We start from the raw sequence: 72,089 nt of genomic DNA, 5'->3' as shown, positions 1-72,089 counted from the left end.
AGTGGGGAGCAAAAGCCAATTCTCATCTCAATTGATAAGGATAACTAGGATAGGACTTCCAGTTCTCATACCTTGACAAGAGCTTTATTAGTTATTAATTTAATTTCTTGCAATTTACTTTTCTTGTTCAATCTATTTAAAAACCCCAAAAAGATACTTTTTCCATAACCAATAATAAGAACACATCCCTATAATTTCTTGAGAAGACGACCCGAGGTTTGAATTGATGCACGGAAACTTGTCTCTCAACAAATTTCCCTTCGACAAGTATACCGAATTGTCGTAAAGTAAAAACTCACAATAGAGTGAGGTCGAATCCCACAGGAATTGAGTGGTCGAGCAACTTTAATTGGAGGAATATTCTAGTTGAGCTAAGCCGAAATTGAGTTGAGAATTGCAGAAAATTAAATGGCGGGAAAGTAAATTGCAGAATCTTAAACGGGGATTTGGGGAAATGAACATGAAAATAAATGGCAGAAAGTAAAGATAATGGGTAAGATCAAAAGTGGGGGATTCATTGGGCTTAGGAGATGTTGCATTCTCCGGATCAAGTTCATTCTCATCTCCTCGTCAATCAATGCATTCATTGATCTCCTTGGCAATCTTAGATGATTGGATCCCAATTCCTTGGCAACTCAATCTCTCTAAGCTTGAACAATTGCCCAATTCCTTGATTTAATTACTCATGGGAAGAGATGAAGTATGGTCACTGATTATACCACATGTATTTCCAAATCAAAGTGTTGGGAGGATTATATGTCACTATATCCGTCCAAACCCGAATTTGGTCTAACATGAGAAAGTATTTCTAGCATGATCTCCTCATCCCTTTTCCAAGGCTCAGAGGAGATCCAATTATGGAGAGTTTCTTTTCCAAGACAACTAACCAATTGATTTAAGATTGAAAGCTTTATAGTAAATCAAGAGAAAAGAAAGAAGAAGAAGAATGAAAACTATAATTGATCCATCAAATTACAACGAAGCTCTCTAACCCAATAAAAAAGGGTTTAGTTGTTCATAGCTCTGGAAATGGAAGATGATAGAGAAGAGTACATTTTAAAGTAAATTAGAAATTACAAGAAAAATAAATATACAGAGTGTAGTTCTCCAAAATGCCAAGCTCCTTTATAGTTCAAAACTACTCTTATATATACTACTCTTCTTGATCTTCTAGTCAGCTCTTTATGTCTTGGATATGGGCCTTTGTTCTTGAGTTTAAGTAGTTACAATCTTCAGTGGGCTCAACTTTGCTAGCAGAAAAAGTGTGAGTCAGGCATGGGTGGACGTTAGTTAGGACGTTAGTGGTGTTAACGTCAAGTGAAAATGTGGGTTCGAGAACGTTAGTGACGATCACCTTTTTCACTAACGCTCGAAACCAAATTGATCCACATTAACTTCAACGTTAGTGGCACTAACGTGACCACTAACGTTGCCCCTTAGTCCTTCACAGACGTTATTGGCATTCACCTTTACCAATAACATTGCTTCTCAATCTTTCGCAAACGTTATTGGCATTCACCATTACCAATAACGTTGCTCTTTGCTTCTTTTCCCCATGTTAGTGATCAACGTTAGTGTAACTAACGTGGCCCTTAACGTGGGCATGCCCAAGCTTCGAGAGCGTTAGTGACACTTACCTTTGTCACTAACGCTTTAAAGGCCCCTTCTTCCCATGTTAGTGCATCACGTTAATTGCGTTAACGTGACCACTAACGTGGTGGTGATTGCCATCTCCAACGTTAGTGACAAAGGTGAGTGTTACTAACGTTGGCCTATCATTCCTTGCTCCATGTTACCCTTCACGTTAGTGATCTTAACGTGGCCACTAACGTAGGCAATATTGGCTTAGTCCAACGTTAGTGACAAAGGTGAGTGTCACTAACGTTGGCGATTGCTTTCTCCTCCCACGTTAGAGTTCATGTTAATTGAATTAACGTGACTCTTAACATGGCTAAGTGTGCCCTTTTAGAACGTTAGTGGTATTCACTTTTACCACTAACATTGGAGCTCCCCTTTTTCCTCCACGTTAGCTACCATGTCAATGTAATTAACATGGCAACTAACGTGGGCTATGATGATTTCGAAGGCATTATTAGCGATTACTTTTTCCATTAACGCTGCAAGCTTATTCCCATTCCACGTTAGTGGTCACGTTAATTAGATTAACGTGGCTGCTAACGTAGCTCTTCCTTGCTTCCCTTATCCTGAAATCAAGCAAATAAAGTGCATCAAAGCTCTATTCCAAGTCATGAGATCATGCATTATCCATTTTATCATTCAATTCCTACATAATTCTCATGAAATCATGTAAAGTTCACAATGTTTGCTTGAATCAAGATGTAAGTGTATATCTACCCAAAACTTGCTTATTTACTAAGAAATTGCATGGAACTACCTTAAAACAGTAAAGAAAAGGTCAGTGAAACTGGCCAAGATGACCTGGCATCACAACACCAAACTTAAAGCTTGCTTGTCCCTAAGCAAGTACTGAAACATAGGAAAGATGAATGAAAGAACAAGATAAACAAATCATTATTATAGAAGTCAAGTCTTTGGTCTATGGGGTTTCATGCATAACAACTTTAGGTTCATTCCTTTACTGGTTTTTAGGTCCTTATCATGCTCTTCAATACTTGCTTGATTGCATCCTATAAGACTTCTTATTTATTGATCCTCCCTTCTTTTCCAGGGTTTATTGCATCTTAGGCTAAATGCTCTATGAGAGGGCGACTCTTTAAGATAAGCTTTCAGCCAACACTCCCTAACCAGGTTTGTGCTCTATGAGGCACCCCTAAGGACTTACTCCCTCAAGTCTCTTTCCCCCATACATGCACACCACATGTATATGGTTTGTTACTTTCTTTCTTGAGACCTTGGTGTCCAGCACCTCTTTGGGTTACTAAGTGCTCTGTAGCAAAGGCTGCTATTGATAATGGACTTTCAGCTGATAATCCTGGGTTAGTTAACCCAAGTTACCAAGTGATAAGGCACCCCTGAGAGCTTATTCATCCAAGCATATCCCTTGCACAGGAGCACCACAGACACATGCCTCAAGACTCAAACCCTTGGTGCCTAGCCTTATTTCTTATTATCTTTCTTTCCTTTTCAAACTCTTATTGTTCTTTCTCTTTTTCTTATTAGGATCTTGTTGGTTGCCTAGTCTCATAGGATGTGCTTCAAACATGTGATTTAGAGCATATAGTTGCCTGTATACCTTGTTGGTGAACCAACTTAGCTAATCAATTACCATACCACAAACATTGAGAACTTACTTCACAAGATAAACCCCACTCTTGTTTTTCATAACATTTTCTTTTAATTGACTTAAAGGACAAGCATACATGTAAGCAAGATGAAAATGAAAACCAGGGACTTAGACCAACACACATAGACCTAAGCAATGAAATCTTAAAGGCAGAATTGAAAATTCCTAAGCTACTATGGAAGCATGTTCTATTTCATACATGATTTTCCTTATTTAAAACTTGAAAAAGATAGAACGAAGGGGGGAACTCCACCACCTTTTTCTCATTGGAATGCTTATGTCCCTTTGTTTCCTTTGTCTTGGGATCCTTCTTGATTGATCGAATCCCCATTTTCTTTGCGCTTCCCGATCAGCCTTTTCCAGAAACCAGCATCTTCCATCTTCTTCTTCAATGCTTCTTTTTGTTGTTTCACCTTCCCCTCCTCTTGTTCTGTTAGGTCTTTGCAAGCTGTATCATATCTTGGGATTGCATAGTGTAAATTATGCATATGCCCAGCCACATAAGTCAACTTGGCCTGAGTGTTTATGCTAAACTCTTTCCGGTGTAGTTGCCGTCCTTCATTAAGCACGTTGAACTTGTTGAATGCTTTCATCTGAGCCAACTGACGTTGGTTGAGTTCTTGAAGGCATTTGTCTTGACGCTCTTTGACGTGCGGAAAATGATCCGACACAAAACTCACCGGCAAGTGTACCGGGTCGCATCAAGTAATAATAACTCACATGAGTGAGGTCGATCCCACAGGGATTGAAGGATTGAGCAATTTTAGTTTAGTGGTTGGTTTAGTCAAGCGAATCAAGTATTGGTTGAGTGATTTGTGTTTAACAGAAGCTAAATTGCTTGGAATGTAAAGGGGGGAGGGAAAATTTGCAGTTAATTAAAGAGCAGGAAAGTAAACTTGCAGAATCTTAGAGAACAAGATAGCAAATGACTGAAACTTAAAGTGCAAGAAATGTAAATTGCAGTAACTTAAATTGCAAAGAATTTAAATTGCTTGAATGTAAAAGGGATTTGAGGACAGGGATTTCAGAATTTAAACAAGAGAAATTGAATTGCAACAATCAATAGAACAGAAATTGAATTAGAAGCAATTGGAATTCAAACAGAAGAAAATTAAATGCAGCAAAGGTTCACAGAAGAACCAAAAGTAAATTGGGATCTCAGGTCTCCAGAGACTAGGTAGCAAAGCCTAGATCTCAATTGCCTTCCCAGATCCAAGCTAACAAAGCGATTGACAAGAAATAGAAGAAGCAGTAAAGGAAATTGAAGTTGAATTCAATTGTGCAGAAAGGAATTAAAGAGATTTTGAATGGAGATTGAGACAGAATTTCCTCAATTCTTCACACCCAAAACTCAAAACAAGAAAAGTAAAAAATTCCCAAGCAAGAATGAGGAAGAAGAGAGATCAATTCTCCTCCCCAATTCTCTGAAATCTCAGTGAAGTCTCTCAGAGAAAAGTTGCCAAATTCAAAGTTCTAAAGAAAGTGCAAAATTCAAAAGTCAAGTAAAAGGTCAAATGTAAAAGTTCTAATTACATCAAACTAGCTCCTATTTATACACTTTCTATTCTTGGATCTTGGGGTTTGGATGGGCTTTTGATTTGGTGAAGAAATGAATTAAATTGGATTTTTTTTATCCAATTTTCAGCCCAAGAACAATTGCTTCCAGGAGGCTGCCCTGCCCTTGTGGAGGGCAGGGCAGAAAATTGATGCGTGCGGCCTTGGTGCGAGCGTGGTGTGCGAGCTTGGTGCGCAGGATGCTGCCCTGCCCTCGCGGAGGGCAGGGCAGAAAATTCTGGTGCGCCAGTTTGGTGCCTGTGCGTGCTGCTGGTGCTGCCGAGTGATGCCTTGGTGCGCCAGAATGGTGCGCTGGCCGTGCCACAACAAAATGCTGCCCTGCCCTCGCGGAGGGCAGGGCAATGTTTCCAACTTGAAGCCCCGTGTTCGAAACTTGGCAGATGCACACGCTACTATTTTTCCTTGGCTTTCTTGGCACCATAATGAGGCCTAGTTCCTTGCTTCCTCATTGTGCCGTGTTCGATTCTTGTGGCAAGCTTAGGTGAACTTTTTCCTTTGATTTATTCCTCTAGTGAGCCCGATACTACCCTTGTGGAGGGCAGGGCAAGGTTTTTCTCTTCTTTGATCCAAGGCACAATTTTGTGCTCTGCCCTTGTCGTGGGCAGGGCAGAGTTGCCTTTCAAGCTTTGTTTCCTTATGTTGCCCTCCTAGAGGGCAGTGTGCCCTTGTGGAGGGCAATGCTTGCCTCCTCCATTATGCGCCACGCCTTTTTCTCTTTGGGCCACGCTTTCTCTTTTCTTCTTTTCTTCACCTACAATCAACCAAAACAACTACTCAAAGTATCACTAAATTCATAAGGCTTACAAATCAATTAAAGTTTAATTAAAATTAGCTTAAACCTCACGAGTTAGCATCAATTTAATGGTAGTTGCTTGATCTAAAGAAGTTATGCATTTTCATTCCAAACCACTTACTTAGGATGCAAGAAAGTGCATAAAGACTAACAAAACAAGTGAAATTAGCTTGAAAAATGGGTATATGATGACCAGTCATCACAACACTAAACTTAAATCTTGCTTGTCCCCAAGCAAGCATCAAAACTAAGAGAAAATGAAATGAACAAGAAAAGAAACATATCCTTATTAAGCAAATAGCAAAACTTGATTTATGGAGTCTTTATGCAGACAATGATAACTCAAGTTATTGTTTGCTGTTACATAGTATACATTTTTCATCAAAGGCTTGCTAAACTTGCTGTTATAAGATTTACTTTTTAATTACTCCCTTGCTAACTTTTCTTTCTTATAATGCTTGACAAGCTTATTCTTTTGGAGGTTTGGTGTCTAATGTTGCAGTAGTAGCCTTTGGCTTTATTTTTTTTTCTTTTACTCAACATCTTTCCACCACAGACACATGGCTCACTATTTCTTCCTAGGATCATTGATGCCCAGCATCTCTTTGGATAACTAAATGTTCTGTATCTAAGTTGCTCTTTATTGTGGACTTTCAATTGGCCATCCCAAATCAGTTGATCTAAGTGACCGGGTTTTAAAATACCCCTTAGAATTTACTCATCCAAGCATATCTTAGTACAAAAACACCACAGGCATATGTCCTAGGGTCCAAGCTATTGGTGTCCAACCTTTATTCTTTGTTTTTCTTGCCACTTTGGCTTTTTCTTCTTCCTTTTCTTTTTGTTTTTGTTCCCAAGGGCTTTTTCTTTTATTGAAGGATCTTTATAACAGCAAGCTAACTCACACTTGAATGAGAATGATATTATGCAACAATTATTTCATGAGTTATGCATTTAATCAAACACATATACCACCATTAACTTCTATTCTTACTTATGCAACATTGGATATTTCACTTTTCAATTCAAACAAAATCTCTTTTATTCAAGCATATGGGAAACAAAACAAAATTCAAGCTAAGTGATGAATGACAAGCATTATGCAGATTATCATACTTGATCAAAAAACTTCACTTGCAACTAGATAAACACTTTAGCAAGATATATAATGGTTCCCATGTTCAAAACATGTCACAGCAGTAAGGATTAAGTTTAGATACAACCTTTGAAGTTGCAGACCTTTGATTCTTCCTTCTGTTGTGTTTTCTTTGAGTTAAGATTCACCATATCTTCAATTATTGACTCATGTCCTGCATAATTCTCAAAGTTGCTTGCTTCTCAAGCCCTTAAGTGTATGGTTAGTATGCATAAATTGAGTGTGGCTATTGGATTTATTTTGGTGTGTGAACACCAAACTTAATTGTTTGCCACTGTCTCAGATGCAACAAGTTAACCATATTTGAAACCCTGTGTCCTTGCTAAAGGTTATGGAATCAAAGCTAGAAAGCAGTTAAATAGTTGAATAATTTGTCTGATTGCTTGGAGCTATCATTGTGCAGGAAGTGAGAATGTGCTTTCAAGTGAGATTTTTTTTGGTGGAACACCAAACTTAGAATCCTTCATTCTCCCTTAAATTGTTTTGGTGTGCAACACCAAACTTAGCTCCTTGCAATGCATACCAATTATTCAACATCTTTATTGAAAAAGCTATGAAAAGAAAACTACCTCAGGTTGGGTTGCCTCCCAACAAGCGCTTCTTTATTGTCATTAGCTTAACATCCTCCATTCTTTGATCATGGAGGCTAAAAATCATAGTGCCTCAGTTTTTCACCTCTTATTGTGAACTTCCTTCCAGTCTCCTCTTTGATGATCTCTAGGTGTTCAAGTGAAAGGACCCGGTTCATAGTGTAGTATTCAGATAATTGTGGAGACATCTTCATTGGTTGGGTGTTTAACACCACTTTATCCCCTGGTGAAAAGCCTTCAGTAGGGATCTTCTTATTTCTCCACCCTCTTGGCCTCTTCTTCTTTTCTTTCTCAAGAGATACTCCCTGCCTTGGTAGTTCTTTATCTGGGATGCTGAATTTCTCATCTGGGGGTTTTGGATCTAGTTCCTCCTTGACTTCTTTGGTTTGTTGCACCATTTCTACTGCTTTCAAACATGGATTTAGGAGTCTTGGAGTTAACTCATTGACTGCCTCCTTCAAACTTTGATCTCTGGCCTTATCCTTCAAAAAATCTTCTTCTTGAATGGGTTCATGCAAGATTTTAAAAACATGGAATGTTAGATGCTCATCATGCACTCTCAGCAATAATTTCCCTTTTTCCACATCTATCAATGCTCTGCCCGTAGCTAGGAAAGGCCTTCCCAGGATGATGGGAGTGTCAGGGTCCTCTTCTATATCTGAGATAACAAAGTCAGCAGGGAGAAAGAATTTTCCCACTTTTACCAACACATTCTCCACAACTCCCAGTGCTTGCTTAGTGGATTTGTCAGCCATTTGGAGAACTATTCGTGTGGCCTTCAGCTCAAAAATTTTAAGTTTCCTCATTAGAGACAAAGGCATCAAGTTTATGCTTGCACCGAGGTCACAGAATGACTTCTCAATTGTTATGTTTCCTATGGTGCAAGGTATGTAAAAACTCTCAGGATCATCTTTCTTCTCTGGCAACTCTCTTTGGAGGATAGCACTACATTCCTTTGTCATCTCAACAATCTGTCCTTCCTTCAGGGATCTTTTCTTTGTCAGTACTTCCTTCATGAATTTGGCATATAGTGGCATCTGTTCAAGTGCTTCCAAGAAAGGAATATTGATGCTGAGTGTCTTGAATTTGTCTAGAAATTTTGAGTATTGCTTATCCTCATTTTCTTTTTTAAACCTCTGAGGGTATGGAAGTTTTGGGAGATAAGGATTCACTCCTTCCCTCTTCTCTTGTAGTTGTGATTCAAGGGTGTTCTTGTATCCCTTTGAAATTTGTACATTTTTGGTTTCTTGATCCTCTTTAATTTTCCCTTCTGTCTCTTCTTGTGGAACTTCTCTGTTGTGTTTGTCCTGATTGATGGCTTCCTTCTTCATAGTCTTCTCACTTCCCACTGTGATTACTTTGCACTCCTCCCATTTTGTGGCTTTTCCTTTGTCCCTTGGGTGTTCTTCAGTGACATTGGGAAAGGCATTTGCTCTCTTCTCATCCATTTATGAAATTTGCTTAGCCATTTGCCCCATGTGTCTCTCAAGGTTTTTGATTGAGGTTTCTTGGTTTTTGAATGCCAGGGTCTGATCTTTCCTTGCAGCTTCCTGATCTTGTCTTGCCATCTCTTGATTTTTCATGAGTTTCTCCATCATTTTCTCTAGACTTGAGATTCTTTGAGAGTCTGGATTTGGTTGTGGTTGTGTGAAATGAGATGGTTGTTGTTGGAAGTTGTTTGAATTAATTGTGGGGGTACTTTGTGGGTGGGATATGGATGTGGAAAAGTTATTCTGGTGGTTTTGTGAGTTATTATGGGGTTGGTGATATGTGTTTTGTGAATTTTTGAATTGGTTAGTATTATTGGATGAATGGTTATGGTTGCTTGTGTTGCTGAGGCTGCCAGAGTTGAAGTCCCTTTGTCCTTGATTCTGATGCTCACCCCACCTTGAATTAGAATGAATCTTCCAGGGTGTCTTGTGTGCATCACCATGAAAATTGTGTTGAAATGAACTTGAAGTGTTGTTCATGCATTGCACCTGCTCAGGGCTTTGTTGCTCAAAATTGAATGTCCCAAAACTTTCTTCAGATTGATTCCACCCATGTGGGGTTTGAGATTGGCGTTGTGTGTTTACTGCAACACCTTGCAGTCCATCAATTTTCTTTGCCATTATTTCTATTTGTTGCTGAAGTTGTTGATGCATCTGTTTGTTTTGTGCCAGGAGAACGTCAACACCTTCAAGCTTCAGCACATCCCTTCTCTGGGCTGGTTGGCGTTGTCTTTGATGAGCAAAGAAATATTGATTGTTTGCCACCATCTCTATGAGGTTTTGGGCTTCCTCTGCTGTCTTCATTAACTGCAATGAGCCTCCTGCTGAATGATCTAATGCTTCTTGAGCTTTCTGGGTCAACCTTTCATAGAAGTTTTGGAGTCTATCCCACTCACTAAACATTTCTGGGGGACATTTTCTGATTAAGGCCTTGTATCTCTCCCAGGCTTCATACAACGACTCTCCATCTATTTGAATGAATGTTTGCACCTCTGTTTTCAGCTTGATAATCCTTTGGGGAGGATAGAACTTGGCTAGGAATTTGTTCACTAAGTCTTCCCAATTATTGATGCTTTCTTTGGGAAATGTCTCTAGCCATTGAGTGGCCTTATCCTTCAGAGAGAATGGAAACAGCAGTAGCTTGTAGATGTCTGGATGCACACCACTTGTTTTGACAGTTTCACAAATCCTGAGGAAGATGGATAAGTGTTGGTTTGGATCTTCAAGTGGACTTCCTCCATAGGAGCAATTGTTCTGCACCAGAGTGATAAGTTAAGGCTTTAACTCAAAATTATTTGCATTAACGTTGGGAGTGATTATGCTACTCCCGCAGTTTCTTTCATTGGGGATAGTGTAAGAGGCCAACACCCTTCTTGCAGGCTGGGTATTGTTGCTCACTCCCTCTTCACGCACCTCAGCATTCATGACTTGCAAGAATCACAAACAAACCAAATAAAACATGGACATTCTAATGCTAGAATGTGGTTAGAGGGTTAGGTGACACAATGTGTCAAACAGTTAATGTGCTTAGTTAAAAAGAAAAAAAATGCTTAATCTAGACCACCACCTTACTTAATCATTGTCAATCTAATTCAATCCCCAGCAACGGCGCCAAAAACTTGACGTGCAGAAAACGATCCGACACAAAACTCACCGGCAAGTGTACCGGGTCGCATCAAGTAATAATAACTCACATGAGTGAGGTCGATCCCACAGGGATTGAAGGATTGAGCAATTTTAGTTTAGTGGTTGGTTTAGTCAAGCGAATCAAGTATTGGTTGAGTGATTTGTGTTTAACAGAAGCTAAATTGCTTGGAATGTAAAAGGGGGAGGGAAAATTTGCAGTTAATTAAAGAGCAGGAAAGTAAACTTGCAGAATCTTAGAGAACAAGATAGCAAATGACTGAAACTTAAAGTGCAAGAAATGTAAATTGCAGTAACTTAAATTGCAAGGAATTTAAATTGCTTGAATGTAAAAGGGATTTGAGGACAGGGATTTCAGAATTTAAACAAGAGAAATTGAATTGCAACAATCAATAGAACAGAAATTGAATTAGAAGCAATTGGAATTCAAACAGAAGAAAATTAAATGCAGCAAAGGTTCACAGAAGAACCAAAAGTAAATTGGGATCTCAGGTCTCCAGAGACTAGGTAGCAAAGCCTAGATCTCAATTGCCTTCCCAGATCCAAGCTAACAAAGCGATTGACAAGAAATAGAAGAAGCAGTAAAGGAAATTGAAGTTGAATTCAATTGTGCAGAAAGGAATTAAAGAGATTTTGAATGGAGATTGAGACAGAATTTCCTCAATTCTTCACACCCAAAACTCAAAACAAGAAAAGTAAAAAATGCCCAAGCAAGAATGAGGAAGAAGAGAGATCAATTCTCCTCCCCAATTCTCTGAAATCTCAGTGAAGTCTCTCAGAGAAAAGTTGCCAAATTCAAAGTTCTAAAGAAAGTGCAAAATTCAAAAGTCAAGTAAAAGGTCAAATGTAAAAGTTCTAATTACATCAAACTAGCTCCTATTTATACACTTTCTATTCTTGGATCTTGGGGTTTGGATGGGCTTTTGATTTGGTGAAGAAATTAATTAAATTGGATTTTTTTTATCCAATTTTCAGCCCAAGAACAATTGCTTCCAGGAGGCTGCCCTGCCCTTGTGGAGGGCAGGGCAGAAAATTGATGCGTGCGGCCTTGGTGCGAGCGTGGTGTGCGAGCTTGGTGCGCAGGATGCTGCCCTGCCCTCGCGGAGGGCAGGGCAGAAAATTCTGGTGCGCCAGTTTGGTGCCTGTGCGTGCTGCTGGTGCTGCCGAGTGATGCCTTGGTGCGCCAGAATGGTGCGCTGGCCGTGCCACAACAAAATGCTGCCCTGCCCTCGCGGAGGGCAGGGCAATGTTTCCAACTTGAAGCCCCGTGTTCGAAACTTGGCAGATGCACACGCTACTATTTTTCCTTGGCTTTCTTGGCACCATAATGAGGCCTAGTTCCTTGCTTCCTCATTGTGCCGTGTTCGATTCTTGTGGCAAGCTTAGGTGAACTTTTTCCTTTGATTTATTCCTCTAGTGAGCCCGATACTACCCTTGTGGAGGGAAGGGCAAGGTTTTTCTCTTCTTTGATCCAAGGCACAATTTTGTGCTCTGCCCTTGTCGTGGGCAGGGCAGAGTTGCCTTTCAAGCTTTGTTTCCTTATGTTGCCCTCCTAGAGGGCAGTGTGCCCTTGTGGAGGGCAATGCTTGCCTCCTCCCTTATGCGCCACGCCTTTTTCTCTTTGGGCCACGCTTTCTCTTTTCTTCTTTTCTTCACCTACAATCAACCAAAACAACTACTCAAAGTATCACTAAATTCATAAGGCTTACAAATCAATTAAAGTTTAATTAAAATTAGCTTAAACCTCACGAGTTAGCATCAATTTAATGGTAGTTGCTTGATCTAAAGAAGTTATGCATTTTCATTCCAAACCACTTACTTAGGATGCAAGAAAGTGCATAAAGACTAACAAAACAAGTGAAATTAGCTTGAAAAATGGGTATATGATGACCAGTCATCACAACACCAAACTTAAATCTTGCTTGTCCCCAAGCAAGCATCAAAACTAAGAGAAAATGAAATGAACAAGAAAAGAAACATATCCTTATTAAGCAAATAGCAAAACTTGATTTATGGAGTCTTTATGCAGACAATGATAACTCAAGTTATTGTTTGCTGTTACATAGTATACATTTTTCATCAAAGGCTTGCTAAACTTGCTGTTATAAGATTTACTTTTTAATTACTCCCTTGCTAACTTTTCTTTCTTATAATGCTTGACAAGCTTATTCTTTTGGAGGTTTGGTGTCTAATGTTGCAGTAGTAGCCTTTGGCTTTATTTTTTTTTCTTTTACTCAACATCTTTCCACCACAGACACATGGCTCACTATTTCTTCCTAGGATCATTGATGCCCAGCATCTCTTTGGATAACTAAATGTTCTGTATCTAAGTTGCTCTTTATTGTGGACTTTCAATTGGCCATCCCAAATCAGTTGATCTAAGTGACCGGGTTTTAAAATACCCCTTAGAATTTACTCATCCAAGCATATCTTAGTACAAAAACACCACAGGCATATGTCCTAGGGTCCAAGCTATTGGTGTCCAACCTTTATTCTTTGTTTTTCTTGCCACTTTGGCTTTTTCTTCTTCCTTTTCTTTCTGTTTTTGTTCCCAAGGGCTTTTTCTTTTATTGAAGGATCTTTATAACAGCAAGCTAACTCACACTTGAATGAGAATGATATTATGCAACAATTATTTCATGAGTTATGCATTTAATCAAACACATATACCACCATTAACTTCTATTCTTACTTATGCAACATTGGATATTTCACTTTTCAATTCAAACAAAATCTCTTTTATTCAAGCATATGGGAAACAAAACAAAATTCAAGCTAAGTGATGAATGACAAGCATTATGCAGATTATCATACTTGATCAAAAAACTTCACTTGCAACTAGATAAACACTTTAGCAAGATATATAATGGTTCCCATGTTCAAAACATGTCACAGCAGTAAGGATTAAGTTTAGATACAACCTTTGAAGTTGCAGACCTTTGATTCTTCCTTCTGTTGTGTTTTCTTTGAGTTAAGATTCACCATATCTTCAATTATTGACTCATGTCCTGCATAATTCTCAAAGTTGCTTGCTTCTCAAGCCCTTAAGTGTATGGTTAGTATGCATAAATTGAGTGTGGCTCTTGGATTTATTTTGGTGTGTGAACACCAAACTTAATTGTTTGCCACTGTCTCAGATGCAACAAGTTAACCATATTTGAAACCCTGTGTCCTTGCTAAAAGTTATGGAATCAAAGCTAGAAAGCAGTTAAATAGTTGAATAATTTGTCTGATTGCTTGGAGCTATCATTGTGCAGGAAGTGAGAATGTGCTTTCAAGTGAGAATTTTTTTGGTGGAACACCAAACTTAGAATCCTTCATTCTCCCTTAAATTGTTTTGGTGTGCAACACCAAACTTAGCTCCTTGCAATGCATACCAATTATTCAACATCTTTATTGAAAAAGCTATGAAAAGAAAACTACCTCAGGTTGGGTTGCCTCCCAACAAGCGCTTCTTTATTGTCATTAGCTTAACATCCTCCATTCTTTGATCATGGAGGCTAAAAATCATAGTGCCTCAGTTTTTCACCTCTTATTGTGAACTTCCTTCCAGTCTCCTCTTTGATGATCTCTAGGTGTTCAAGTGAAAGGACCCGGTTCATAGTGTAGTATTCAGATAATTGTGGAGACACCTTCATTGGTTGGGTGTTTAACACCACTTTATCCCCTGGTGAAAAGCCTTCAGTAGGGATCTTCTTATTTCTCCACCCTCTTGGCCTCTTCTTCTTTTCTTTCTCAAGAGATACTCCCTGCCTTGGTAGTTCTTTATCTGGGATGCTGAATTTCTCATCTGGGGGTTTTGGATCTAGTTCCTCCTTGACTTCTTTGGTTTGTTGCACCATTTCTACTGCTTTCAAACATGGATTTAGGAGTCTTGGAGTTAACTCATTGACTGCCTCCTTCAAACTTTGATCTCTGGCCTTATCCTTCAAAAAATCTTCTTCTTGAATGGGTTCATGCAAGATTTTAAAAACATGGAATGCTAGATGCTCATCATGCACTCTCAGCAATAATTTCCCTTTTTCCACATCTATCAATGCTCTGCCCGTAGCTAGGAAAGGCCTTCCAAGGATGATGGGAGTGTCAGGGTCGTCTTCTATATCTGAGATAACAAAGTCAGCAGGGAGAAAGAATTTTCCCACTTTTACCAACACATTCTCCACAACTCCTAGTGCTTGCTTAGTGGATTTGTCAGCCATTTGGAGAACTATTCGTGTGGCCTTCAGCTCAAAAATTTTAAGTTTCCTCATTAGAGACAAAGGCATCAAGTTTATGCTTGCACCGAGGTCACAGAATGACTTCTCAATTGTTATGTTTCCTATGGTGCAAGGTATGTAAAAACTCTCAGGATCATCTTTCTTCTCTGGCAACTCTCTTTGGAGGATAGCACTACATTCCTTTGTCATCTCAACAATCTGTCCTTCCTTCAGGGATCTTTTCTTTGTCAGTACTTCCTTCATGAATTTGGCATATAGTGGCATCTGTTCAAGTGCTTCCAAGAAAGGAATATTGATGCTGAGTGTCTTGAATTTGTCTAGAAATTTTGAGTATTGCTTATCCTCATTTTCTTTTTTAAACCTCTGAGGGTATGGAAGTTTGGGGACATAAGGATTCACTCCTTCCCTCTTCTCTTGTAGTTGTGATTCAAGGGTGTTCTTGTATCCCTTTGAAATTTGTACATTTTTGGTTTCTTGATCCTCTTTACTTTTCCCTTCTGTCTCTTCTTGTGGAACTTCTCTGTTGTGTTTGTCCTGATTGATGGCTTCTGTTCCGGGGGTTACCTGAAACGTGTAGCTCGGTCGTCTGGAGAGGCCCGAGGTGGGGGTTCAGGGACCCGAGCTCGATATGTGGAGTGGTTGGTGGTTGTACCTGCAATGACACTCCGATGCTTAAGTTAGCATGGGTCCAAGCAGATAAGTGTAGAATGTGGAATGAATGAAATACCTGGGTGCTCCAGTGTATTTATAGTAGTTGGCCGTGATCTTCCCTGGATAAGATATTCTTATCTTATCTTATCTTTGGGAGTTTTATCTCTATCTTTGTGGAACCGCCCTTTCTAGGCCCTTTCGGCCTTTAGGTTTTGGGCTGCGTTCCTTTTGATGGGCCTTCCTTTGCTTGATTGTCCGAGGTCCGACCTTTAGGCGTGGGCCTTAGGGCGAGGTCGGACCTTTTCATGGATTTGCCGAGTTGGAGGAGCCCGGTCAGGGTATGAACAGTGCCCCTGTCCGAGTTCGTCCTTTTTGGGAGGTCGAGCTCGGGCATAGTAGTTTTTCAAAATTCAAAAATGGCCGTTTCTGCATTTATTGCATTTTACCGTTTCTCCTCGATTTCCGTTCGGGCTCTGTGAAGGCTTTATTTATTTGCTCCCTTCCTTTTTCTTCGTTTATTCTGTTCCTTTCTTGTTTTTTCTAAGTTTCGCCATCTCCTTTTTCGAGCACCGCTTCTCTTTCTTTGTTTCTTCTTCCCCGAATCTTTCCGTGTGTCTTTCCGGGGTTTCCTCTGCGCCGCCGCTTCGTTCTCCTTGCTTCGGAGCTCTTTGCCTTTGTTTTCTTTGCTATGGAGCTCTTCGCCTTCGTTTTCTTTCTTCCAGGTTTGTTCTTCTGTTTCTATTTTCTTGTGATCATATGCTTCTGTTCTTTGTGTGGCTCTTGTTTGTTTCTTTATGCCTGGGTTGCCCCGAAAAGAGGCGCCGCCATTGCTTTATTTGTATATATGGGGGGGTTCTTTTTGTTTTTCTGGTACTTTGTTCCGGGTTGCCGCATTTTCTTTGTTGGGTTTTTGTTTCTTGCTTGGCTGAACGGGTTTTTCGCTGTCTGCTTTATGTGATTTTTGCTTGCTTTTGTATTTCTTCTTTGTAGGTAAGAGTTTTATGTCTCGAAAGGTTCTTCAGGCGATGTCGACCAAGATTCCAAGTGGTCTTGGTTGGGTAGACCCTCTTCCTCTAAAAGTCCCTTCTGTGGTAGATTCTGAATATTTGGCTAGGTTCCGTAGGCACTGTAGCATATGTGAGAATAGAGAGTCTGAGAGGGATTATGAACTAGTAGCCCCGGATTCCGAGGAGAGAGTTTGCTTCCCGCCTTTAGATAGTTCCGAGAAGCTCTTCTTTTATGCTTATGATTGTTTTTTCTCTAAGCTGAGTGTCCGACTTCCTTTTACCAACCTGGAGTCCGAGGTGTTGTGGTCTTGTAACCTTGCCCCTACGCAGCTCCATCCAAATTCTTGGGCGTTTTTAAAGTTGTTTCAACTTTTGTGTCAGTTTTTGGGCGTCGCTCCCTCTATTTCTCTTTTTTCCTACTTGTTTGCGTTGACGAAGCCGGGGTCGGGTGGAGGGAAGGTGTCTTGGGTCTCTTTTAGGGCTAACCAGGGGAGGAAGTTTTGTACCCTTTATGATGAGTCCTTTCACGATTTCAAGAACTTTTATTTCAAGGTCCGGGCTACTGGAGACGTCCGACCTTTCTTTCTGGATGAGAGTGGGGAGCCTTCTTTTCCTCTTTGTTGGCAGGAGAATGTAGTGTCTGCTAAGTATACTTTTGAGAGTCTAGATGAGGTTGAGCAGGCTTTTGTGGGTGTGGTGAGCAGTTTATGGGGTCGGGCACCTCACTTGGATACGAAGAAAATGTTGGGAGATCCAAGCCTTCTCCGTTCCGAGTTAGGTAGTTTCCCGACCTCTCCGAGATTCTTCTTTTTTAGTATTTTGGTTTTGCTTGTTTTTGGTGGAATTTCTGTTGTGGTAATCCTTTTCTTTTTATTTCTGCAGAGATGTCTTCTCAGGCGGATTCCATGAAGTTCCTCCGTCGGACGAAGAAGTCTGTGGCTGCTCGAAACATCGAGGCTGGGGAGGCTTCTGCTCGATCTTCTCCGCAGAAGACTACCGTGGGTGTTCAGACTCGGTCGAAGACTATTCCGACTCCCCAGTTCCGAGCTATAAATCAAAACCCTCCGACCTCCGGGCCTGCTACCTCTTCTCCCCCGTTCTCGGGTCCTCCTCCCAAGAAGCAGAAGACCTCTCAAGAGCTTGTGGGTTTTAACGATAAGGATTTCGATGCTCTTGGTTGGATTGAACAGCATATTCTCCCTCAGACTTTTATTTCTACTGATGACGTGTCTATGGAGCACCATTTTCAATATATGGCGCGGAGTTGTGTTCGGATGGCCAGTCTTCATGCTGCTATTGCCCGGGAGTTCAAGAAATCCCCATTGGTGCGACCAGCTCCCGACTTGAGAAGGCTCAGTCTGAGTTTGAGAGGATTAGTGAGCTGAAGGCTGCTAGGATTACTGAGCTGGAGGCCTCTCTGGAGAAAGAGAAAGCTAAAGCTACCGCGGCTGTTGCGGCAGCGAAAGCATCTGAGGAGATGGCGAAGGCGGCGACGGAGAATTATACTCGGGTATACGCCGAGCTTGTGGAGACAAAGGAGAAGTTGCAATCTGCTCGGGATGATTTTACGAGCTAGAGGGTCATGTGGCCAAGGGTATGGATGCTATGTTTGGCAATTTGAAGGATCAGGTCCGGGTTCTTGCTCCTGACCTGGATCTGAGTTTGTTTAGCACGGATAACGTTGTTGTGGAGGGAAAGATTGTTCCTGCTCCCAACGAGGATGAGGTTCCGGTGTCCGACCTTAATGTTCCGGTTGCGAACCCGACTTCACCTTTGGCCGGGGATGGATCTGGTGTGGAGGTTTCAAACCGAGATGATGGTGCTGTCAAGGCTGTCCCGATTTCTATGGTTCTTCCTCCGCAGCCTTCTACCGATGTGGAATCCGGAAAGGACCTTGATTCTCTGTAATCTTTTATTTTTGGTTTTTTGCCCGGCCTGTGGGCTCTTTTGTTTTTGGATGGTTTCTGTGAACGCTTTGGACGCTTTTCTGCCATTAGCTACTTGTAGTAACTTTTTAGCTTATTATGCGGTGTTTTGCTTTGACTTTTTGTTCCGCTTTTATGCTTTTTAGTTGTTTTTTTGGATAACAACTTTTTAGCCAGCGCTTGAAACTTCGTTTTTATCCTTTCCTTCGATTTCGTTTCTTCGCTTGTACTTTTTTAGTTGTTTTTGGATAACAACTTTTTTAGTAAGCGTTTTCGAAACTTCGTTTTAACCTTTCCTTTGATTTCGTTTCTTCGCTTGTACTTTTTTAGTTGTTTTTGGATAACAACTTTTTTAGTAAGCGTTTTCGAAACTTCGTTTTATCCTTTCCTTCGATTTCGTTTCTTCGCTTGTACTTTTTTAGTTGTTTTTGGATAACAACTTTTTAGTAAGCGTTTTCGAAATCTTGGCTTTTGCCGTTTTTAAGGCTTCTTTCTTGAATCCGGGCTTTTTCTCGGACCTCGGGCGTTCGAGTACCTCCCTTTGTTGGGTCCGACCTTGTTTGGTCGGCCTTTTAAGTTATTTTTGCAATCTCTTTTTATTTGGCTTTTTGAGCCTTTTCAGAGTTGCTTTATAACTTCTCACATTAATTTGAACCTCGTCGCTTTATCTTTGCCGACCTCGTGTGGTCTCTTGGCAAATGATTTTTTGCGTTTTGCCGAGCATAAATTAATGCGCCTTGGCGGGGTACTTTCCAGGACTTGTTTCATTTATGAGGAAGGAGAAAAGAAAATAGAAAAATTTGATTAGTATTAAAAAAGAAGGAATATTTACAGAGTGTTTACCCTTGACTAGGTCGGGTGTCTTTATTTAACCGGGTGTCTCATGAAAAAACCCTTGTAGGGAAAAAGAGTACACCTCGGGTTAAATTTTTCTAGCTGTAGTACCGTCTTAGATTGCAGGCGTGCCAGGCCCTGGGCAGCTCATTGCCTTCTAGGTCGGATACTTTGTAGTAGCCTGTCCCTAAGACTTCTGTTACTTTGTAGGGTCCTTTCCAATTTGCAGCTAGCTTTCCTTCTCCCGACTTTTGTGTTCCGATGTCATTTCGGATTAGAATTAGGTCGTGAATGGAGAAGCTTCGCTTTATTACTTTCTGATTGTATCTGAGTGCCGTTCGCCGCTTTAAGGCTTCTTCTTGGATTCGGGCTCTTTCTCGGACCTCGGGGAGGAGGTCGAGTTCTTCCCTTTGTGCCTGCGGGTTACCTTTTTCGTTGTAGAAGATGGTTCTAGGTGACCCTTCCTCTATTTCGATAGGAATCATTGCCTTCATCCCGTAGGCTAGTCGGAATGGTGATTCTCCCGTTGTAGAGTGTGGAGTTGTCCGATATGCCCATAGCACCTGGGGGAGCTCTTCGGCCCATGCCCCTTTGGCTTCTTGGAGTCTCCGTTTTAACCCGGCCAAGATAACTTTATTTGCAGCCTCTGCTTGTCCATTGGCTTGTGGGTGCTCGACTGAGGTGAATTGCTGTTTGATGTTTAGTTCGGCCACCAAGTTCTGAAAACTTGTGTCTGTGAACTGTGTTCCATTGTCTGTTGTGATGGAGTAGGGGACTCCGAACCTTGTGACAATGTTTTTGTATAGGAATTTGCGACTTTTCTGAGCCGTAATGGTGGCTAAGGGTTCAGCTTCGATCCACTTTGTGAAGTAGTCGACCCCTACTATGAGGTATTTGACTTGCCCCGGTCCTTGGGGGAACGGGCCGAGTAGGTCAAGTCCCCATTTTGCGAAGGGCCATGGTGCGGTGATGCTGATAAGGTCTTCGGGTGGTGCCTTGTGAAAATTGGCGTGTTTTTGGCAGGGGGGCATATTTTCACAAATTCCGTTGCGTCTCTTTGCAAGGTCGGCCAGTAGAACCCGGCTCGGACTACTTTTTTGGATAATGCCCGAGCTCCGAGATGGTTCCCACACATGCCTCCGTGGACTTCTTCGAGGACGTTCTTTGTTTCTGAGGTCGGGACGCACCTAAGGAGGGGATTTGAGAATCCTCTTCTGTATAATACGTCGTGAATTAGCGTATAATTCTGGGCGTCTTTCGTGAGTCTTTTAGCTTCCTTTCTTTCGGCGGGAAGAGTTCCCGACTTCAGGTAGTTGAGTATGGGGGTCATCCATCCTTGCTGTTGGCTGGATATATTTAGCGTTTCTTCCCCTCTTAGCACGGAGGGAGATTGTAAGGTTTCCTGGAGGAGACTTCTGTTGTTGCCTCCGGGTTTGGTGCTGGCAAGCTTTGAGAGGGCGTCTGCCCGGGCGTTTTGTTCCCGAGGTATGTGCTGGATCTGTATTTCTGAAAAGTGGCGTAATTGTGCCTGTGTTTGGTCCAGGTATTTCTTCATAGTTGGGTCTTTGGCCTGGTAGCTTCCATTTACTTGTGACGTGACGACCTGGGAGTCACTGAAGATCGTGATTTTCCGGGCTCCGACCTCTTCGGCTAGCTTTAGACCTGCTAGTAGGGCCTCGTATTCGGCTTGATTGTTTGAAGCCTGGAACTCGAATTTTAGGGATAGTTCTATCCGCGTTCCTTGGTCGCTTTCGAGTATAACCCCGGCTCCGCTTCCTGTTTTGTTTGAGGACCCGTCGACATACAGGTTCCATGAGAGTGGGGTTCCAGGGGTTTCAGTGTATTCTGCGATGAAGTCGGCTAGATACTGAGATTTTATGGCAGTCCGGGCTTCATAGTGGAGGTCGAACTCGGACAGTTCCACCGCCCATTGTAGTATTCGTCCTGCCAGGTCTGTTTTTTGCAGGATGTGTCTCATGGGTTGGTTTGTCCGGATTTTGATGGTGTGGGCTTGAAAGTAGGGACGGAGCCTCCGAGCTGTGAACACTAGGGCGTAGGCGAATTTTTCTATCTTCTGATAGTTTAATTCGGCCCCTTGTAGTGCTTTGCTTACAAAGTATATGGGGCGTTGTCCTTGGTCATTTTCTCGTATTAACGCTGAAGCGACTGCTCGATTTCCAACCGAGAGGTATAGTACGAGTTCTTCTCCTTTTAGAGGTCGGGTTAGGATTGGTGGTTGTCCGAGGAATTCCTTGAATTCTTGAAAGGCTTTTTCGCACTCCGGGGTCCATGAGAAGGGTTTCCCTTTCTTCAGGAGTGAGTAGAGAGGTAGTGATTTTATTGCTGATCCTGCCAAGAATCTTGATAGGGCGGCTAGCCTTCCATTCAGTTGTTGTACTTCTTTGACACACGTCGGACTCTTCATAATGAGTATCGCTTGGCATTTGTCCGAGTTTGCTTCGATGCCCCTTTGAGTCAGCATGAAGCCTAAGAACTTTCCGGCTTCTGCGGCGAAGGTGCACTTTGTCGGGTTAAGTCTCATGTTGTGTTTTCTGAGGGTGCCGAAGATACTGGTGAGGTCAGTCAGCAAGTTTCCGTCTTCTTGTGTCTTTACCAGCATGTCGTCGACGTACACCTCCAGCTGTAGTCCGATGTGCTCTGAGAACACTTTGTTCATTAGCCTCTGGTAGGTTGCCCCTGCGTTCTTCAGCCCGAAGGGCATTACTACGTAGCAGTAGTTTGCCCTTGGGGTTATGAACGAGGTCTTTTCTTGGTCGGGTTCGTACATCGGGATTTGATTGTATCCCGAGTATGCGTCCATGAAGGAGAGATATCTGTAGCCTGAGGCTGCGTCTACCAAGGTGTCGATGTTTGGTAGTGGATATGGGTCTTTGGGGCAGGCTTTGTTGAGATCCGTGTAATCGACGCACATCCTCCATTTTCCGTTAGGCTTTTTTACCAGGACCACGTTTGCGAGCCATAGGGGGTATTTTACTTCCCTAATGAACCCTGCATCTAGCAGTGCTTGTACCTGTTCTTCTATTGCTTGCATGCGCTCGGGTCCGAGCTTCCGGCGTCTTTGTTGGACCGGTCTGGATCCCGGGTATACTGATAGCTTATGGCACATCAGGTCGGGGCTTATGCCTGGCATGTCGGAGGCTTTCCATGCGAAGAGGTCGGAATTTCCCTTTAAGAGGGTTATGAGTTCCTCTTTTAGGCCTGCCTCAAGGTTTGCTCCTATGTTTGTTATTTTTTCAGGTGTGTTCCCAATTTGGACTTTTTCGGTTTCTCCCTCTGGTTGTGGCCGAAGATCTTCTCGGGCTTGAACTCGTCCGAGTTCTATTGTGTTGATCTCTTTCCCTTTTAGGCTCAGGCTTTCGTTGTAGCATCGCCGCGCTAGCTTTTGGTCGCCTTTTAGGGTAGCGATTCCTTTTGCGGTAGGGAACTTCATACAGAGGTGTGGGGTCGAGACTATTGCTGCCAATCTGTTTAGGGTTGGTCGCCCAATGAGGGCATTGTATGCTGAAGTGACGTCGACTATAATGTAGTCGATGCTTAATGTTTTAGATTGCTCGCCTCTTCCAAAGGTAGTGTGTAGCGAGATGTATCCTAAGGGACGGATCGGGGTGTCCCCTAGCCCAAATAGGTCGGTGGGATAGGCCTTTAGCTCTCTTTCTTCAAGTCCGAGCTTGTCGAAGGCCGTTTTGAACAGGATATCTGCCGAGCTTCCCTGGTCAATCAGGGTTCGATGTAAGTTGGCGTTTGCTAGGATAATGGTGATTACCATTGGGTCGTCGTGCCCGGGTATTATCCCTTGAGCATCTTCTCGGGTAAATGAGATAGTAGGTAATTCAGGCAGGGGACTGTCTTCTCGGACATGATAGACTTCTTTGAGGTGTCTTTTTCGTGAGGATCTGGATGTTCCTCCGCCTGCAAAACCTCCATTTATCATGTGTACGTGCCTTTCGGGGGTTCGCGGGGTTTGTTCGGCCCGACCTTCGTTATCTCCCCGCCTTCTCTTCCTGGTCTCTTCTCCTTTCTCTGCTATGTATCTGTCGAGTTTTCCTTCTCTGGCTAGCTTTTCTATAACATTTTTTAGGTCGTAGCAGTCGTTAGTAGGATGACCGTAGAGTTTGTGATATTCACAGTACTCGGACCGATCTCTCCCCGCTCTCTTGTGTTTTAGAGGTCGGGGCGGGGGGATCTTTTCGGTGTGGCATACTTCTCTGTAGACGTCTACCAGGGAGACTCGGAGGGGGGTGTAGTTGTGGTACTTCCGTGGCTTGTCCGAGTTGGGTTCTTCTTTCTTCTTCTGTTCCCGATCTCGCTCTCGGAGTGGGTAGGTTGATTCCTTCCTAGAAGAGTCTCTTAGCTGGGAGGTTTCCTCCATGTTGATATTTTTCTGCCCGCTCCTGCACCTCGTATAGGGAGGTCGGGTATCGTTTGGATAGGGATTGGCTAAACGGTCCCTCTTTTAGGCCGTTTGCTAGTCCCATGATGGCTGCTTCGGTGGGTAAGTGTTGTATGTCCAGGCAGGCTTTGTTGAATCGCTCCATGTATTCTCGGAGGGTTTCTTGGTTACCTTGTTTGATCCCGAGTAGACTGGGGGCATGTTTTGTCTTGTCCTTTTGAATAGAGAACCTTGTTAGGAATTTTTGGTCAGGTCTTCGAAGCTGGTGATTGATCTTGGTGGCAGGTTGTCGAACCACTTCATGGCTGTCTTGGTGAGAGTGGTGGGGAAGGCTTTGCACCGAATCGCGTCGGAGGCGTCGACTAGGTACATTCTGCTTCTGAAATTGCTGAGGTGGTGACTTGGATCGGTGGTGCCGTCGTAGAGATCCATATCGGGTGGTTTGAAGTTTCGCGGTACCTTCTCCTTCATGATCTCTTGCATGAAGGGATCATGGTTGCCTTCGGGGGTGGTGCCGCGTTCTGTCCGGCCTTTCAGGTTGGCCTCTATCTTCCGCAGTTTTTCTTCCAATTCTCTGCGCTTTCGAGTCTCCCTCCTCAGATCTTGTTCAGTTTCTTTCTGTTTCCTTATGTCCTTTTCGAGTTGTTTCAGTCGGTTTTGTTGTGCCTGGACTGCTTCTAGAATTTCCGAGCTCTTTTCTTTTTCGGGATTTTGTGGATCTTTGTTTGGGAGTGATGTCTTTGGGTGATTCTGTTTGTTTCCTCCTGGAGTGCGTGGTGACAGTGGGCTGTCCGGACGTTCTCCGGTGTCAATTTCTTCCTCTTGTTCAGACGCAGCGCGATCATTATTGTGAGGGTCGTCTGCCATGGTAGGGGGATGACTTCTAGGTCCCCGGCAACGGCGCCAATGTTCCGGGGGTTACCTGAAACGTGTAGCTCGGTCGTCTGGAGAGGCCCGAGGTGGGGGTTCAGGGACCCGAGCTCGATATGTGGAGTGGTTGGTGGTTGTACCTGCAATGACACTCCGATGCTTAAGTTAGCATGGGTCCAAGCAGATAAGTGTAGAATGTGGAATGAATGAAATACCTGGGTACTCCAGTGTATTTATAGTAGTTGGCCGTGATCTTCCCTGGATAAGATATTCTTATCTTATCTTATCTTTGGGAGTTTTATCTCTATCTTTGTGGAACCGCCCTTTCTAGGCCCTTTCGGCCTTTAGGTTTTGGACTGCGTTCCTTTTGATGGGCCTTCCTTTGCTTGATTGTCCGAGGTCCGACCTTTAGGCGTGGGCCTTAGGGCGAGGTCGGACCTTTTCATGGATTTGCCGAGTTGGAGGAGCCCGGTCAGGGTATGAACAGCTTCCTTCTTCATAGTCTTCTCACTTCCCACTGTGATTACTTTGCACTCCTCCCATTTTGTGGCTTTTCCTTTGTCCCTTGGGTGTTCTTCAGTGACATTGGGGAAGGCATTTGCTCTCTTCTCATCCATTTATGAAATTTGCTTAGCCATTTGCCCCATGTGTCTCTCAAGGTTTCTGATTGAGGTTTCTTGGTTTTTGAATGCCAGGGTCTGATCTTTCCTTGCAGCTTCTTGATCTTGTCTTGCCATCTCTTGATTTTTCATGAGTTTCTCCATCATTTTCTCTAGACTTGAGATTCTTTGAGAGTCTGGATTTGGTTGTGGTTGTGTGAAATGAGATGGTTGTTGTTGGAAGTTGTTTGAATTAATTGTGGGGGTACTTTGTGGGTGGGATATGGATGTGGAAAAGTTATTCTGGTGGTTTTGTGAGTTATTATGGGGTTGGTGATATGTGTTTTGTGAATTTTTGAATTGGTTAGTATTATTGGATGAATGGTTATGGTTGCTTGTGTTGCTGAGGCTGCCAGAGTTGAAGTCCCTTTGTCCTTGATTCTGATGCTCACCCCACCTTAAATTAGAATGAATCTTCCAGGGTGTCTTGTGTGCATCACCATGAAAATTGTGTTGAAATGAACTTGAAGTGTTGTTCATGCATTGCACCTGCTCAGGGCTTTGTTGCTTAAAATTGAATGTCCTAAAACTTTCTTCAGATTGATTCCACCCATGTGGGGTTTGAGATTGGCGTTGTGTGTTTACTGCAACACCTTGCAGTCCATCAATTTTCTTTGCCATTATTTCTATTTGTTGCTGAAGTTGTTGATGCATCTGTTTGTTTTGTGCCAGGAGAACGTCAACACCTTCAAGCTTCAGCACATCCCTTCTCTGGGCTGGTTGGCGTTGTCTTTGATGAGCAAAGAAATATTGATTGTTTGCCACCATCTCTATGAGGTTTTGGGCTTCCTCTGCTGTCTTCATTAACTGCAATGAGCCTCCTGCTGAATGATCTAATGCTTCTTGAGCTTTCTGGGTCAACCTTTCATAGAAGTTTTGGAGTCTATCCCACTCACTAAACATTTCTGGGGGACATTTTCTGATTAAGGCCTTGTATCTCTCCCAGGCTTCATACAACGACTCTCCATCTATTTGAATGAATGTTTGCACCTCTGTTTTCAGCTTGATAATCCTTTGGGGAGGATAGAACTTGGCTAGGAATTTGCTCACTAAGTCTTCCCAATTATTGATGCTTTCTTTGGGAAATGTCTCTAGCCATTGAGTGGCCTTATCCTTCAGAGAGAATGGAAACAGCAGTAGCTTGTAGATGTCTGGATGCACACCACTTGTTTTGACAGTTTCACAAATCCTGAGGAAGATGGATAAGTGTTGGTTTGGATCTTCAAGTGGACTTCCTCCATAGGAGCAATTGTTCTGCACCAGAGTGATAAGTTAAGGCTTTAACTCAAAATTATTTGCATTAACGTTGGGAGTGAGTATGCTACTCCCGCAGTTTCTTGCATTGGGGATAGTGTAAGAGGCCAACACCCTTCTTGCAGGCTGGGTATTGTTACTCACTCCCTCTTCACGCACCTCAGCATTCATGACTTGCAAGAATCACAAACAAACCAAATGAAACATGGACATTCTAATGCTAGAATGTGGTTAGAGGGTTAGGTGACACAATGTGTCAAACAGTTAATGTGCTTAGTTAAAAAGAAAAAAAATGCTTAATCTAGACCACCACCTTACTTAATCATTGTCAATCTAATTCAATCCCCAGCAACGGCGCCAAAAACTTGACGTGCGGAAAACGATCCGACACAAAACTCACCGGCAAGTGTACCGGGTCGCATCAAGTAATAATAACTCACATGAGTGAGGTCGATCCCACAGGGATTGAAGGATTGAGCAATTTTAGTTTAGTGGTTGGTTTAGTCAAGCGAATCAAGTATTGGTTGAGTGATTTGTGTTTAACAGAAGCTAAATTGCTTGGAATGTAAAGGGGGGAGGGAAAATTTGCAGTTAATTAAAGAGCAGGAAAGTAAACTTGCAGAATCTTAGAGAACAAGATAGCAAATGACTGAAACTTAAAGTGCAAGAAATGTAAATTGCAGTAACTTAAATTGCAAGGAATTTAAATTGCTTGAATGTAAAAGGGATTTGAGGACAGGGATTTCAGAATTTAAACAAGAGAAATTGAATTGCAACAATCATAGAACAGAAATTGAATTAGAAGCAATTGGAATTCAAACAGAAGAAAATTAAATGCAGCAAAGGTTCACAGAAGAACCAAAAGTAAATTGGGATCTCAGGTCTCCAGAGACTAGGTAGCAAAGCCTAGATCTCAATTGCCTTCCCAGATCCAAGCTAACAAAGCGATTGACAAGAAATAGAAGAAGCAGTAAAGGAAATTGAAGTTGAATTCAATTGTGCAGAAAGGAATTAAAGAGATTTTGAATGGAGATTGAGACAGAATTTCCTCAATTCTTCACACCCAAAACTCAAAACAAGAAAAGTAAAAAATGCCCAAGCAAGAATGAGGAAGAAGAGAGATCAATTCTCCTCCCCAATTCTCTGAAATCTCAGTGAAGTCTCTCAGAGAAAAGTTGCCAAATTCAAAGTTCTAAAGAAAGTGCAAAATTCAAAAGTCAAGTAAAAGGTCAAATGTAAAAGTTCTAATTACATCAAACTAGCTCCTATTTATACACTTTCTATTCTTGGATCTTGGGGTTTGGATGGGCTTTTGATTTGGTGAAGAAATGAATTAAATTGGATTTTTTTTATCCAAGCTAATGGTAGTTGCTTGATCTAAAGAAGTTATGCATTTTCACTCCAAACCACTTACTTAGGATGCAAGAAAGTGCATAAAGACTAACAAAACAAGTGAAATTAGCTTGAAAAATGGGTATATGATGACCAGTCATCACTCTTGCCTTTTTAATTACTTGCTCCATTTGTTGTTTCTGCCACTCCCTTTGTTGATTCATCCAATTAGAGAGCAGTTATTCTTGACGATCTATCCTTTGGGATTGAACGTGCAGTTATTGTTCTTGTCCCTCTATATAACACCTTGCTAGATCCTCAATGGCTCCTTGAATGTGATTCAGGTTTATGTTAGTTGGATCATAGTACTCTTCTTGCTGGTATTCTTCTTGATGAGGTTCTTCTTGGTGAGGTTCTTCTTGTGATGTTCTTTTCTTTATCTAAGGCCTTCTTTGTTGTTGAGCGGGTGCCACATAGGTTATACGCTGGAGCATAACTAACCTTCCAGGGTTTACCCATTTTGGATCGTTATCTTCGAATACTACCTTGGCTTTCATACACAGTCTAAGGATGGTACTGGGGTACCAAAGTCGAGCACTTGGATCATTCTTCTCAGCTGCATCTTGGATTCCCTCAGCTATAATTTCATGCACATTGATGTCTCCACCCTTTATTAAGCAATGTACCATAGTAGCTCGAGCAATGTTGACCTCAGAATTGTTTGAGGCTGGGAGGATAGATCTCCTCACGAGCTCAAACCATCCCTTGGCTTCCGGGATGAGGTCTCCTCTCCTAATAAATCGCGGTCTCTTATCCAAATACCTTTCCCAATCAGATCCTATAACACACATATCGTTCACAATTTCTTCAAGTTCATCATTGTCGGGGCCATTACATATCCTTACTTGATGATTGGGTTCATCAAAATGTTGTGATCTCAGCTGAAGAGTCCTCATTATAACATTGGGGCTGAAGTCCACCTCTGTTCCTCTCACGTAGCTTTTGAAGGTGGGAGCCCTGGTAGTCTCTTCTCTGGCTATATTGGCATAGAACTCCTTGATGAGATTTGCATTTATCTTTGTTTCTGGGTTCGTGAGCTTTTGCCAACCCTTCTGTTCAATCTTCTCTCTAATCTGTGGGCACTCATCATCGTTGAACTGGAATGTCAATTCTGGCAATATTTTTTGGTGTTTTATCCGTTCAAATTGGAGCTCATAGAAGGCGGTCTTGAATCTCCCTTCATCGAAAGGAATGCTCTCCACCGGTTCCTTTCCCTTTCGCCTCTTGGAGCTTGATGATGCCATGAGTAGGAATTGGTAATGTGAAGGTGTTGAGAAGTATGGGTTGATGATGGAAACTGGCTGGGTTAAGATAGGGTGTAGATTAGAGGATTGTGTTAACGTGTTCAAGGCAGAGGTGTTGGGTATGTGTTTCGAAAGAAAGAAGAGAGATAGATTGAAAGGATATTTGCATATGGAAGGGTTTAGAGTGAAGTGGTATATATATAGGAGAAAGATGTGTGATTGAAGGGTGTGGATTGATGGTACGGCTTAATAGTGGACGGTTGGAGTTTGGCATTAGATGGGCACAAGGATCACCACTTTTATGAATTGATTGGTCGGTCTCTGGTGGACGAAATTGTGATCCATGTTCTAACTATTTGTATGAAATCATTATTATGGCACTGGTTGAATTCACAACTCCGTTCAACTAACCAGCAAGTGTACTGGGTCGTCCAAGTAATAAACCTTACGTGAGTAAGGGTCGATCCCACAGAGATTGTTGGTATGAAGCAAGCTATGGTCACCTTGTAAATCTCAGTCAGGCAGATTAAATTGGTTTATGGTTTCGAAAATTAATAATAAGAAAATAGAAGAATTAAAAAGGATAGAATACTTATGCAGATTCATTTGTAGGAATTTCAGATAAGCGAATGGAGATACTGTATGGCTCAAGAACGCCTGCTCTCCTACTGCTTCAACTCAATCCTTCTTACTCCTTTCCATGGCAAGCTGTGTATAGGGGTTCACCGTTCGACGATGGCTACTTTTAATCCTCTCGGGAAAATGGTCCTCTGCGGCTGTCACTCGCATGGCTAATCGTCTGGAGGCATCACCTGGTCGAAGGCTACATCCCATCCTCGCAGTGAAAACTACGCTCACGCGCTCTGTCACAGCACGGCTAATCACTGGTTGGTTCCCGCACCTACTGGAATAGAATCCCTTGATTCTTTTGCGTTTGTCATCACGCCCAGCACTTGCAAGTCTGAAGCACGTCACAGTCATTCATAATCGGAATCCTACTCGGAATACCACAGACAAGGTTAGACTTTCCGGATTCCCAGGATCCTACTCGGAATACCACAGACAAGGTGAGACTTTCTGGATCCTCATAAATGCCGCCATCTATCTAGCTTTTACCACGAAGATTCTGTTGGGGAATCTAAGAGATACATATTCAAGCTCGGTTGCATGTAGAACGAAGGTGGTTGTCAATCACGCGCGTTCATAGGTGAGAATGATAATGAGGGTCATATAATCATCACATTCATCATGTTTTTGGGTACGAATGAATATCTTGGAATAAGAATAAGAGAGAATTGAATGAAAGAAAATAGAATTGCATTAATACTCGAGGTACAGCAGAGCTCCACACCCTTAATCTATGGTGTGCAGAAACTCCACTGTTGAAAATACATAAGTAAAAGGTTTAGGCATGGCCGAATGGCCAGCCCCCTAAACCGTGATCAATAGCCTCTTAGGATGAAGAATAAAACAAAACTGAGACCAAAGATATCTAATACATTAGTAAATCATCCTATTTATAATAAACTAACTCCTAGGGTTTACATGAGTAAGTAATTGATGCATAAATCCACTTTCGGGGCCCACTTGGTGTATGCTTGGGCTGAGCTTGATCAATCCACGAGCTGAGGCTTCTCTTGGAGTTGAACTCCGAGTTATGACGTGTTTTGGGCGTTTAACTCCGGATCATGACGTTTTTCTGGCGTTTAACTCCAGACAGCAGCATGTACTTGGCGTTCAACGCCAAGTTACGTCGTCAATTTCCTAATAAAGTATGGACTATTATATATTGCTGGAAAGCCCTGGATGTCTACTTTCCAACGCCGTTGAGATCCCGCCAATTAGAGTTCTGTAGCTCCAGAAAATCCATTTCGAGTGCAGGGAGGTCAGATTCCAACAGCATCAGCAGTCCTTTTGTCAGCCTTTTTCAGAGTTTTGCTCAAATCCCTCAATTTCAGCCAGAATTTACCTGAAATCACAGAAAAACACACAAACTCATAGTAAAGTCCAGAAATGTGAATTTAACATAAAAACTAATGAAAACATCCCTAAAAGTAGCTTAAACTTACTAAAAACTACCTAAAAACAATGCCAAAAAGCGTATAAATTATCCGCTCATCAGTCTCCAAGGCTATCCTGCTCCCAATGTTGCATGGCAACACTTCCCAAGGTACTCCCCTTGAAGACATGTGTGTAGTTCCTTTGGTGGAGTGGCCGAACTCCCTTCCTTTGGTTGCCCCATCAGTTCTCTCCAACATTCCCTTCAATTCCCTTGCAAGACAAAAGGAAAGAGAGCTTAATTTGAATTGTGGCAGAAAAATAGGAATAGGCGGCTAACTACACTTTTTTTATTTTTTTTATTTTTGCTTTTGCTTAACTAAGTGCCCTTCATGAATGCAAACCAATCGACCAACTAAGTGCTCATGCATGCAACGTTGGTGACACCAAACTTAGTTTGTGATCATGTGATGTAAAAAAAAATTGATTAAGGCCCTAAGACAGACATGATATGAATTGTGTATATGCCATCTTATGTGCCCTGAACACCAAACTTGTTCATTATATGCTGCATATAAAGATTTTTCTAAGTGCTTGTCAAAGTTGATTTAGAATTCATGAACTTGCTTTATTAAGTACTATTAAAGATTTAAAGGAAAGGATATAAAACATGGGTTGCCTGATGCAGGTGGAAACTGTCTCTCAACAAATTTCCTTCGGCAAGTGTACCGAATTTGTCGTCAAGTAAAAACTCAAAATAGAGTGAGGTCGAATCCCACAGGGATTGATTGATCAAGCAACTTTAATTAGAAAAAGTAAATGGCGGGAATGCAAATGACGGAAAAAGTAAATGCTAGAATTAAAGGGCTGAAAGTAAATAACTGAAAATAAATTGCAGAATTGTAAATGGGAATGGGTGTTTTCTCATAAAAGTAAACGCAGAAATTAAAGAGAATGGGTGAGATCAGAATTAGGGAGTTCATTGGGTGCAGGAGATGTTGCAATTCTCCGGATCAAGTTCATTTTCATCTCTTCCTCAATCAATGCACTCATTGATCTCCTTGGCAATCTTAATTGATTGAATTACAATTTCTTGCAATTTAATCTCTCAAATCTTGATCAATAGCCAATTCCTTGGTCAATTGCTCATGAGAAGAGATGAAGTGTGGTCACTGATTATACCACATGCATTTCCCAAATAAAGTATTGAGAGGATTATAGTCACATATCCATCCAAACCCAATTTGGTCCAGCATGAGAAAGCATTTCTAGCTTGATCTCTTCATTCCTCTTTCAAGGCTCAGAAGAGATCCAAGTTTGAATAGTTTCTTTTCCAAGATAACTACCCAATGGGATGAAGATCGAAAGCTTTCAAGTAAAATCAAGAGAAAAGATAGAAGAAGAATAATGAAAACTAGTATTGATCCATCAAATTACAACAGAGCTCCCTAACCCAATGAAAGGGGTTTAGTTGTTAATAGCTATAGAAAATAAAAACAAAGATGGAGAATACATCCTGGAACTAGAAGAGCAGAGAAAGTAAAATACAGAGAGTAGTGCTATTTTCCAACTTCCAGAACCCCTCAAATAATTCAAAGCTACTCCTATATATACTACTCTTCTCAGCTTCTAGTTGGCTCTTCAAGTCTTGGGCCTTTGGATCTTGAGTTTGAAGCAGTTCTCTTCTTCATTTGGGCTTGGTTTTACTTGCAGAGAGAAAGCGTGAAGTGGGCAGAGACTTTATCTCAGGACGTTAGGGGTGTTAACGTTTAGTGAAAGTATGAGTTCGAGAATGTTAGTGACACTCAACATTGTCACTAACGTTCCAATGTACCCCTTTGCCTTACGTTAGAGCCCACGTTAACCTAGTTAACGTGGCTTCTAACGTGGCCTTGCCAACCTTCGAGAACATTAGTGACACTTAACATTGTCACTAACATTCTAGTGTGCCCCTATGTTTCACGTTAGAGTCCCACATTAACTAGGTTAACGTGGCTTCTAACGTGGCCTTGCCAACCTTCGAGAACGTTAGTGACACTTAACATTGTCACTAACGTTCCAGTGTGCCCCTATGTCTCACGTTAGAGTCCCACGTTAACTAGGTTAACGTGGCTTCTAACGTGGCCATTCTTAGCCATCCCCAACGTTAGTGACAATGTTGAGTGTCACCAACGTTGGCTCATCTTTCACTCATCAACGTTAGCTTCCACGTTAACTGAGTTAACGTGAAAGTTAACGTGGCTCCTTGGGGTTTTGTGGGTGCTTCCAACGTTAGTGACAATGTTGGGTGTCACTAACGTTGTCGACCTCCCTTCCCTCTTACGTTAGCTCCCACGTTAACCATGTTAACCAAGTTAACGTGGGAGTTAACGTGGTACATTGCACCTTAGGCCAACGTTAGTGACAATGTTGAGTGTCACTAACATTGGCTTCCTCCCCCCTTTTAACATTAGAGGCCATGTTAACTAAGTTAACGTGGACTCTAACGTGGTCACTTATGATCATTGGCCAACGTTAGTGATAATGTTAAGTGTCACTAACGTTGGCTCAAAGTCCCTTCTTCACGTTAGAGTTCACGTTAACTTAGTTAACGTGACTCTTAACGTGGGCAATGATGGCTTCGAGAGCGTTATTGGCAATCACTTTTCTCATTTACTTTGCAAGTTACATCGCATTCCACATTAGTGGTAACGTTAATTAGATTAACGTAACTGCTAAGTGGTTCTTCCTTGCTTTCTTTGGTCCTGAAATCAAGTAATAGAGTGCATCAAAGTTCTAGTCCAAGTCATGGGTAATGCAACATACAATTTGTCACTAAACTCATGCAAAATCCTCATGAAATCATGTAAAATGCACAATGTATGCTTGAATCAAGGTATAAGTGAATATCTATCCAAAACTAGCTTATTTCCTAAGGAAATGCATGAAACTACCCTATAAACAGTAAAGAAAAGGTCAGTGAAACTGGCCAAGATGCCCTGGCATCACAACACCAAACTTAAAGCTTGCTTGTCCCTAAGCAAGTACTGGAAGAAGAGAATGATGAATGGAATGCCAAGAGAAATGAGTCATTCTTGTGGAAGTCATGTCACTGATTTTATGGTGGTTTCATGCATAGCAACTTAGGTTCATTCCATTACTGGCTTTCAGACCTTTATCATGTCCTAAAAACACTGGCTTTGCTTACATCCCATGAGACTTTTATTGATCCTTTTATTGTCATTTCAGGGCTTATTTGTGTTCTTCAAGCTAAGTGCTCTGTAAGGGGGCAACTCTTTAAGATAAGCTTTCAGCCAACACTCCTAAACCAGTTGGTTCAAGGTGCTAGGTGTTGAAACACCCCTAAGGACTTACTCCCTCAAGTCTCTCCCCCATGCATACACACCACAGGCATCTGGTTCATTTATTTTCCTTCTTGAGACCTTGGTGTCCAACACCTCTTTGGGTTATTAAATGCTCTGTAGTGAGGGTTACTCTTGATAGTGAATTTTCAGCTGATAATCCCGAGTTAGTTAACCCAAGTTACCAAGTGATAAGGCACCCCTAAGAGCTTATTCATCCAAGTAAATCCCTCACACAGGAACACCACAGACACATGCCTCAAGATTAAAACCATTGGTGCCTAGCCTTATTGCTTACTCTTTTTCTTTTGTTTTTTCATTGTTCTTTCCCTTTCTCTTATTATGATCTTGTTATTTACTTAGTCACATGGGTATATTCAAAGCAAAGTACTCAGGACAGATAGTTGTCTTCCCACCTTATGGTTGAACCAACTTAGCTAACTTATGATCACACCAAATACTCAGAAAATTACTCCATATCATGAACTCCACTCTGGTCTTTTGAAACATAAATATTCTCTTCTTCATTTGATTTTAAAGACAAGCACACCATAAGTAAAGATATGATGCAGTGACACTTAAACCCGAAATCATAAACCTAAGCAATAAAAACTTAAAATGCAGAATTGAAAAGGTTCAAACTAACATGGAAGCATGTTCTATTCCATACAAGATCTTCCTTATTTAAAGCATAGAAAAAGATGGAGTAAAGAAGGAACTCCACCACCTTTTACTCTTCTGTCCGTCCATGCTCTTTTCCTTGCTTGTCCTCCTTTTGTCCTCTTGCATTTCCTCGCATCCACACCAATCTTGCTTGCTTCCAATCCTCAAGTGCCTTCCTCACTGATTCATGACTCTCTTCCATCCTTTGTCTCTCTTCTCGTGCTAATTCATCCTTCACTTCTTCATACCTTGCGATTCTTGGGTGCAATATAGGCAGTTGTCCTACTAGGTATCCGAGCCTGGCTTGAGTGTTTATGTGATACCCTGTCTCGCTCATGTAAACTCCTTCTGCAAATGCCCTTTGCTCGTCCAGTAGTTCTGTGTTTTCTATTTGTCTTCGATGCATCTCATGTATGTGCCCCTTGATGTGCTTGGATGTTGATTAGCCTCTGGATGGACTCTTGTTGCTCATTTTGCCTTTGTTCCATCCTGTTGAATGTTTCTCCCCATTGTTGCCCTTGACTTAGTTGCTGTTCCATCATTTGCCTTTGCCACTCACCTTGCTGAGTCATCCACCTTGAGAGTGCTTCCTCTTGCTGCCCCATCATCTGTAGTTGAAGCTCTTTCTGTGCTCCTTGGATTTCCAAATATTGTCAAGATAAGCCATCAATTGCTTCCTGCAATTGATGCATATCCAAGGTGGCTGGCGCTTGCCCCTCTAAGACTTGTCCTTCCACTACTTGAGGGGCTGGCCTCTTCCTTTGCTTCCATTGAGGCAGGGGGGATGTGTGGTGCACGAAATTGTGATCACTACAACTTCGCACAACTAACCAGCAACTGCACTGGGTCGTCCAAGTAATAAACCTTACGCGAGTAAGGGTCGATCCCACGGAGATTGTTGGTATGAAGCAAGTTATGGTCACCTTGTAAATCTTAGTCAGGCAGACTCAAATGGGTATAGATGATGAATAAAACATAAAGATAAAGATAGAGATACTTATGTATGTCATTGGTGAGAGCTTCAGATAAGCGTATGAAGATGCTTTCCCTTCCGTCTCTCTGCTTTCCTACTGGCTTCATCCAATCCTTCTTACTCCTTTCCATGGCAAGCTTATGCAAGGGTTTCACCGTTGTCAGTGGCTACCTCCCATCCTCTCAGTGAAAATGTTCCTATGCTCTGTCACAGCATATGGCTAATCAGCTGTCGGTTCTCGGTCAGGCCGGAATAGAATCCAGTGATTCTTTTGCGTCTGTCACTAACGCCCCGCCTGCTAGGAGTTTGAAGCACGTCACAATCATTCAATCATTGAATCCTACTCAGAATACCACAGACAAGGTTAGACCTTCCGAATTCTCTTGAATGCCGCCATCAGTTCTCGCCTATACCACGAAGACTCTGATCTCACGGAATGGCTGGCTCGTTTGTCAGGCGAGCACTCGGTTGTCAGGCGATCAACCATGCATCTTGTATCTGGAATCCAAGAGATAAACACTAGAGCCTTGTTGCTTGTAGAACAGAGTGGTTGTCAGTCACTTTGTTCATAAGTGAGAATGATGATGAGTGTCACGGATCATCACATTCATCAAGTTGAAGAACAAGTGATATCTTGGACAAAGAACAAGCGGAATTGAATAGAAGAACAATAGTAATTGCATTAATACTCGAGGTACAGCAGAGCTCCACACCTTAATCTATGGTGTGTAGAAACTCCACCGTTGAAAATACATAAGAACAAGGTCTAGGCATGGCCGAATGGCCAGCCTCCCAAATGATCTAAGATAGCATGAAACTCAAAGATAGCTACCAAGATGTCTAATACAATAGTAAAAGGTCCTACTTATAGAAAACTAGTAGCCTAAGGTGTACAAAGATGAGTAAATGACATAAAATTCCACTTCCGGGCCCACTTGGTGTGTGCTTGGGCTGAGCAATGAAGCATTTTCGTGTAGAGACTCTTCTTGGAGTTAAACGCCAGCTTTTATGCCAGTTTGGGCGTTTAACTCCCATTTTGGTGCCAGTTCCGGCGTTTAACGCTGGAATTCCTGAGGGTGACTTTGAACGCCGGTTTGGGCCATCAAATCTTGGGCAAAGTATGGACTATCATATATTGCTTAAAAGCCCAGGATGTCTACTTTCCAACGCCGTTGAGAGCGCGCCAATTGGGCTTCTGTAGCTCCAGAAATTCCACTTCGAGTGCAGGGAGGTCAGAATCCAACAGCATCTGCAGTCCTTTTCAGTCTCTGAATCAGATTTTTGCTCGGATCCCTCAATTTCAGCCAGAAAATACCTGAAATCACAGAAAAACACACAAACTCATAGTAAAGTCCAGAAAAGTGAATTTTAACTAAAAACTAATAAAAATATAATAAAAACTAACTAAAAGATACTAAAAACATACTAAAAACAATGCCAAAAAGGGTACAAATTGTCCGCTCATCAATGTGGCAGCATTTGATGAGCGGATAATTTGTATGCTTTTTGGCATTGTTTTTAGTATGTTTTTAGTATCTTTTAGTTAGTTTTTAGTATATTTTTATTAGTTTTTAATTAAAATTCACTTTTCTAGACTTTACTATGAGTTTGTGTGTTTTTCTGTGATTTCAGGTATTTTCTGACTGAAATTGAGGGTCCTGAGCAAAAATCTGATCCAGAGACTGAAAAGGACTGCAGATGCTGTTGGATTCTGACCTCCCTGCACTCGAAGTGGATTTTCTGGAGCTACAGAAGCCCAATTGGCGCGCTCTCAACGGCATTGGAAAGTAGACATCCTGGGCTTTCCAGAAATATATAATAGTCCATACTTTGCCCAAGATTTGATGGCCCAAACCGGCGCTCAAAGTCACCTACAGAAATTCCAGCGTTAAACGCCGGAACTGGCATAAAATTTGGAGTTAAACGCCCAAACTGGCATGGAAGCTGGCGTTTAACTCCAGAAAAGGTCTCTACACGAAATTCCTTCATTGCTCAGCCCAAGCACACACCAAGTGGGCCCGGAAGTGGATTTTTCTGTCATTTACTCATTTCTGTAAACCTTAGGATACTAGTTTACTACTTATAGGACCTTTTTACATTGTAATCAGTACCGGATGTGACCTTATGACATTGTACACATTTTCTTCCATAGCATGAGTCTCTAAACCCCATGGTTGGGGGTGAGGAGCTCTGCTGTGTCTTGATGGATTAATGCAATTACTACTGTTTCTTATTCAATCATGCTTGCTTCCATTCTAAGATAACACTTGTTCTTAATCCGGATGAATGTGATGATCCGTGACAATCATCATCATTCTCAACCATGAACACGTGCCTGACAACCACCTCTGTTCTATCTTAGATTGAGTAGTTATCTCTTAGGTTCTTTAATCGGAATCTTCGTGGTATAGGCAGGACCTGATGGCAGCATTCAAGAGAATCCGGAAGGTCTAAACCTTGTCTGTGGTATTCTGAGTAGGATTCAATGATTGAATGACTGTGACGTGCTTCAAACCTGTAACCTACTGGGCGTTAGTGACAGACGCAAAAGAGTGATTCTATTCCGGTAGGGGAGGGAACCAAACCGGTGATTGGCAGCACTGTGACAGAGTGTGTGCATTAGCTTTCACTGCGCGGATGGGAGGTAGCTGCTGACAACAGTGAGACCCTACACGAGCTTGCCATGGAAGGAGACATGCGTGTTTGATGAAGAAGACAGTAGGAAAGCAGAGATTCGGGAGATGGAGCATCTCCAAACCTCAACCCATTCTCCATTACTGCAATACAAGTAACCATTACATGTTCTTTTGCTTTTTACAATCAATCCTGATAATTTCTGATATCCTGACTAAGATTTACAAGATAACCATAGCTTGCTTCAAGCCGACAATCTCCGTGGGATCGACCCTTGCTCACGCAAGGTATTACTTGGACGACCCAGTGCACTTGCTGGTTAGTTGTGCGGGATTGCAAAAGTGTTATTGCAATTTCGTGCACCAGCATTCATCCTTTGGACAGTCATTGGAATGCCTTCTTTTATTCACACTGGGTCCTCATCTTCAAACACCACCCCAGCTTTCTTGCACAATTGGTAAATAGTGCTGGGGTAACCTAACGTTCCTCTTGAGTCACTTTTCTCTGCCATCTTTCTAATGCCTTCAGCTATGAGTTCATGAACCTTGATTTCTCCTCCTTTGAGTATGCAGTGCACCATTGTGGCTCTCTTGAGATTCACCTTCGAGTTGTTTGCAGTTGGGAGAATAGACCTCCTCACGAGTTCAAACCACCCCTTGGCTTCAGGAGTGATATCTGTTCTCTTGATGAACTTTGGTTTCTTTCCCGCACCCCTTTCCCAGTCAGCTCTGGGTACACAAATGTCCGGCAAAATCTGGTCATAATTGGGGTTGTCCAATCTTGAGTGATAACTCTCTTCTTCAAACTGTATGGACCGTAGCTTCAGTGCCCTCATGACACTCATGGGACCAAAATCCACTATCTTTCCTCTCACAAAGCTTGTATATGACTCATCTTTCTTATCATATCGGACCGCATTTGCATAAAATTCTCTTATGAGGTTTGCATTCACCTTAGTGACAGGATCGGTGAGGAGCTCCCATCTTCTCTTTTCTACTTTCACTGTGATTTCTGGACACTCAGTTTTCTTCACTTGAAATCCCAGCTCATAAATGATTTCCTTGTCAACCATCCACCCGTATTGCAATGAATGATACATGCTTCTAAATCTCTTTTCATCATACGGGTGTTGCTCCATGGGTTCTGTTCCGGGGGTTACCTGAAACGTGTAGCTCGGTCGTTTGGAGATGCCCGAGGTGGGGGTTCAGGGACCCGAGCTTGACATGCAGAGTGGTTGGTGGTTGTACCTGCAATGACACTCCGATGCTTAAGTTAGCATGGGTCCAAGCAGATAATGTGTAGAATCAGAGTATGAGTTATACCTGGGTGCTCCAGTGTATTTATAATGGTGAGAAGTGACCTTCTTAGATAAGACAAGTTAGTTATCTTATCTTATTTTTATCTTTATCTTTGGGTGAGGTCAGCTTATCTTCAACGGAACCGCCTTTATCTTTATGGGCTTTGGCTGCCTTTAGATTGGGCTGCGTTCCTTCGTTTTGGGCCTGCTTTGGGCTCCTTTGGCGAGTTGGCCGAGCTCTTTGAGAAGAGGTCGGGCATTTAGCCGAGCTCTTTGAGAAGAGGTCGGGCATTTGGCCTGAAGAGGTCGGGCATTTGGCCTGAAGAGGTCGGTCGGCTTGTCGCTAAACATCCCGGGTCGGACAGCTTGACCCAGGGTATGAACAGTGCCCCTGCTTGAGTTCGATCTTTCCATGAGATCGTGCTTTTCAGAGCTTCGATCTCTTTGGAAGTAGTGCTCAAGCATCTGTCTTGCTTGTTTCTTCATTGATTTGCAATCTTTTGCAGATTTTCTAGAGGTTTGGTACTTCACAGTCCGTCCTCTTTTAAGTAGTAGTGTGGGTTTTCTACCCTTGCTTTCTGGATCACGCCTTGCTTTTGTGTTGACAACCCTCTGCTTTGGTGAAGTTATCCTTGCGGCTTGATATCCGGACTCTTAGTAACTTGTCTGATGACTTTTTAGTGTTCTTTGTATAGAACCTTTTTAGTCTCGGATGACATACGTAGCCCTGTTTGAGATTGTGCCTTTTTTGAGTGGAGTTGTATCCCTTTTAGCTAAGCACTTTTGAGCCTTAAGGTTTTTTCTTAACCTTTTGGCTTGTTCTTTTTTGAGATTGTACTTGCGCCTCTTCTTAGCTGACGTCGACCTGTACGACTTTGCCCCTGCTTGAGTTCGATCTTTCCGTGAGATCGTGCTCTCTCTGGGGGAAGTCGTACTCAAGCATCCTGATTTTGGTCGATCTTGAGTAGTTTTATTTTGTGCGAGTTTGGCATTGCCTTTTTTAGTTGGTCTGAACAATTTTGATAGCCTTGTCATGGAGCTGTGGCCTTTTGGGCAAAGCTATGTCCCTTTTAGCGCACGCTTTTCGTTGGTCCAATTTCTCGTGTCGACGAGCTGTAGCTTTCGTTGGTCCGACTTCTTGTCGGTCCAAGCTGTGGTTTTCGTTGGTCCGACTTCTTCTTGTCGGTCCAAGCTGTAGCTTTTGTTGGTCCGACTTCTTGTCGGTCCAAGCTGTGGTTTTCGTTGGTCCGACTTCTTCTTGTCGGTGCAAGCTGTAGCTTTTGTTGGTCCGACTTTTTCTTGTTGTTCCAAGCTGTAGCTTTGGGCCGACTTTTTCATGTCGGTCGCTTTTAAGTTATTTCTAGTAATCCTCTTTATTGGACCTCTGTCAGGTCTCTTTCAGGGATTAATTTTTATAACTTTTTGTTTATGGGATGACTTCTTTACGTCAGTCTCTTCTCCAAGTTATTTTTGTAATCCTCTTTCTTGGACCTTTGTCAGATCTCTTTCAGGGATTACTTTTATAACTTGTCCGTTGTAGGAGACCGACTTCTTTATGTCGATCTCTTCTAAGTTATTTCGTAACCCTCTTTCTTGGACCTTTGTCAGGTCTCTTTCAGGGATTACTTCTATAACTTTATTATTGTAGGAGACCGACTTCGTCATGTCGATCTCTTCTAAGTTATTTCATAATCCTCTTTCTTGGACCTTTGCCAGGTCTCTTTCCAGGGATTTGCTGATAACTTGGGTTGACTTGGTCCGACTTCTCAACGTCGGCCAGTCTTTAAGTTACTATTTTAGCAATCCGTAAGACCTCGTCAGGTTCTTTTTTTGGATCACTTTCGATAACTTCTTACATTATTCTGTGTTCATCTTTGCCGATTTTGTCGTGATCGGGCGATGATTTTGGTGTTTCACCTTGCCGACCTGCCGTAGTCGGGCGTCTTGGTAGGAAACTTTTTAGGGAATCTGCAATCTTTTAAATAATAATATAAAGATAAGAGTGTGTACATGTTAGTACTTTACCTTTCTAGGTCGGGCAATTTTTTTGGATCTCGGCCTGGCGCCTTTTTTAGATTGCAGGCATGCCATGACCTTGGTAGCTCTTGCCCTTCAAGTTCGGGCAGTCTGTAGCAACCTTTCCCCAGTTCCTCTAAACAACTTGGTATGGTCCTTTCCAGTTGGGTGCTAGCTTTCCTTCTCCAGGTTGAGTTGTTCCGATATCATTTCGGATTAGGATAAGGTTGTTGTTGGCAAAGCTTCGCTGTACTGTCTTCTGATTGTATCTTGAGGCCATTCGACGTTTTTAACGCCTCTTCCTTGATCGGAGCTCTCTCTCGGACTCTTGGAAGTAGGTCGAGTTCTTTCCTTTGGATTTGGGATTTGACCTCTTCATTGTAGAAGATCATTCTTGGGGGGTCCTTCTTCGATCTCTACTGGGATCATTGCCTCCATTTCATAAATCAATCGGAAGGGTGATACCCCCGTGGTGAAGTGTGGAGTTGTCCGATATGCCCATAGGACTTGTGGGAGCTCTTCAGCCCAAGCTCCCTTTGTGTCCTTTAGTCTCCGTTTTAACCTAGCTAGTATGACTTTGTTGGCAGCTTCTGCTTGTCCATTGGCTTGTGGGTGTTCTACGGATGTGAATTTGGTGCTTTATTTTCAAGTTAGCCACTCTTTTCTTGAAACCTGTGTCCGTGAATTGAGTGTCATTGTTTGTGGTGATGGAGTAAGAAACCCCAAACCTTGTAATAATGTTCTTGTACAAGAATTTCTGACTTCTTTGAGCAGTGGCATTAGCTAGGGGCTCTGCCTCAATCCATTTTGTGAAGTAATCCACCCCTAAAATGAGGAACTTGACTTGTCCCGATCCTTGGAAAAATAGTCCAAGGAGGTCGAGTCCCCTCTTTGCGAACGGCCAAGGTGATGTTACACTGATGAGCTCCTCTGGTGGGGCAATGTGGAAGTTGGCATGCTTTTTGATGTAAAGCTTTGACTTTGTATTTGGGTTTTTGCTCTGTTGTTGCCTCCAAAGGGTGCCCTTGGACTTTTGTGTGAGTCCTGGGGTTTCCCTTTTACTGCCACGTCTGTCACTTTATGTTTTACTGTTATTGTCCGAGTTGTTTCCTTATTTGCCCGAGTTGTTTGGTAGTAATTCCATAGTCGACCTATGTCTTTGAGATGTCTACTAAGATCCCGGACAGCGTGTCTGATTAGCTGGATTTCATAGTTTAAATGCGTGTTACTGTGGCTGACCCTTAGTACATCCCTTATACCGCCTTCGAGACCGATTTGTTGTGGTCTTGTAATGTAGCTCGGATGAGGCTTCTGTTATTGCCCCTTGGTTGGCTAGTTTTGAAAATGCATCAGCTCGGGCATTCTGCTCTCAGGGTATGTGTCGGACCTCATATCCCCGAATTGTCCGAGCTGTTGGTGCTGGCTGCATTAGCTCGGGCATTCTATGTGTCAGACTTCATTTTCCCCGATTTGTCCGAGCTATTTTCTGTTTTTGTCCAGAGTCCCCCGGATTGTCCGAGATGTTCTCTGGTTTTGTCCAAGGTCTCCCGAATTATCCGAGCTGTCCTCTGTAGGATTCTTCCAGCTAAGTTTGTTTTCTGCAGGATGCCCTTTATTGGCTGGTTGGTTTGGAACTCTGATAGTGTGAGCTTGAAAGTATGGGTGGAGTCGTCGAGAGGTGAGTATGAGGGTGTAGGCGAACTTTTTCTATCTGTTGATATGTTAGTTCGGTCCCTTGTAAAGCTTTGCTGATGAAGTAGACGGGTTGTTTCCCACTTTCGTCTTCTCTGACTAGTGCTGAGGCTATTGCCTGACTTCCCACTGCGAGGTATAATGAGTTCTTCATTTTCCCGTGGTCTGGAAAGGATGGGTGGTTGCCCCAAGGATTTCGAAATCTCGGAAGGCTTGTTCGTACTCCGTTGTCCTTTTCAACTCGTCTGACCTCCTTGGTGTGAGGTGGACGTTCAACTCGTCCGACCTCTTTGGGGTGAGGTAGATGTTTAACTCGTTCGACCTCTTTGGTATGAGGTGGACCTTCAACTCATCCGACCTCTTGGTTGTGAGGTGGACCTTCAACTCGTCCGACCTCTTTGGTGTGAGGTGGACCTTCAACTCGCCCGACCTCTTCGGTGTGAGGTGGACCTTCAACTCGTCCGACCTCTTTGGTGTGAGGTGGACCTTCAACTCGCCCGACCTCTTTGGTGTGAGGTGGACCTTAACTCGCCCGACCTCTTCCGTGTGAGGTGGACCTTCAACTCGTCCGACCTCTTTGGTGTGAGGTGGACCTTCAACTCATCCGACCTCTTGGTTGTGAGGTGGACCTTCAACTTGTCCGACCTCTTTGGTATGAGGTGGACCTTCAACTCATCCGACCTCTTGGTTGTGAGGTGGACCTTCAACTCGTCCGACCTCTTTGGTGTGAGGTGGACCTTCAACTCGCCCGACCTCTTCGGTGTGAGGTGGACCTTCAACTCGTCCGACCTCTTTGGTGTGAGGTGGACCTTCGACTCGCCCGACCTCTTTGGTGTGAGGTGGACCTTAACTCGCCCGACCTCTTCCGTGTGAGGTGGACCTTCAACTCGTCCGACCTCTTTGGTGTGAGGTGGACCTTCAACTTGTCCGACCTCTTTGGTGGTGAGGTGGACCTTCAACTTGTCCGACCTCTTTGGTGTGAGGTGGACCTTCAATTCGCCCGACATCTTCGGTGTGAGATGGACCTTCAACTTGTCCGACCTCTTTGGTGGTGAGGTGGACCTTCAACTTGTCCGACCTCTTTGGTGTGAGGTGGACCTTCAATTCGCCCGACATCTTCGGTGTGAGATGGACCTTCAACTTGTCCGACCTCTTTGGTGTGAGGTGGACCTTAACTCGCCCGACCTCTTCCGTGTGAGGTGGACCTTCAACTCGTCCGACCTCTTTCTCCTTTTTGCTTTTGATTGGGCGAGGTGGTGGGATCTTCTCCGATTGATCTTCTCTTTTCTTGGACTCTTTATCCTTGTCCCGTGGTGGGTTAGGAGAATTCGGTTTTTTAGCTTTCTCCTAGTCGAGAGTTCTCTTCCATGTTGATGTATTTCTGTTCCCGTTCCTGTACCTCGTTCAGAGATGTTGGGTGCTTCTTGGATATTGAGTGGCTGAGAGGTCCTTCTCTTAGGCCATTGATGAGTCCCATGATGGCCGCTTTTGTTGGAAGACTTTGTATGTCAAGGCATGCGTTGTTGAATCTTTCAATGTAGCTGTGAAGGCTTTTCTGATCTCCTTGTTTAATTCCCAGCAAGCTTGAAGTGTGTTTGGCTTTATCCTTCTGGATGGAGAACCTGGCGAGGAATCTTCTTAACAAGGTCGTCAAACTTGTGATGGATCTTGGAGACAAACTGTCGAAGCACCATATTGCTGTCTTCGTTAGAGTAGTCGGGAAGACTTTGCATCGAATGGCGTCCGATGTGTCGGTGAGGTACATTCTTCTGAAATTACTGAGATGATGGCTTGGATCCAATGTGCCGCCGTACGGGATCATGTTGGGAGCTTTGAAGTCCTTTGGGACCTTTAGCTTTCATGATCTCTTTGGTGAATGGGTCTTGATCTTTATGGGGGCTATCTTCGTGACTGGATCGTGGTCGTTGTCATGGTTGTCCGCCATGGTGGTGGGATGACTTCCAGGTCCCCGGCAACGGCGCCAATGTTCCGGGGGTTACCTGAAATGTGTAGCTCGGTCGTTTGGAGATGCCCGAGGTGGGGGTTCAGGGACCCGAGCTTGACATGCAGAGTGGTTGGTGGTTGTACCTGCAATGACACTCCGATGCTTAAGTTAGCATGGGTCCAAGCAGATAATGTGTAGAATCAGAGTACGAGTTATACCTGGGTGCTCCAGTGTATTTATAATGGTGAGAAGTGACCTTCTTAGATAAGATAAGTTAGTTATCTTATCTTATTTTTATCTTTATCTTTGGGTGAGGTCAGCTTATCTTCAACGGAACCGCCTTTATCTTTCTGGGCTTTGGCTGCCTTTAGATTGGGCTGCGTTCCTTCGTTTTGGGCCTGCTTTGGGCTCCTTTGGCGAGTTGGCCGAGCTCTTTGAGAAGAGGTCGGGCATTTAGCCGAGCTCTTTGAGAAGAGGTCGGGCATTTGGCCTGAAGAGGTCGGGCATTTGGCCTGAAGAGGTCGGTCGGCTTGTCGCTAAACATCCCGGGTCGGACAGCTTGACCCAGGGTATGAACAGGTTCCGTTCCCATCCTTCTTTTAGAACTTGAAGAGGCCATGAACAAGAGTTAATATGTGAAGGTGGTAAGGTTTTGGAGACTTTTGGTTGTTTAGGATTTTATTGCAATGAAGAGAGTGAGGGGAGTGCCTTGTACCGAAATGAAGAGTTGTGAAGAGTGGGTTATGACACTGAAGGTGGGCACGGAACAAGGATTATTTATATATGGAAGTTGTGAGAGAATGGAGGGTGTGGATTGATGGAGTGGTTACTTGATGGACGGTTGGGGTTATGCATGGATAAAAGACAAGGATCATCACTTTATGATGGAGATTGCTCGGTCTTTTAGGTGTCCCATTTTTCCAATGTTGCATGGCAACATTTTCCAATGTATTTCCTTTTTAGAACAAGTGTGTAGTTCTCTTCATGAAGTGGCCGAACATCCCCCATTTAATTGTCCAATCAATCCCCATTTCTTTTCTCTATAAAGACAAAATAAGAAAGGTGAGAATAATATCAAACCAAAGATAATTGAAACTTTACGGCAAAGAAAAGAAAAGATTAGATTGTTCATTTATGAACTCCAACTAACTAACAAACTGTGTGTCCTTATATGCACATTGGTGGCACCTTGGGGTGACACCAAACTTAGTTTAGAGCATTGTGATGAAAAGTTTTGTTCAATGCTCCCAAGACTAGCATGCATCTTGGTTTGCTTTGAACACCAAACTTGTTCCTCACTATATACTGCACAATAAGGTTTTCACCAAGTGTTTGTCAAGTTTGGGTTGGAATTTATAAATGTTGACTTATTCACTATCTTCTAAAAGCATATAAAAAAATGGGTTGCCTCCCATGAAGCGCTTCTTTAGCGTCACTAACTTGACGTTTCTCCCTCATTATGGTGGTTGGTAATGCTTGAAGTCCTCCCCTCTTGCTGTGGACTTGTATCCATTGGTTGTATCAATGATTACTACATGTTCCAGGGAAAGAACTCTGTTGATTGTGAAGACTTTAGGTAATTGAGATGGTACAGTGGGGAGATTAGGGGGGATATCTGGGAAGTAAGCTGAGATCACTCTATCCCCTGGAGAAAAGTCTTCTGTAGGGATCTTTTTGTTCCTCCACCTCCTTGGTACCTTCTTCCTTGTGTCTTTTGATATTGCCTTGCTCTTGATGACTTCTTCCTCTAAGGGGGTTTTGATGTTGTCTTCACACCCCTCTAGAGGTTTAGGTTCCTCCAACTTTTCCTTGAGCTGTGGTGGTTGCTGTTTCCCTTGTTTATCAACCAAAGGGGTCTCCAGATAGGTTGGGTGTGCTTCAGTGCTTGCTTCCTCCTTCAACATCTCATTATGATCTTTGCTTGGTTCCTTGTGCTCTTGGTCTGCTTCTTGTGAGAATTTGAAGATATTAAAGCTGAGTCGTTCATCATGGATCCTCAATATTAGCTCCCCTTGCTCCACATCTATGAGTGCTCTGGCTGTAGCTAGGAAGGGTCTTCCCAATATGATTGGGTGAGTGTGACTCTCTTCCATGTCCAGGATGAGAAAGTCTGTTGGGAGAAAGTATTTTCCAACCTTTAGCAACACATTTTCCACCACTCCTATTGCTTGCTTTTGAGTCTTGTCAGCCAGTCTGATGACCACATCTGTGGGCATTATCTCATTGATCTGCAGCCTCTTTACCAAGGATAATGGCTGTAAGTTGATGCTTGCCCCTAAATCACAGAGTGCTCTATCGAACATTGTTTCTCCTATGGCACAGAGGATGTGAAAACTCCCTGGGTCTTTTCTTTTTACAGACAACTCAGGTTGAATAAGGGCACTACATTCCTTGTTCAACACTATAGTTTGGCCTCTTTTGAGTGAGTTTTTCCTGGGAAGAAGTTCCTTCATATACTTGATGAATGCAGGCATTTGTTGGATGGCCTTGATGAATGGTATGTTCACATGCAGAGATGCAAACAAGTCTAGGAACCTTGAGTATATTCTCTTCCCCACAGCACCATTGAGCAGTTGGGGAAATGGTGCATAGAGCTTAAGCAACTCTTGTTGTGAGATTTCTGGTTCTTGGTGATCTCTATCCTCCTCCTCTGTTGAGTTGTCTTCAGGTTGTTGGGAGAGTTTGCTTTGCTTGTCTTCATCCTCTTGATCACTTGTAGTGACCATTTTGCAATCTTCCCATCTTACTTTCTTTGCTTCTCCTCTTGGGTTTTTCTCTGTATCACTTTTAAAGCCATCAGTAGGTTTGGGAATCTTCTCAGCTAAGCATCCTACTTGGAATTCCAACTTCTTGATGGTCTCTCCCTGGTTCTTAATATTGGCTCGCACCTCCTCTTTGAACACCTTGTTTTCTTGAATCTCTTGGCATATTCCTTCAAGTAAGGTTTCAATCTTAGAGAGCTTGTCATCAAATGATGGTGGATTGGGAGTAGAGGTGTTGTTTTGGTTTTGATATGGGTGTGGAGAAGTGTTGTTGTGGGGGTGTTGATATGTCCTCTGTGTGAATTATTGATGAGCTGCATTGTTGTTGGAGTTGTAACGTCTCTGGTCTTGGCTTTGATTTTGCTGATTCTCCCACCCAAAGTTTGGGTGGTTCCTCCATCCAGAGTTGTAAGTTTTGGAGTATGGATCATGGTTCTGTCTAGGTGAATTCCCAATGTAGTTGGCTTGCTCCCAGTCACCTTCTTCTCCTATGTTTACTCCTTCTTGAGTTGGTGATGAGGTGATGGCTGCTGCAACTTGGTTCTCTTCCACCTTCTTGGTAAGATCTGCTAGCTACTTGGTGATCATCTTGTTTTGGGCTAACAGTGCATCCATGTGGTTCAGCTCCATTACTCCTCTAGTGTTACTTCTTTCAGAGGCATAGAAGTAGTCATTCTCAGCAACTGTTTCGATGACATCTATGGCTTCTTCAATGGTTTTCTTCTTGTTCAAAGAGCCTCCAGAGGAATGGTCTACTGCTTTCTTTGATTCATATGACAAGCCTTCATAGAAGATGTGCAACTGCACCCATTCATTGAACATATTTGGTGGACATCTCCTTGTTAGGTCTTTGAACCTTTCCCAAGCTTCATAAAGTGTATCCCCATCTTGCTGTCTGAGCGTCTGCACTTCAGTTCTCAGCCTATTGATCCTTTGAGGGGGGTAAAACCTTTCCAAAAACTTATTCACTACCTCCTCCCAATTTGTCAGGCTTTCTTTTGGGAAGGATTGAAGCCATTTGAATGCCTTGTCCCTGAGTGAAAAAGGGAACAAGAGCAGCCTATAGACATCCTGGTGGACTCCATTGGACTTCACTGTGTCACAAATCCTCAAGAAGGTGGTCAAGTGTTGATTCGGATCTTCTTGAGCACCTCCTCCAAATGAGCAATTATTCTGCACAAGAGTGATGAGCTGAGGTTTTAGCTCAAAATTGTTGGCATGTATGGTGGGCTTCTGAATGCTGCTCCCACAGTTGCCTGGGTTTGGATTGATGTAAGAGCCTAACACTCTTCTATCCTCCCCAGCATGATTTGCTCTACCTCCTCCCCCATGGTTATTAGCCTCTTCTTCATGTTGGTTTTCCATGTTGCCTTTCATGTTTAGTTCAAAGTGTTCCTCCTCCTCTTCAGCACCGATTGCACGTTTTTCTCTTGCTTCCCTCCTTAATCTAAGGAAGGTCCTCTCTGGTTCAGAATCGAAGGAAGTTGAAGCCCCGCTTCTTCTCCCTGTCATACAACCAACAAGTACAAGCAAGTATCAATATGTGCAGATAGTATTGCTGTCAGAATTACTGTTAGTTGTGAGTGATGCAATATATCAAACTGTTAGTGGGTTAGCAAACTGAATGGTAAATAACAAAGAACACGAAAGAGTAGAGGGGGAAGGGAAGAAGTTAACTAAGACAGAAAGTAAATTAATCAAACAGAAAGTTAAATCAATCAAAATAAAAATGCTCAATCTAGTGATCTCCTAATTTAATCATTGTTGATGCACAATCAATCCCCGGCAACGGCGCCATAAACTTGATGCAGGTGGAAACTGTCTCTCAACAAATTTCCTTCGGCAAGTGTACCGAATTTGTCGTCAAGTAAAAACTCACAATAGAGTGAGGTCAAATCCCACAGGGATTGATTGATCAAGCAACTTTAATTAGAAGAATGTTCTAGTTGAGCGAATTCAGGATTTGGGTTGAGATTTGCAGAATATAAAATAGCGGGAATGTAAATGACGGAAAAAGTAAATGCTAGAATTAAAGGGCTGAAAGTAAATGACTGAAAATAAATTGCAGAATTGTAAATGGGAATGGGTGTTTGCTCATAAAAGTAAACGCAGAAATTAAAAAGAATGGGTGAGATCAGAATTGGGGAGTTCATTGGGCGCAGGAGATGATGCAATTCTCCGGATCAAGTTCAGTTTCATCTCTTCCTCAATCAATGCACTCATTGATCTCCTTGGCAATCTTAATTGATTGAATTACAATTTCTTGCAATTTAATCTCTCAAATCTTGATCAATAGCCAATTTCTTGGTCAATTGCTCATGAGAAGAGATGAAGTGTGGTCACTGATTATACCACATGCATTTCCCAAATCAAGTATTGAGAGAATTATAGTCACATATCCATCCAAACCCAATTTGGTCCAGCATGAGAAAGCATTTCTAGCTTGATCTCTTCATTCCTCTTTCAAGGCTTAGAAGAGATCCAAATTTGAATAGTTTCTTTTCCAAGATAACTACCCAATGGGATGAAGATCGAAAGCTTTCAAGTAAAATCAAAAGAAAAGATAGAAGAAGAATAATGAAAACTAGTATTGATCCATCAAATTACAACAGAGCTCCCTAACCCAATGAAAGGGGTTTAGTTGTTCATGGCTCTAGAAAATGAAAAAAAAAGATGGAGAATACATCCTGGAACTAGAAGAGCAGACAAATTAAAATACAGAGAGTAGTGCTATTTTCCAACTTCCAGAACCCCTCAAATAATTCAAAGCTACTCCTATATATACTACTCTTCTCAGCTTCTAGTTGGCTCTTCAAGTCTTCGGCCTTTGGATCTTGAGTTTGAAGCAGTTCTCTTCTTCATTTGGGCTTGGTTTTACTTGCAGAGAGAAAGCGTGAAGTGGGCAGAGACTTTATCTCAGGACGTTAGGGGTGTTAACGTTTAGTGAAAGTATGAGTTCGAGAACGTTAGTGACACTCAACGTTGTCACTAACATTCCAATGTACCCCTTTGCCTCACGTTAGAGCCCACGTTAACTAGGTTAATGTGGATTCTAACGTGGCCTTGCCAACCTTCGAGAATGTTAGTGACACTTAACATTGTCACTAATGTTCTAGTGTGCCCCTATGTTTCACGTTAGAGTCCCACGTTAACTAGGTTAACGTGGCTTCTAACATGGCCTTGACAACCTTCGAGAACGTTAGTGACACTTAACATTGTCATTAACGTTCCAGTGTGCCCCTATGTCTCACGTTAGAGTCCCACGTTAACTAGGTTAACGTGGCTTCTAACGTGGCCATTCTTAGCCATCCCCAACGTTAGTGACAATGTTGAGTGTCACCAACGTTGGCTCATCTTTCACTCATCAACGTTAGCTTCCACGTTAACTGAGTTAACGTGAAAGTAAACGTGGCTCCTTGGGGTTTTGTGGGTGCTTCCAACGTTAGTAACAATGTTGGGTGTCACTAACGTTGTCGACCTCCCTTGCCTCTTACGTTAGCTCCCACGTTAACCAAGTTAACGTGGGAGTTAACGTGGTACATTGCACCTTAGGCCAACGTTAGTGACAATGTTGAGTGTCACTAACGTTGGCTTCCTCCCCCCTTTTAACGTTAGAGGCCATGTTAACTAAGTTAACGTGGATTCTAACGTGGCCACTTATGATCATTGGCCAACGTTAGTGATAATGTTAAGTGTCACTAACGTTGGCTCAAAGTCCCTTCTTCACGTTAGAGTTCACATTAACTTAGTTAACGTGACTCTTAACGTGGGCAATGATGGCTTCGAGAGCATTATTGGCAATCACTTTTCTCATTAACTTTGCAAGTTACCTCCCTTTCCACGTTACTGGTAACGTTAATTAGATTAACGTGACTGCTAAGTGGTTCTTCCTTGCTTCCTTTGGTCCTGAAATCAAGTAATAGAGTGCATCAAAGTTCTAGTCCAAGTCATGGGTAATGCAACATACAATTTGTCACTAAACTCATGCAAAATCCTCATAAAATCATGTAAAATGCACAATGTATGCTTGAATCAAGGTATAAGTGAATATCTACCCAAAACTAGCTTATTTCCTAAGGAAATGCATGAAACTACCCTAAAAACAGTAAAGAAAAGGTCACTGAAACTGGCCAAGATGCCCTGGCATCATTGCTTCCTATGAAGCGCTTCTTTAGCGTCTTTATCTTGACGTTTGGCCTTTGTCAGGGTGGTTGGTAGTGCTTCAAATCTTCCCCTCTTGCAGTGAATATGTCTCCATTGGCTTTATTAAGAAGCTCCACATGTTCTAAGGAAAGAATTTTGCTGATGTTGTACACTTGAGGCAGCTGAGATGGGATGGTGGGGAGATGAGGTGGGATAGGTGGGAAATAAGCAGAGATCACTTCATCTCCTAGAGAAAAATCCTCTATAGGGATCTTTTTGTTCCTTCATCCCCTTGGGGCCTTTTTCCTTTGTTTTCCTTGATGTTACCTTGCTCTTTGTGGTTCCTCTTTCTAGGAGGGTTTTGTTGCTGGTCTCATATGACTCTGGTGGGTCTAGCTCCTTTTGGGTTACACTTGGCTGTTGTTCCTTATGACCACATTACTTGTCACCCAGAGGGATTTTCAGGTGTATTATTTGTGCTTCTGTGCTTGTATCTTCCATCAGTGCCTTATTGTGCTCTTTCCTTGATTCTTTGTTTTCTTGATCTGCTTCTTATGAGGGTTTGAAGACATTGAAGGTGAGTTGTTCATCATGTATCCTCAATATTAGCTCTCCTCGTTCCACATCTATAAGCGCCCTGGCTGTGGCTAAGAATGGTCTCCCCAGGATGATGGGATGGATGGGATTCTCTTCCATCTCCAAGATAACAAAGTTTGTGGGAAGGAAGTAGTTCCCAACCTTCACTAACACATTTTCAACCACTCTTATTGCCTATTTTTGAGTTTTGTCAGCCAATTTGATGATTACGTCCATAGGCGTTAGCTCATTGATTTGAAGCTCTTTCATGAGGGATAAAGGAATTAAGTTGATGCTTGTTCCCAGGTCACAGAGTCCCTTATCAATCATTGTTTCTCCTATAGCACAAGGGATGTGAAAACTCCCTGGGTCCTTCCTTTTTGTAGGTGGCTTTGTTTGAATGAGAGCACTGCACTCTTTATTCATCACTATTGTTTGCCCACCCTTCAGTGAACTTTTTTTGGTTAGCAGCTCCTTTATGTTTGAGGGCATCTGCTAGAGAGCCTTAATGAACAGTATGTTTACATGAAGAGATGTAAACATGTCGAGGAACCTTGAATACACTCTTCTTGCCACACCACCCTTGAGCCTTTGGGGAAAAGGTGAATATGGGTTCAGAGTCTCCTCTTTTTTTAGCTCCTTTCTGTGTGTGGGATTGAGTGATTGATTACTCTCTTCATGCTTTTCCTTTGGATTGTCTTGGAAGTGTTATGTTTGTGTGTTTACTTCTTCCACACTCCTCTCGTCACTTATAGTGATCATCTTGCATTCTTCCCATCTTACTTTCTTTATTTCTCCTCTTGGGTTCTTCTCTGTGTCACTTGGGAAACTATCAGTAGGCTTGGGAAACTGTTGAGACAGATATCCCACTTGAGACTCCAGCCTCTTGATGGTGTCTCCCTGGTTTTTTATATTGGCTCGCACATCATCCTTGAACACTCTATTGTCTTGGATTTCCTTACATATACCTTCAAGTAGAGTCTCAATTCTGGAGAGTCTATATTCAATTGGTGATGGTACATTAAGGCTAGGAGGTTGAGAGTGGTCATGTTGGTTTTGATATGGATGTTGAGAAGGGTGGTTAGGTGGGTGTTGATATGATCTCTATGAGGGATGTTGGTGAGTTGCATTGTTGTTGGGATTGTGGTTGTGGCGTCTCTGGTCTTGGCCTTGGTCTTGTTGATTTCCCCACCTAAAATTAGGGGGGTCCCTCCAACCATAATTATAAGTTTTGGAGTATGGATCACGGGTCTGCCTGGGTGAGTTCCCAACATAGTTGGCTTGTTTCCAGTCGCCTTCTTCTCATGTATTCACTCCTTCTTGAGCTGGTGATGAAGTGATGACTGCTGCAACTTGGTTCTCTTCCATCCTATTGGTAAGATCGGCTAACTGCTTGGTGATCATCTTATTTTGAGCCAGCAGTGCATCCATATGGTTCAACTCCATCACTCCTCGAGTGTTGCTCCTTTCAGAAGCATAGAAGTAGTCATTCTCAGCTACAGTCTCAATGACATCTATGGCTTCTTCAATGGTTTTCTTTTTGTTTAGAGATCCCCCTGATGAATGGTCTATGGACTTCTTTGATTTATAAGAAAGACCTTCATAGAAAATGTGCAGTTGAACCCATTCATTGAACATGTCTGGTGGGCATCTTCTTGTTAAGTCCTTAAACCTCTCCTATGACTCATAGAGAGTTTCACCATCTTGTTGCCTGAAGGTTTGTACCTCAGCTCTTAACCTATTGATTCTTTAAGGAGGGTAGAATCTCGCCAAAAATTTGTTCACTACATCTTCCCAATTTGTTAAACTCTCCTTCGGGAAAGATTCCAGCCATTTAGATGCTTTGTCCCTGAGTGAAAAAGGGAACAAAAGCAGTCTATAGACATCCGAATGAACACCATTAGACTTCACAGTGTCACATATTCTTAAGAAGGTGGTTAGATGTTTATTGGGGTCTTCTTGGGCGCTTCCTCCAAATGAACAGTTGTTCTGAACAAGGGTGATGAGCTGGGGTTTTAATTCAAAGTTATTGGCATGTATGGTTGGCTTTTGGATGCTACTTCCGTAGTTTCCTGGGTTTGGATTGATGTATGAGCCTAGAACCCTTCTTTCTTGCCCAGCATGATTCACAGGGCCTTCTCTGGCATGGTTGTGAGCTTCTCCTTCATGGTTGTTTTCTAGGTTCTCCTCCATGTTTGTTTCAAAGTACTCTTCCTCTTCCTTAGCACCAACAACTCTTTTCCCTCTTGCTTCCCTCCTTAATCTAAGGAAGGTCCTCTCAGGTTCAGAATCCAAGGAAGTTGAAGCTCCGCTTCTTCTCCCTGTCATACAACTAACAAAGCACACATCAAGAAAGGAAATAAAGAGATTATTCTTGTTAGAGTGGCTGTTAGTGTGAGTGGTGCAATTTATTAAACAGTTAGTGGATTAGTGAACAAAATTGTAAATAACAACAAAAGAAAAGAAAACGAATAGGGGAGATGGGGGAGAGGAAGAGAATAACTGATACTGAAGGTAAATGACTAGGTAAAATAAACGAGCAAAAGAAAAATGCTCAATCTAGTGATCTTCCAACTTAATCATTGTTGATACAAAATCGAACCCCGGCAATGGCGCCATAAACTTGATGCACGGAAACTTGTCTCTTAACAAATTTTCCTTCGACAAGTATACCGAATTGTCGTCAAGTAAAAACTCACAATAGAGTGAGGTCGAATCCCACAGGGATTGAGTGGTCGAGCAACTTTAATTGGAGGAATGTTCTAGTTGAGCTAAGCCGAAATTGAGTTGAGAATTGCAAAAAATTAAATGGCGGGAAAGTAAATTGCAGAAAATAAATTGCAGCATCTTAAATGGGGATTTGGGGAAATGAAAGAAAAAGAAGAATGAAAACTATAAGATCGAAAGCTTTCTAGTAAATCAAGAGAAAAGAAAGAAGAAGAAGAATGAAAACTATAATTGATCCATCAAATTACAACAGAGCTCCCTAACCTAATGAAAAGGGGTTTAGTTGTTCATAGCTCTGGAAATGGAAGATGATAGAGAATAGTACATTCTAAAGTAAACTAGAAATTACAGGAAAAGTAAATATATAGAGTGTAGTTCTCCAAAATGCCAAGCTCCTTTCTAGTTCAAAACTACTCTTGGTTCAACTTTAGAATTCTCACTAAAGCGGCCAAACAATATCCTAGACCCATTCAATTGAGCTCTACACCAACCTTTGTGTTTAAACTTTGAGCACACAACCATGTTGAACCTTGCTTGACAACTCCAACCACTAACCATCTTCTTGCTCTTAATGCCACAAAGAGCTCTAAGTTGACCATCCGTCTCCAGAAGCCCATATTCAACTGGGAAAGAAAGGTCAAAGATAAGAATTTTACCCACTTGAACGTTGTGTTGGACGGTAATGGCTTCGGGAGAGGTGTTTCTAATCATCTTGCAAGCTCCACTCCCTTGTGCTCTTCTTTGACAAATTCCACCTCTTTGCAATCTTCTTCAATATTAACCTCTTCCTCTTGGTAGATTTCTTCCAATTCAATTTCTTCTTCATTGTTCACCAAGGGCATGGGAGGTTGTGCTTCCTCTTTATTCATCTCCACGTCAAGTCCAATAGGAGAGAACACAAATGTAGATAAGAATTCATCAATGATCAAATCCATCTCTTGACCATCCCTTTCAAAGTCTTCAATCATGAGATGCCTTGGAGGTTGTACACCTTCCTCAACATCAGTTTCAAATGTCTTTGAAGAAGGCTTTATAACTTGACCTTCCCATGGAGGGTCAGCATCTCCTAAGTGTTGAACCACTTTTTCTTCTTCAATAATTCTGGCTTCCTCTACTTGTTCCAGTCCAAAGTCACGCTCCTTATTGTCCACTGGAGTTTCTAGTGTCTCCTTCATGCTACGTTCTTCATTAGATTCTCCATATGAAGCCATGGAAGTTCCTTGAATGTCCGAACGTCGGAAAGGTAATCGATTTATCGCTTGATCCAGGTGTTTAAGTATGAAATCATATTCCTCCTTGATGGCTTCTTTTCTATGACAACTCCTTTCAACTACTCCTTCATCTGCAAAGGTCTCTTCTACCTTCACCTTTAGTGCCTCCTCTAGCTCCTTATGAAGTATGGATTCGCGAGGATGATCCCTTCTTTCTTGTTCCATGTCAATAGCAGCATTGGGATAATGTTGCTCTTGGATTGATGGATGTGGGTGCTCTTCCATAGATGGTGGTGATGGGATGGAGAAATCCTTATGTGGTTGAGATGAAAGTGCACTGGAGCTTGAGGGTTGAACATTGGAGGTGGAGGGTTGGTCCATGCGGGATATAAGATTTTGAAGTTTAGAGGTGAGACCCCTGAGAGAGGTAAGTGTGTTCTCCATGGAGGTTTGGGGTAGATAGGAGGGTTCAGCTTGATAATGATAAGGAGATGGTGTATATTGAGGTGGTGGTTCATGAGAGTAATTGTGTTGGAATGGGGGTGGTTCTCTGTATGGTTCATTTGGCTCATATGGTGGTTGGTATGGTGGATAGGGGTTTTGGTCATATGAATGGTGGAAAGTGGCTTGTGAGGATGGTGGTCCAAAGTCATGTTGAGGAGGGGGTTCATAGGCATATGGTGGGGGTTGTTGATAATCAAAAGAGCGCTCACCATAGTCAATGCCTTGATATGCATCACGGAACAGTTGTTGATAGTCAATTGGAGGTGGTTGACGCCATGAGGGTTGATCAAATCCTTGTGGCTCCTCCCATATTTGATTCTTCCAACCTTGATGCCTGTTCTCATTATAGTTCCCATTCCTAACAACAACATTGGCATCAAACTTGAAGCCAGAGGGGTGAGAGTTCATAGTAGTAGGAGAAAATAAAAACAAAAACTAACAAAAAGAAAATATTTTGAAAAAAATATGATTTTTGAAAAAAGATAAGATAAGATTTTTGAAAAAGATATGATTTTTGAAAAAGGATAAGATAAGATTTTGAAAAAGATATAATTTTTGAAAAAAAAAAGATAAGATAAGAAAAAAAATTTTAAAATAAAAATCTGAATTTTTTTTTTGAAAAATTATTTACAATAACCAATAATAAGGCACACGTTTGCAATTCCCCAGCAACGGCGCCATTTTGAAGAACGGATTTTTGCTAGTAAAGAATTTTATAAAAATAGTCGCGTCGTAAGTATAGCTTCTTAACTAACAGAAAATTCTTTCTTACAAAGTTTTGGTTGTCACAAGTAGCAAACCCATTAAAATTTATAAACCGAAGTATTCAAACCTCAGGTCGTTTTCTCAAGGAATTACAGGGAAGTGTGTTTTACTATTGGTTAATGAAAACAGAGTTTTTGGGTTTTAAAAAGGCTTTGAACAAGAGAAATAGATTGCAAGAATTAATAGGTTAATAACTAATAAAGCTCTTGACAAGGTATGAAAACTGGAAATCCTATCCTAGTTATCCTTATCAATAGTGATGAGAATTATACTTTTGCTCCCACTAAGTCAACCTATAACTATGAAGGTCAGTTAAATGGACAAATTAATTTAACACCTAAAGTCCTAGTCAACTCCTTAAGGAAAGACTAGAGTTATAGGAATCTAAATTAATCAGCAAGAATAACAATTATCAATCACGATGAGTTTGATAACTCAAGAGTCACCAATTAATCAACCAAAGCCAATAGTAAATAATCTAAATTAAAAATAAGGAAAAGTAATCATAAGTCTGAAATACCTCAATGTGTATTAATTAAGAAAATCATAACATGAATAGTTCATAAACAAATAAAAGAAAAGATAAATAAGAGGAATATTGAACCTGTGATGAAGAAGATAAAAATATTCCTAAGTCCTTTAAAAGGAGTCCTAATCCTAATCCTAAGAGAGAAGAGAGAGCATCTCTCTCTAAAAACTACATCTAAATTATGAAAAGTGTGATTTATGAATGAATGTATGTTGTATGAAATATGGATGCATTCTCCCACTTTATAGTCTCTAATCTGTACTTTTTGGGCCGAAAACTGGGTTAGAAACAGCCCAGAAATTGCTAATTTCAAAATCTGGTACGTACAAATCACGGGAAAGTGACGCGGAAGCGTCGTCCACGCGTTTGCGTGGATTGAAGTTTGCAGATGCGACGCGGGCACGTCATCCACGCGTTCGTGTCACTTAACTTCGGGGAAACTATGGCAGATTATATATCGTTGTGAAGCTCCAGATGTTAGCTTTCCAACGCAACTAGAACCGCGTCATTTGGGCCTCTGTAGCTCAAGTTATGGTTGATTTAGTACCAAGAGGTCAGGCTGGACAGCTTTAGCAGTTCCTTCAGTTCCTTGTATTCCTTCCAGTTTTGCATGCTTCCTTTTCATCCTCTAAGCCATTCCTGCCCTGTAATCTCTGAAATCACTTAACATACATATCAAGGCATCGAATGGTAATAAGAGAGGATTAAACATAGCAAAATTAAGACCAAAGAAGCATGTTTTCAATCATAGCACATAATCAGAAAGGAAAATGTAAAACATGCAAATCATATGAATAAGTGGGTAAAGAGTTGATAAAAACCACTCAATTGAGTACAAGATAAACCATAAAATAGTAGTTTATCAAGTTCACATTAATTGAATTAATGTGACTCTTAGCGTGGCAAAGTGTGCCCTTTTGGAACGTTAGTGGTATTCACTTTTACCTCTAACGTTGGAGCTCCCCTTTTCCTCCACGTTAGCTACCACATTAATGTAATTAACGTGGCAACTCATGTGGGCTATGATGGCTTCGAAGGCATTATTGGCAATTACTTTTTCCATTAACGCTGTAAGCTTATTCCTATTCCACGTTAGTGGTCACATTAATTAGATTAACGTGGCTGCTTCCTTGCTTCCCCAGTCCTGAAATCAAGCAAATAAAGTGTATCAAAGCTCTGTTCCAAGTCATGAAGAGGTCCAAATGAAGCAGTTCTAGTTGCGTTGGAAAGCTAACATCTGGGGCTTCACAACGATATATAATTTGCTATAGCTGCCCTGAAGATATGTGACACGCACGCGTGAATCACGCGAACGCGTGACCTGGAAAAAATGCAATCCGCGCGAACGCGTGGATGATGCTTCTGCGTGACTTTGTAGCGATCTGTACATACCAGAAATCGCTGGGGTCGAATTTTGAGCTGTTTTTGACCCAGTTTTTTGTCCAGAAAACACATATTAGAGGCTATAAAGTGGGGGAATCCATCCATTCATTCAACAATTCATACACAACATTCATTATTCACAATTTTAGGATTAGATGTAGTTTCTAGAGAGAGAGGCTCTCTCCTCTCTCTTAGGTTTTAGGGTTTTAGGATTAGCTTTTCTTATTTAGTTTTCTCTTCTACTTTTTCTTCTAGTACTTTAGTTTATTTACTCTCCCTTGTTGATTACTTTTTGTTGCTATTTGGTTTATGAATTCTCATGTTTAATTCGATTTTCTATTTATTGCAATTTGAGGTATTTCATATTTATGATTTTAATTTAGCTTTTTACACTCTTAGCTTCGGTTGAGTAATTGGTGACACTTGAGTTATCAAACTCAGCTGATGATTGAAAATTGGAATTCTTTGCTGATTGATTTGAATTCCCCTAACTCTAGTGAGAGTGTCTATTATTCAAGTTTGGGAAGATTTGGGAACATTGGTTGGGACAAAAGGGTGTTTTACATTTCTATATTTGGGAAATGGGTGCACGCTCATGTATTGCTTAAATTTATAGACCTTATGCATTGATATTCTTATATATAGTTCGAAAAAAGAAAATTGAGAAAGACAAAAGAAAAAGAAAAAGAAAAAGAAAAAGTAAAGAAAAGGGAAAAAATGGAAAGAGAAAGAAAAAAAAGAAGAAAAACAATAAAAGGAGACAAAATGTCCCAAAGTTACGTCCAAATAAAAGAGTCAATGTATAAGTGTTGCGAAATAAAAGAAAATGCATGAGTATGTAAAAAGTGAAGAATGGGTAGTTAGGTTAGTTTTGAATTTGTATAGGTCATTGTAGAGGTTAGGTGGGAAAGTCAAGGTTAATCAAAGATTCAAATTTTAATCCACTTAACCATATATGATCCTACCTTGGCCCTAGCCTCATTACAACCTTTGAGAAAGTCCTCATGATATTTGTATGCATGCATTGAATGATTGTTGATTGTTAGATGAAGAACAAATTTTGGAAAGCATGGTTAGGGGAGAATTGAGTTGGATGACTTGATGTTCTTGCCGGTTAAGTTGATGTTCTTGCCTAGTTCGACAATCTTCGTGTGATCGACACTCAATCACCTAAGGTTTACTTGGATGACTTGATGCTCTTGCTGGTTAAGTTGTGCGAGTTCACATTCCGCGCACCAAGTTTTTAGTGTCGTTGCCGGAGATTGTTTGTGATTGACAACTACCAGTTATCTTGTTGCTTAGATTAGGTATTTTTATTAGTTTTTGTTTATTTACTTTTCTTTTTAATTTTTTATTTCTATTTTGCCTATTTTTCTTAATTTTCGAATTTTATCTTATTTATCTTCATATAATTTTAAATTATAAGTTTGGTGTCATATTAGGGTTGTTCTTTTCTTTTATTTTTGAAAATTTTAGGGTTATTGCCTTTTTAGTTTTCGAAAATTTTGATGTTATTTTCTCACTTGTTGTTTAGAATTTTTTAAGGTTAATTGTTTACTTTGTTTTACTTTATTTCTTTTACATAGGATATCTCATTAAGAATTCTTTATACTCTGACATAGAGACTCTCACTTTTTCCTTGTTTCTTGTTTGTTTATGAGCAGGAATAGCGACAAGGAACCCCTTCTTGATTTTGATCCTGAGCCTTAAAGGAACTTAAGGAGGCGTTTGCAACAAACTAGAGCTTACAAAATCGGAGAGAATCTCAAGGAAACTTTTGAGAAGGAAGCCGAAGTATCCACCGTGGAGAATAATGGTGGAAATGTTGGGGAGCAAGCAAGGAAGGTACTTGGCTCATATACTGCACCAACGCCTGACTTCTATGGGCACAATATAGCTATACCTGTTATTGGTGCCAATAACTTCGAGCTGAAACCTCAACTGGTCACTCTGGTGCAATAGAATTGTCAATACCAAGAACTCCCGCATGAGGATCCCAACAAACTTATTTCTAACTTCTTGTAGATCTGTGACACTGTAAAGACAAATGAAGTGAATCCAGAGGTCTATAGGCTCATGCTCTTCCCTTTTACTATGAGGGACAGAGAGAAGTAGTGGCTTGACCCTAGGCCTAAGGAGAGTTTAGACACGTGGGATAACGTGGTCACTGGATTTCTGACCAATTTTTTTCACCTCAAAAGCTAACCAAGGTTAGGGTGGACATCCAGACCTTTAGACAGAAAGATGGAGAGTCCCTTTGTGAAGCTTGGAAGAGATACAAGCAGATGATCAGGAAGTGTCCTCCTGACATGTTTGTTTGAGTGGACCAAACTACAGATCTTTTATGATGGTATCTCTGAGATGGCCATGAAATCGTTGGATCACTCTGCTGGTGGTTCCTTGTACATGAAGAAGATGCCTGAAGAGGCGGACGAGCTTATTGAGATGGTTGTTAATAAACAATATCTATACACTTCTGTAAGGAATCCTGTGAACATTGGGACTACTCAAAAGAAAGGAGTCACGGAGATGTACACACTGGATGCCATCTTGGCTTAGAACAAGATCATGTCCCAAATATTAGCATGATCTCTCAACACTTGGCCGGTATGCAAGTTTTAGCTGTCAACACTCAAGATGCATCCTATGGCACGAATGGAAGGTACATTGAAGGGGACGCTTGTGACATTGCTCAGCCCACTATAGAGGACATTAATTACATGGGAAATTCCTCTGGAAATCCCAACAATGACCCTTATTCAAATACCTTTAATCAGGAATGGAGGAGTCGCCCTAACTTTGGGTAGAGGGAGCAGTAGTAGAAGCCCCAACAGAGCTTCAAGAATAATCAGGATGGGACCAATCAAACTAGGTTCAATAACAGGCAGTTCTAACCCTATCAGCAGTAGCAGGAGACCTCAAAACACAGCCTCTCTGACTTGGCCACAATAGTCTCTGGCATTTCCAAGACCATTCACAATTTTATACAAGAGACTAGATCTTTAATTTGGAACCTGGAGGTCCAAATAGATCAGTTTAGCAAGAGGATACCTGAGCGACCTCCCAAAACTCTTTAAAGCAACACAGAGATAAATCCAAGGGAAGAATGTAAGGCCCTGACCAGGAGCATATTGCTGAGGAACTGAAAGAGAAAGAGGCTCAAGAAGGACTAGCAGTACATTAATGCACACCCCAATAGTGGTGAAGGAGCCTGAAGGACAACAACCTCGAAAATCGCAAGAGGAGACCAAGGATGAGCAACTCACTCAATTCTTGGAAATCTTTAAGAAGTTACAAATAAATATTCTTTTTGCTAAGGTGTTGAAGAAGAAACCTCCCTATATGTCCTGTGTGAAAAGTGTATTCTCTAAGAAAAAGGCCTTAAGGGAAGATGAAACTGTGGTGCTAACAAAGGAGTGCAGTGCACTGGTGTAGAAGAAGCTACCACAGAAGAAGCCAGACCTCGGGAGTTTCCTGATCCCTTATACAACAGGGACCATCAGATTTGAGAAGACACTATGCGACCTTGGATCAAGCATAAATCTAATGCCTCTCTCTATGATGAAAAAGCTGGGGATTCAAGAGGCACAATCCACAAAGATCTTATTAAAGATGGTGGATAAGACCCTGAAGCGGGCATATGGATTGGTGGAGAATGTCCTTGTAAATGTTAAAAACCTTTACCTCCCTGCAGACTTCATGATACTTGACACAGGAGAGGAGAAGAACAACTCCATCATCCTGTGTAGTCCATTCCTAGCAACTAGGAGAGTCTTGATTGATGTGGAGAGAGGATAATTAGTCCTGAGGATGCATGAAGACCATATGCTATTCAAGATCTTTAAACCTCCCCTACTCTCTGACAAAGGAGGTACTTTTATGTAGAGTTTAGAACTTCAGCCCTCATACTTAGTGGAAAGCCATACAGTATCCCTGGACACCCAACCAAAGTTTGGTGTTGGAAATTCACCACCCACCATTAATGGAGGAGGCCCTAAGAAGAAGGTTCCAAAGACTGGAGGAATAAGAAGACTCCTACTGAGGACTTCTCACCTGGCATGAGAGTAGTCTTCACCCAGAGTCCAGTTATACTATACACTGTGAATAGAATCCTGTCTCTATAGCATGTTGAACTGATTCATGAGAGCACAGGAAAGAAGTTCACAATGAGGGCTGAAGATCCGAGACCCTATGATCCTCATCTTTAAAGGAGCTTCCCATCAAGCTAATGCGGTAAAGAAGTGCTTGCTGGGAGGCAACCCAGCCACTAGTATCATTTAGTTTTCTTTTATGTTATTTCTATTTTGAATTTCTATCATTTTATTTCTCAATGATTTTCATAGTTTTCCTAGTTTTTTTGATGTTTGTGATAATGTATAGCACTTAGAATAGGAACTGGAACACTTGGGCGAGAAAACAACACACCCTGGAGAGGACATATTGCGGGCACTAAACAATAGGGAGGGCGTTTAGCGCTGAGAGAGGGATTCTTGGTTTGGACGTTTAACATCCAAAATAGAGCTCACCAATAATATTTTTGCTCCCACTAGGGTGTTTAACGCCTATTGCTAGCGTTAAACGCCGAGAAAAAAAAAGAGGGTATACCCCTTGCTGGGGTTAAACGCTGGACCAGCGTTTAACGCCCAGGGGGGGTTCTCAAGAATCGGAGCTTGATTTTAGCCAATGGTTTACCCCACTTCCCAACCACCTTTTACCCATTCAAACTTTACCCATTATCTCTCCCCTTTCTCCCGCTTTTCCATCCACATTCATCCATTCCATCAACCAACACTCCCCTAGATTCCCTCAACCCACCTCTCACTCCACCCAATCACCTCTGATAAATGTGATCTATCTCTCCTTCCAACAAACCAAATTCAAATTTTATTTTCCCTCCACCCCTCCCTATAACCGAAACCATCACCCCCACCTATAAATACCCCCTCTTCCTCCACTTTCAACACACTCACACTATTCTATCCTTCTTACTACGCTTTCACCATCAACACTTTCATTTTCCCTTCTCCCACCACCAAGGATGAAACCCTTCCCGTCTCTCATCTATGTTTTTCTTCTTACTATTTTATCTTTCTTTTCCCTTCCTTATTTTCCATTTATTTTTTGTTCGGAGACGAGCAAAGCTTTTAAGTTTGGTGTTGGGAGCTCTGTTTTTTTCTCTCATTTTATCTCCATGGCACCTAAGAAGGGATAGTCCTCATCAAGAAAGGGGAAAGAAAAGGCCCCCGCATCCGATCCTTCAAATTTCACTAGATTCTCATCTTTGACACATGAGGCATACTTTTATGAGGTTGTGCACAAAAAGAAGGTGATTCCTAAAGTCTCCTTTGATCTGAAGGATGATGAGTACCCAATGATTGGAAAGTTCTTGACAACCCCGTGACCGAGGTTGGAGCATTGATGGTGCGAGAGTTCTACGCCAATGCTTGGGTGACATACAAGCATGAAAAAGACGTGAACCCAAAGCCAAAGAATTGGCGTACCATGGTCAGAGGGCACATCATGGATTTCAGCTCAGAAAGTGTGAAGGTGGCGCTACAGTTACCACCATCTAGAGGGGACCCTCACTCATAAACTTGGAGGGTCAACACTAACCAGTGGCTGGATTAAGTCCTTGCTGACACATACCTTCCCAGAGCTTAGTAGAGGAGGGAGCAGTGATGATTCACTATATCATGCTTGACAATGAGGTGGATGTGCATGAGGTGATACCTTACTGCGAGACTGCCTTTCCTTCATCTCTTCTACCGACTATGTGCAGCAGCTGGAGCTCACATTGAGGATGTTACCCTAGTTGGCATTGTGAAGCCAATCACAACGAAGGGTATGGAGCATGCTAGAGAGCTTGGGCATGGACCGCAGTAGGAGCCAGTTCCACCACCTCCACAGGATATCCCAAAGGTGCCTCAGGGGATGTACTTCCCTTCTCGTGACTACTGGGATCAATTGACCACATCTATAGGGGAGATGACTAATGGACGGAATTCACTCCCCACATAAAAATGACGAATTCGCTCTTTTGGCAAGCACACCAAAATTATCGTGAAGTAATAACCCACAGTGGAGTGGGATCGTATCCACAAAGATTGGTTGATTTGAGCAAATTTAATTAATTGGTGAATTAGTTAAGCTAAACAGAATAGATTGTGATTGTAGAATTACAAATGGAAAGAATTATAAATGACTCAAAAGAAAAGAAAAGCAGTAAAGTGCAGAAATAGAAATGGCAAGAATGTTAAGGGCAAAAGTTTAAATGACATTAATTTAAATGGGAATAGAAAATTGCAGATTGTAAAAGAAAGCTATAAAGAAGGTGAAAGATGAGGATAAGGGAATTCATTGATATCAGGAGATGGTGTCTCTTTGGATTAAATCCAGCTTATATCCTCTTCAATCATGCAACTCATTGACCTCTTGGCAATCCCAATTCCTTGGTAACTCAATCTCTCAGATCTTGATCAATAGCCAATTCCTTGGTCTAATTCCTCATGAAGAGAGATATGCTTGGTCCCTGATTATACCACACATCATCATAGGTCCAAGTAGAGGGAGGATTTTATGTCACCATATCCAAACACCAAAACCCAGATTCTACTCAAGTGTGAGAAGGGATTTCTACCATGGTTTCATGTTTCCTTTTCCAAGGTTCCCATGAAACCCATTTTGCATCCAATCTCTTTCCCAAGATAATTGAACACTAAGTGGTGGACGAAATTGTGATCCTCAAAGTTGGTCTCTTTGTACTTGTATTAAATTTAAATATTGGCTCTATCAAGAATATCCCAAAGAGATCATGGTATGATGAATTGGGATCTTAATAATCCCTGGTAATGGCACCAACAGCTTAGTGTTGTTGTTGGACCAAAAGAGTTACTGGCACTGTTAGAGAATCTCACAACTCCGTTCAACTAACCAGCAAGTGCACTGGGTCGTCCAAGTAATACCATACGTGAGTAAGGGTCGATCCCACGGAGATTGTTGGTATGAAGCAAGCTATGGTCAACTTGTAAATCTCAGTTAGGCGGATTAAATTGGTTTATGATAAGTTCAAAAATTAATAATAAACAGAAAATAAAATAGGATAGAAATACTTATGTGAATCAATAGTGGGAATTTCAGATAGGCGTATGGAGATGTTGTGCTCCTCTTGAATCTCTACTTTCTTATTACATTCATCAAATTTTTTCTTACTCCTTTCTATGGCAAGCTGTATGTAGGGCATCACCGTTGTCAATGGCTACATCCCATCCTCTCAGTGAAAATGGTCCTATGCTCTGTCACAGCATGGCTAATCATATGTCGGTTCTCAATCAGGTTGGAATAGAATCCTTTGATTCTTTTGCGTCTGTCACTGACGCCCAGCCTTCAGGAGTTTGAAGCTCGTCACAGTCATTCAATCCCGGAATCCTACTCGGAATACCACAGAAAAGGTTAGACTTTCCAGATTCCCGGAATCCTACTCGGAATACCACAGACAAGGTTAGACTTTCCAGATTCCCATGAATGCCGCCATCTATCTAGCTTATACCACGAAGATTCTGTTGGGGAATCTAAGAGATATGCGCCCGACCTAACGTAGAACGGAAGTGGTTGTCTGTCACGCGCGTTCATAGGTGAGAATGATGATGAGTGTCATGGATCATCACATTCATCAAGTTGAAGTGCAACGAATATCTTAGAATAGGAATAAAAGAGAATTGAATAGAAAATAATAGTAATTGTATTGAAACTTGAGGTACAGCAGAGTTCCACACCCTTAATCTATGGTGTATAGAAACTCCACCGTTGAAAATACATAAGTGAAAGGTTCAGGCATGGCCGAATGGCCAGCCCCCATGGTCTAAGGTCTAGGCGTCCAGAGATGTCTAATACACTAGTAAAAAGTCCTATTTATAATAAACTAGCTACTAGGGTTTACATGAGTAAGTAATTGATGCCTAAATCCACTTCCGGGGCCCACTTGGTGTATGTTTGGGCTGAGCTTGGTCTATCCACGAGCTGAGGCTTTTATTGGAGTTGAACGCCAAGTTGTAACGTGTTTTGGGCGTTCAACTCCGGGTCGTGACGTGTTTCTGGTGTTTTACTCCAGACGGAACATGGAACTGGCGTTGAGCGCCCGTTTACGTCGTCAATTCCCGAATAAAGTATGGAGTATTATATATTGCTGGAAAGCTCTGGATGTCTACTTTCCAACGCCGTTGAGAGCGCGCCATTTGGAGTTTTGTAGCTCCAGAAAATCCATTTCAAGTGCAGGGAGGTCAGATTCCAACAGCATCAGCAGTCCTTTGTCAGCCCCCTATCAGAGTTTTGCTCAAGTCCCTCAATTTCAGCCAGAAATTACCTGAAATCACAGAAAAACACACAAACTCATAGTAAAGTCCAGAAATGTGAATTTAGCATAAAAACTAATGAAAACATCCCTAAAAGTAGCTTGAACTTACTAAAAACTACCTAAAAATAATGCCAAAAAGCGTATAAATTATCCGCTCATCACAACACCAAACTTAAATTGTTGCTTGTCCCCAAGCAACTGAAAATCAAATAGGATAAAAAGAAGAGAATATACTATAAATTCCAGAATATCAATGAATATTAATTATAATTAGATGAGTGAGACTTGTAGCTTTTTGCTTCTGAACAGTTTTGGCATCTCACTTTTTCCTTTGAAGTTTAGAATGATTGGCTTCTCTAGGAACTTAGAATTTCGGATAGTGTTGTTGACTTTCCTAGTTAAGTATGTTGATTCTTGAACACAGCTACTTATGAGTCTTGGTCGTGGCCCTAAGCACTTTGTTTTCCAGTATTACCACCGGATACATAAATGCCACAGACACATGACTGGGTGAACCTTTTCAGATTGTGACTCAGCTTTGCTAGAGTCCCCAGTTAGAGGTGTCCAGAGCTCTTAAGCACACTCTTTTTGCTTTGGATCACGACTTTAACCACTCAGTCTCAAGCTTTTCACTTGGACCTTCAAGACACAAGCACATGGTTAGGGACAGCTTGATTTAGCCGCTTAGGCCTGGATTTTATTTCCTTGGGCCCTCTTATCCATTGATGCTCAAAGCCTTGGATCCTTTTTACCCTTGCCTTTTGGTTTTAAGGGCTATTGGCTTTTTCTGCTTGCTTTTTCTTTTTCTTTCTATTTTTTTTCGCCAGTTTTTTTTTCGCAAGCCTTTGCTTTTTCACTGCTTTTTCTTGCTTCAAGAATCAATTTTATGATTTTTCAGATCATCAATAACATTTCTCTTTGTTTATCATTCTTTCAAGAGCCAACAATTTTAACATTCATAAACAACAAGATCAAAAATATGCACTATTTAAGCATTCATTCAGAAAACAAAAAGTATTGTCACCACATCAATATAATTAAATTAAATTAAAGGATAAATTCGAAATTCATGTACTTCTTATTCTTTTGAATTAAAAACATTTTTCATTTAAGAGAGGTGAAGGATTAATGGAATTATTCATAACTTTAAGACATAGTTACTACATACTAATGATCATGAAGTAGAGACACAAAACATATATGAACATATAACATAAATAAAAATGAAAAACAGAAAAATAAGAACAAGGAATGAGTCCACCTTAGTGAGGGTGGCGCCTTCTTGAAGAACCAATGGTGCTCTTTGAGCTCCTTTATGTCTCTTCCTTGCTTCTGTTGGATGATCCCTAGTAATTTTGGTGTTCCTATCCTTAGTTACTTCCAATAATTATGTGGAGGAACATGTATCCCCTGAGGTATCTCAGGGATTTCTTGAAGAGGGAATTTCTCATGCTCTCTTGATGTGCAGTCAAATACTCTTCTACTGAGCTATGGACCCTTGAGATGAATCTCTCCATCTCCCATGACTCAGAGGTGGAAGCTTTTGTCTTCTCTTAGTTTCCTCTTCAGAGTCCTTTCAGGTTCAGGATCAGCTTCAACAAGAATGCCTTTTTCCTTGTTCTTGCTCATATAGGGAAGAAGAGAACAAGAAAAGAAAGAGGAATCATCTATGTCACAGTAAAGAGGTTCCTTATTGTTAGTAGAAGAAGAAAGGAATAAAAGTGGAGAATCCAATCACAATGGTGAGGATAGAGGCAGTGATTGGAGATGAAGAGAGGTGAAGAGAAGTGTTAGTAAATAAATAATTGAATAGAAGAAGAGGAGACATAGAGGATTTCGAAAATAATTTTGAAAAAGTAGTTAGTGATTTTCGAAAATTAAAGATAAGATATAATTAAAATTAAAATTTAAAACAATTAATTAATTAAAAAGAATTTTTGAAAAAAGGATGAGATATTTTCGAAAATTAGAGAGGGAAAAGTAGTTAGGTGGTTTTGAAAAAGATAAGAAACAAACAAAAAGTTAATTAGTTGGTTGAAAAAGATATTAAAATCAAATTTGAAAAGATAAGAAGATAAGAAGTTAGATAAGATATTTTAAAATCAAATTTTTGAAAAAGATAAAATTTTGAAAAAGATATGATATAAAAGATAGGATAAGATAGATTTAATTTTTTTTTAAATTAAAATTAATTACTTAACTAACAAGAAATTAAAAGATAAGATTCTAGAATTTAAAGATTGAACCTTTCTTAACAAGAAAGTAACAAACTTCAAATTTTTGAATCAATCATAGTAATTGTTAGCATAATTTTCGAAAATTTGAAATAAAATTAAGAAAAAGATTTTTGGAAAATAATTTTCAAAATTTTCGAAAAAAATAGAAAAAAATGAAAAAGATATGATTTTTGAAAAAGATTTTGAAAAGATAAGATTTTTAAAATTGAAAATTTGACTTGACTTACAAGAAATAACTAAATTTAAATTTTTTTTTTGACTAAGTCAACTCAAATTTTCGAAATTTTGGAGAGAAATAAGGAAAAGATATTTTTTTTTTGAATTTTTTTATGATGAGAGAGAAAAACACAAAAGTGACCCAAAACATGAAAATTTTGGATCAAAACACAAGATGCATGCAAGAACACTATGAATGTCAAGATGAACACCAAGAACACTTTGAAGATCATGATGAACATCAAGAACATATTTTTGAAAAATTTTTAATGCAAAGAAAACATGCAAGATACCAAACTTAGAAATCCTTAATGCATGGACTCTAACAAACGAAAAATGCATATGAAAAACAACAAACAACACAAAGCAAGAAAACATCAAGATCAAACAAGAAGACTTGTCAAGAACAACTTGAAGATCATGAAGAACACCATGAATGCATGAATTTTCGAAAAATGCAAGAAAAATTTTTAAAGCATGCAATTGACACCAAACTTAAAAGTTGACTCAAGACTCAAACAAGAAACACAAAATATTTTTGATTTTTATGATTTTATGAATTTTTTTGTATTTTATTATTTTTTCGAAAAACATTATTAGGAAAACGAAAAATAAAAAAAAATTTGAAAAATTTTTTGAAAACTTTTTGAAAAGAAAATTACCTAATCTGAGCAACAAGATGAACCATCAGTTGTCCATACTCGAACAATCCCCGGCAACGGTGCCAAAAACTTGGTGGACAAAATTGTGATCCTCAAAGTTGGTCTCTTTGTACTTGTATTAAATTTAAATATTGGCTCTATAAAGAATACCCCAAAGAGATCATGGTATGATGAATTGGGATCTTAATAATCCCTGGTAATGGCACCAACAGCTTAGTGTTGTTGTTGGACCAAAAGAGTTACAAGCACTGTTAGAGAATCTCACAACTCCGTTCAACTAACCAGCAAGTGCACTGGGTCGTCCAAGTAATACCTAACGTGCGTAAGGGTCGATCCCACGGAGATTGTTGGTATGAAGCAAGCTATGGTCACCTTAAATCTCAGTTAGGCGGATTAAATTGGTTTATGATAAGTTTGAAAATTAATAATAAACAGAATATAAAATAGGATAGAAATACTTATGTGAATCAATAGTGGGAATTTCAGAT

The 72,089-nt window shown here is 41.4% G+C and overlaps 1 protein-coding gene across 1 annotated transcript; it reads right to left on the bottom strand.

Moving 5' to 3' along the window:
• Positions 1-46,993: 46,993 nt before the first annotated feature.
• LOC130957139 (uncharacterized) lies at positions 46,994-48,262 on the bottom strand. Its single transcript, XM_057884023.1, has one exon. It carries the CDS (start codon positions 48,260-48,262, stop codon positions 46,994-46,996), a length of 1,269 nt encoding a protein of 422 aa, XP_057740006.1.
• Between the last annotated feature and the right edge of the window lie 23,827 nt (positions 48,263-72,089).

This window comes from Arachis stenosperma, chromosome 10, assembly GCF_014773155.1.
Source record: "Arachis stenosperma cultivar V10309 chromosome 10, arast.V10309.gnm1.PFL2, whole genome shotgun sequence".
Lineage (NCBI taxonomy): Eukaryota > Viridiplantae > Streptophyta > Magnoliopsida > Fabales > Fabaceae > Arachis > Arachis stenosperma.
The sequence above is the reverse complement of the archived record's forward strand: the minus strand, read 5'-3'. Positions and strand labels throughout refer to the sequence as shown.

Bases quoted from the DNA above. Each gene is read 5' to 3' on its own strand.
- LOC130957139 (XM_057884023.1), bottom strand. From the start codon at position 48,262: ATGGTCACTACAAGTGATCAAGAGGATGAAGACAAGCAAAGCAAACTC.